The sequence below is a fragment of the Anolis sagrei genome, chromosome X, assembly GCF_037176765.1.
Source record: "Anolis sagrei isolate rAnoSag1 chromosome X, rAnoSag1.mat, whole genome shotgun sequence".
Classification (NCBI taxonomy): domain Eukaryota; kingdom Metazoa; phylum Chordata; class Lepidosauria; order Squamata; family Dactyloidae; genus Anolis; species Anolis sagrei.
In genome coordinates this window covers 95815427-95872786 of record NC_090034.1, presented here as the reverse complement: position 1 = coordinate 95872786, position 57360 = coordinate 95815427, and the positions used below count along the sequence as shown (strand labels likewise).

General features: G+C 43.6%; 2 protein-coding genes across 2 annotated transcripts; both read left to right on the top strand.

The window, feature by feature from the left end:
• The first annotated feature begins 3387 nt into the window (after positions 1-3387).
• On the top strand, positions 3388-13589 carry LOC132780892 (C5a anaphylatoxin chemotactic receptor 1). Its single transcript, XM_060784752.2, has 2 exons — positions 3388-3441; positions 10258-13589. The coding sequence occupies exon 2, from the start codon at positions 10342-10344 to the stop codon at positions 11410-11412; it is 1071 nt and encodes a 356-aa protein (XP_060640735.2). The 5' UTR covers positions 3388-3441; positions 10258-10341; the 3' UTR covers positions 11413-13589.
• Positions 13590-18424: 4835 nt separating this feature from the next.
• On the top strand, positions 18425-53379 carry LOC137094899 (probable ATP-dependent RNA helicase DHX34). Its single transcript, XM_067460845.1, has 17 exons — positions 18425-18485; positions 21036-21894; positions 23867-24178; positions 28295-28552; positions 30293-30395; positions 31274-31491; positions 33643-33817; positions 34356-34555; positions 36240-36341; positions 38386-38604; positions 41432-41605; positions 42580-42697; positions 44463-44572; positions 44743-45021; positions 45151-45330; positions 45900-46041; positions 50448-53379. The coding sequence occupies exons 2-17, from the start codon at positions 21262-21264 to the stop codon at positions 50597-50599; spliced, it is 3375 nt and encodes a 1124-aa protein (XP_067316946.1). The 5' UTR covers positions 18425-18485; positions 21036-21261; the 3' UTR covers positions 50600-53379.
• Positions 53380-57360: the final 3981 nt, after the last annotated feature.

Below are 57360 nucleotides of genomic sequence, written 5' to 3'. Positions count from 1 at the left end.
TATTCACATTTGCATGCTTTCAAACTGCTAGGTTGGCAGAAGCTGAGGCTAACAACAGGAGCTCACCCTGCTCCCCAGATTTGAACCACTGACCTTTCGGTCAACAAGTTCAGCAGCTCAGTGGTTTAACTCGATGTGCCCCCAGGGGCTCCTTAGGTAACTTATGTCCACTCTACTATGGGTTTTTTGTTGGAGGTTGCAAATGTAAATAAACAGAAGCTTTACCACAGTTTCTGAACCAAAATATACCCTGGAGTATAATAAAGTGTCACTCAGATTTGAGTAACAAGTGACAGTATCTTTACTTCCATTCAAAAGATCAAACAGGGCAATAATATATACAGCAGTCTCTTTGAATTCACACAGAAAACAGAGGGAATAAACAGTCCCTTTAAATAGTCTTTAAATATGCCTCATTTGCTTTATAAATAATCAGGCTTCAGAGAGTTGGCAGCCATTTCCTTCCCAAATATTTTCAGTCAGCGCTCTCTTCACTCTCCGAGATGAAAGTAGCAGTTAAAGCCATTTGTCTCAGCATCAAGCCAGAGACAGTAGCCAATCAGAACTCTGGCTTCTGGCATGCCAATCAATCAGCTGCCAACACATGCCTTTCCAGTCAATCCATCATATCATGGTGCCTTTTTACAAATCCTCACAGTTTTCTAATATTGAGAGTTAGACTTTTCCAAGGTCTGCCAATGGGTTTCCAGAAGGAGTGAGGATTTGAATCCTGGCCTCCAGAGTCTCAGCCCAATGCTCAAACCATCACTATGCTATGCTGACTTCCCAATGTGGACACTCCTTATGGAAGTTGGTGATGTCTCAATCTAGAAAAAAAATACATATATGGCTTCATAAAGGTGCATACAGTAATACATGAGGTAATATCTTGTTGCAACATGCAACTATGTCAGCATAGGTGGCAAAAGGAGAAGAAAGACCACTAGCCAGAAAGGAAACAAGGGATTGAAGCAATAGGGAACTGATTGGTTTTGTCTCTCTTTGCTCATTCGAACCATCCTGAAAAAATGCAACCACAGCATTGCACTCTGATGGGATCTTGGACATGGCGTCCAGGAAGTGGCTCTCTCGTCATAAAAGTACCAGAACACAGTGAGGTCATTTCATGGGACTGAACAGTGAGTGATTCAAGACAAACTAAAGGACATTCTACTTCAGAGTGGATCTGCGGTGTGGGGATTTGTAAAAAGGCACCTTGATGTGATGGGTTGACTGGAAAGATATGTGTCTGCATCTGATTGGCTGAGTCAGTCAGGAGCCAGAAATACTGTCTCTAGCTTGCTGCTGAGATAAATGGTTTTAACTGCTACTTTCACCTCGGAGAGTGAAGAGAGCGCTGACTGAAAACAGCCAGGAAGAAAATGGCTGCCAACTCTCTGAAGCCTGATCATTTCTAAGGCATGAAGCATATTTTAAAGACTGTTTAAAAGGACTGTTTATTCCCTCTATTCTCTGTAAGAATTCAGAGAGACTGCTTATATATTGTTGCTCTATTTGACCTTTTGAACTGAACTAAAGTTACTTTGGTCACATCATGAGAAGAAAGGAAAGCTTAGAGAAGACAATGATGCTGGGGAAAATGGAAGGAAAAAGGAAGAGGGGCCGACCAGGGGCAAGATGGATGGATGGTATCCTTGAAGTGACTAGATTGACCTTGAAGGAGCTGGGGGTGGTGACGATCGACAGAGCTCTGGCGTGGATGGTCCATGAAGTCACGAAGAGTTGGAAATGGCTGAATGAATGAACAACAACAAAAAGTTACTGTTACTCGTTACACAAATCTAAGTGACACATTATTATACTACAGGGTATATTTTGGTTCAGAAACATTGGTAAAACTTCTGTTTATTGATATCTAAAACCTCCAACATGAGGAACTCATTGTCACAACGTGGGTGGCTTTATCAAGCCCAGCCTACTGACCCAGAGTAAACAGCCAGGAACCCTAACATAAATAGATCTTGACATTTGAGAGTTGTAGTTGCTGAGATTTATAGTTCACTTATAATCAGAGCATTCTGAACCACACCAACAATGGAATTGAGCCAAACTTTCCACACAGAACCCCCATGACCAACAGAAAATGCTGTGTTTTCTGATGGTCTTTGGCGACCCCTCTGAAACACACTCATGCACCCCCCCCCAAGGGTCCTGACCCGCAGATTGAGAAACGCGACTCTGTTTGTTTGTGAACTAATGGACACACACTCTGTTTATGGAGCTCTTTGCACCTTGGAGGAAACTGCAAGGAAGAGGTTCCTGAGGGAATTCCAATAGAGAATGTATATTTTTCAACATTTCATAGAAGAAAATTAGCCAAGCTACAAGAGAGGACACTTAACATTACAAAAACGTATTATTGGAGAAGATCATTTTTCTCAATTCCTATGTGTGCTGACATTAAAAAGGGAGAAATCGATAATTTTTTTCAAGCAGCACATAGTTTTCATGTAAAAGAACAGAAAAATTCCTCTCTTGCCACCTTTTTTCTTCCTACAATATAAGTCAGTGAGGGATGAAGAGTTAAGCAGTGTTTAGAGCAGTGTTTCTTAGGATTGGGACCCTTGGGGGTTGCGAGTCGGTGTCCAAGGGGTCATCAAAGGCCATCAGAAAACACAGTATTTTCTATTGGTCATGGGGGTTCTGTGTGGGAAGTTTGGCCCAATTCTATCATTGGTGAGGTTCAGAATGCTCTTTGATTGTAGGTGAACTATAAATCCCAGCAACTACAAAACCCAAATGTCAAGATCTATTTTCCCGAAACTGCACCAGTGTTTACATTTGGGGATATTGAATATTCGTGCCAAGTTTGGTCCAGATCCATCATTGTTTGAGTCCATAGTGCTCTCTGGATGTAGCTGAACTACAGCTCCAAAACTCAATGCCCACCCAACCCTTCCAGTATTTTCTGTTGGTCATGGGAGTTCTGTGTGCCAAGTTTGGTTCAATTCCATCATTGGTGGAGTTCAGAATGCTCTTTGATAGTAGGTGAACTATAAATTTCAGCAACTACAATTCCCAAATGACAAAATCAATCCCCCCCAACCCCCCAAGTATTCAAATTTGGACGTTTTGGGTATTTGTGCCAAATTTGGTCCAGTGAATGAAAATACATCCTGCAGATAAGATATTTACATTACGATTGAACAGTAGCAAAATTAGAATTATGGAAGAAGCAACGGAAATAATGTAATGTTTGGGGGTCACCACTACATGAAGAACTGTATTAAGGGGTCACGGCATTAGGAAGGTTCATAAAGACTGCGTTAGGCAGGTTTGTATGAAATGGGATTGGGGGGGGGGGGAGGCTGAATTTGTCAACTTTGCTCAACTTAGTTCCTCTTTCTGCTTCTTTTTCTCCTTGGCACTGGTGCTACTTTGAGAGGCACGGACTGCTGCCTGGCTTTCTCTTTCTATCAGGTAAGTGGCTGGCTGTATGATGCTGAGCATGATGCTATACATGTTTACTTGTGTGTGTGTGCATGTGTTTGGGGTCCTTCTTCCCAATCCCCATGATGTCAGGATGCAACGAGGAGTGGAGCGAAGAGGGAATTAGAGTAGGGGGAGTTGAATAGAGGTGGAGGTGAACTTGAGACCAGCTGGGAGATACTGATCAAGAGATACCAAGGTGAGGCTAGAGATACCTGGATATCCAGGAGGTGAGAATGGAGCTGAAAAGGACATACCAGGCAGAGTATGCCATTTTGCCTTTGGCAGTATTACACTCTCATTTAGTTTGATGAAGAAGGCTGTAATCATAGATCTGGGGAAGAACACAACGGCTATGTAGGAAAACACAACCAAAGCCCTCCCGACAGATGGCCATCCAGTCTCTAATTAAAAACCTCCAGAGAAAGAAACTCTGCTATTTATTTATTTACTGTATTTATACCCCGCCCTTCTCACCCCAAAGAGAACTCAGAGCAGCTTGCAAGTAGGCAACAATTTAATGCGGCATAAACAGACATACAAATACAAACATATACATCAAAAACCAAAAGTTGAAAACATCTAGACATTAAATCCAATAATTTAAACCACACAATCCAAAACCATAGTCCAGGAGCCATTCCAATCATATTTGCACTTATTCCGTTTCTACTTATTGCACTGAATTATTGTTCAAAGGCTTGGTCCCACATCCATGTTTTTAATTTCTTTCTAAAGATTAAGAGGAAGGGAGCTGATCTAATATCGCTGGGAAGGGAGTTCCACAGCCGAGGGGCCACCACTGAGAAGGCCCTATCTCTCGTCCCCACCAACTGCACCTGCGAAGGAGGTGGGACCGAGAGCAGGGCCTTCTCAGAAGACCTTAACCTATGAGATGGTTCATAGAGGGAGATACATTTGGACACGTAAACTGGGCCAGAACCATTTAGGGCTTTATAGGCTAAAGCCAGCACTTTGAATTGTGCTCCGTAGCAGACCGGCAGCCAACGGAGCCGATGTAACAGGGGAATCGTATGCTCCTTGTACACTACTCCAGTAAGGAATCTGGCTGCCACTACTGTTATGAATCATAATGTAAATATCTGATAGGCCGGATGTATTTTCATTCAGTGGACCACATTTGGCACAAATACCAATACGCCCAAATTTGAATACTCGTGGGGCTGGGGGGTTGAATTTGTCATTTGGGAATTGTAGTTGCTGAGATTTATAGTTAACCTTAAATCAGATATCATTCTGAACTCCACCAACAGAAAATACCTTGGGTTTTGGGGTTGTAGTTCAACTACATCCAGAGAGCACTATGGACTCAAACAATGATGGATCTGGATCAAACTTGGTGCGGATATTCAATATCCCCAAATGTAAGTTGGGGAAAATAGATCTTGACATTTGGGAGTTGTAGTTGCTAAGTTTTATAGTTCGCCTACAATCAAAGAGCATTCCAAACCCGACCAATGATAGAATTGGGCCAAACTTCCCACACAGAATCCCCATGACCAACAGGAAATACTGTGTTTTCTGATGGTCTTTGGTGACCCCTTGGACACCCCCTCATGATCCCACTGGTGGAGTTTGGGAAAAATTGACCTTGACATTTGGGAGTTGTAGTTGCTGGGATTTATAGTTCACCTAAAATCAAAGAGCATTCTGAACCCCACCAATGATAGAATTGGGTCAAACTTCCCACACAGAAGCCCCATGACCAACAGAAAGTACTGTGTTTTCTGATGATTTTTGGTGACCCTTCTGACACCCCCTGGCGACCCCCCCTGGGGTCCCGGCCCCAAGTTTGAGAAACACTGCTTTAGATGGAATCTCTTCTCCAGCAATTTGAATCCATTGCTCTGTGTCCCATATCTCTGGAGCAGCAGAAAATAAGCTTTCTCCCTCCTCGTTGGGAAATTCTTTCAGAGATGTAAATATGGCTATCATGTCCTATCTCAGACTCTTTTTTTCAAGTTAAATATACTCTGCGCCCTCAGCCATTCCTCTAAGGGCTTTTGGTCGTTCTTCTCTGGAGTGGACACTTCCCATCTTGTCCATCTCCTTCTTGAATAGTGATGCTCAGAACTGGACACAGTACTCCATGGGAACTCTAACCAAAGCAGGATAGAGTGGAACTATGGCGTTTCTTGATCTAGAGACAGTACTCCTATGGATGCAGTCCAGAATTGCATTGGTTTCTTTAGCTGCCAGATCACACTGTTGACTCATTCAGTTTGTGGTTTACGAAGATTCATAGATCCATGTAATGTCGAAGGCTTTCATGGCCTCACTACCTCTGAGGATGCAGGCGAAACGTCAGGAGAAAATGCCTCTAGAACATGGCCATATAGCCCGGAAAACCTACAACAACCCATTCATAGATCCCTTTCACATACAATATACTGTTTTCAAGGCAGATGTTACCCATCCTATTGGTGTACATTCAATTTTTACAGCCTAAATCACTGTGACTTCTATAAAAATGGCTTGGGTGCAGGTTTGCTACTGCATCTCTGCATCTCTGTTCCTATAAAAAGGAGTTCTGCTCCTACAAGGAGTTTGGCTGCTAACCTAGGGGTATAGCTATGGAAAATGAAGACATTGCCCTTCAAATGAGGACTCAGGACCCAATGATATCTTCTCTTTATACACCACATTTCTATCATTCAGTGAGACATAGACTTACCCCAACATGGTAGTTTCAAATCCCTTCATTCATGTTGCTTTCCTCTTTTCTGGCGGATCTGTAATTGGTTAAGTGAACAAACCCAGTGGGTGATTCTCCCCAAGGCTTCCTCTTCATCCTGGAAAGAAGTGCCGACTGGAGTGCCATAAATAAATGTATGTCATAAATGTATGGCATAAATGTATGGCATTGAATTGTGCCAATCTGTAATCCGCCTTGAGTCACCGTTTGGCTGGGAAAGGCGGGCTATAAATATCGTAAACAAACAAACAAACAAACAGGGTTCCGCCCTGGGCCTGGTTCTGTTCAACATCTTTATTAATATGAATGGTTAGAAGGCATGATCATCAAGTTTGCAAATGACACACAATTGGGAAGGATAGCCAATGCTCCAGAAGACAGGAGCAGAATTCAAAACGATCTTCACAGATTAGAGAGATGGGCCCAAACTAACAAAATGAAGTTCATCAGAGACAAATGCAAGATACTCCACTTAGGCAGAAAAAAGGGAAATGCAAAAATGCAGAATGGGGGACGATGCCTGGCTCGACAGCAGGACGTGTGGAAAAGATCGTGGAGTCCTTGTGGACAACAAGTTAAACATGAGCCAACAATGTGATGTGGCGGCTAAGAAAGCCACTGGGATTTTGGCCTGCATAAATAGGAGTCTAGTGCCTAGATCCAGGGAAGTCGTGCCACTCCTCTATTCTGCCTTGGTTAGATCACACCTGGAATCACACTGTGTCCAATTCTGGGCGCCACAATTGAAGGGAAATGTTGACTCTAAGCTGGAATGTGTCCAGAGGAGGGAAACTAAAGTGATCAAGGGTCTGGAGAACAAGCCCTATGAGGAGCGGCTTAAAGAACTGGGCATGTTTAGCCTGCAGAAGAGAAGGCTGAGGGGAGACATGATAGCCATGGATCAAGGTGTGAGGGCAATTAAAGTGTTGTCAAACTGCATCGATTCTACAGTGTAGATGCAGCCTGCGTTCAGGGAACTCTGAGGATCTTTGGGAGGGGACAAGGCTAGGAAGCAAGTGGCAACATAAGTTGCAAGCTGACAAAGAAGAACCAACGAAAGAGCAAAATAAAACATAAAAAAAATTCAGGGGGAGTTTGCAAAGTTAGCTGAGTGAATTCCTCTTATTTGCATGAGTTTGCGTGAATATTACCAAACGTTTCCAACACACTGCTGCTTTGGATCAAATGCACCAGGAAAAGTGGGGTTCTCGTTTCCTCTTTTTTCTCCCTAGAAAGGGCAGGGAACTGACGCAAGAACTACTGACACAGCACCCCCTCCTCACCATTTTCTACTGCTCTTGCAAAATCCAACTTGTATACTTAGCACTTCGCTGAGGTGCTGAACTTGAAGACCAAAAGGTCGGCGGATTGAATCCGGGGAGCGGGGTGAGCTCCTGCTGTTAGCCCCAGCTTCTGCCAACCTAGCAGTTCAAAAGTATGCAAATGTTTGTAGATCAATAGGTACCACTCTGGTGGGAAGGTAACGGCGCTTGATGCAGTCATGCCGGCCACATGACCTTGGAGGTATCTATGGACAACGTCGGTTCTTCAGCTTAGAAATGGAGATGAGCACCACCCACCAGAGTTGGGCATGACTAGATTTAATGTCAAGGGGGAAACCTTTGCCTTTTTTCCCCTTAGCATTATCCCTCAAAGGTGGCCTTGTTGTCTTGGTACACCCAGAAGGAAGAATGACGGTTTGATACACACAGCTTCCACTGGGCTGCTGTGAGTTTTCTCTCCTGATGTTTTGTCCACATCTATGGCAGGCACCCTCAGAGGTTGTAAAGTCTGCTGTAAACTAGGCAAGTGAGGTTATGTCTCTGTGGAATGTCCAGGGTGGGAGAAAGAACTCTTGTCTGCTTGAGCCAAGTGTGAATGTTGCAGTTGGCCACCTTGATTAGTATTGAATGGCCTTGCAGCTTCAAAGCTTGTCTGGTTGCTGCCTGGGGGATCCTTTGTTGAGAGGTGTTAGCTGGCCCTGATTGATTCTTGTCTGGAATTCCCCTATTTTCTCAGTATTGCTCTTTATTTACTGTCCTGGTTTTAGGGTTTTTTTAAATACTGGATTTTGTTTGTTTACATGCTTTCCTGCTTTCTGTTGAAATTCTCCACATGCTTGTGAATTTCAATGGCTTCTCTGTGTAGTCTGACAACCAGCAACCAGCCAGGGTTTGAAGCTGCAAGACCATTCAGTGCTAATCAAGTGGCCAATTGCAACATTCACACTTGCCTCAAAGGGACAAGAGTTCTTTCTCCCACCCTGGACATTCCAGAGATATATAAACCTCACTTGCCTAGTTTCCAACAAACCTCACAATCTCTGAGGATGCCAGTCATAGATATGGGCGAAACGTCAGGAGATAATGCTTTGCCCACAGAATGGAATCAAGAGAAGGCAATTGTATCTACTCTGTCATACCCTCCAAGTGGTTCTTTCAGCTGATTTGAAAATGTCCCCGCTTTGCCCTTATCTTTTCACTTTCTTCTTTTGTCTTCAGCTTACTTCAGTTGCTGCAAACTTAATTCAAAGTGCAAAAGTAATTTGCAATCAGAAAGGAGGACAGCTTTAGGATTCTAAGCATTCGGCCTTTCACCCTTCCAAGAGTGCACCTATACTCTAGAATTAATGCAGTTTAATGCCACTTTAACTGCCATGGCTTCAGCCTATTGAATTATAGAATTTGTAATTTATTGAGGCACCAGCACTCTTTGGCAAAGCAAGCTAAAGCCCTTGTGAAACTATAATTACCATAGTATCATAATATTGAGCAGTGGCAGTTAAAGTGGTGTCAAACTGCATTACTTCATGCAGTGTTGATGCATCCTTTGAAGCGCTCCTTTCTACCGATATTAGTGTTTCTCAACCTTCCTAATGCCACGACCCTTTAATTTGGTTCCTCATGTTGTGGTGACCCCCAACCATAACATTATTTTCATTGCTACTTCATTACTAATGTTGCTACTGTTACGAATTGTAATGTAAATATCTGACATGCAGGATGTATGTCACCAAATTTGGCATAAATCCCTGATACGCCCAAATTTGGTGGGGTTGGAGGGGATTGATTTTGTCATTTGGGAGTTGTACTTGCTGGGATTTATAGTTCACCTACAATAGAGCATTCCAAACTCCACCAATGATGGAATTGAACTAAACTTGGCACACAGAACTCCCATGACCAACAAAAAATACTGGAAGGGTTTGGTGGGCATTGACCTTGCGTTTGGGAGTTGTAGTTCACCTACATCCAGAGAGTACTGTGGACTGAAACAATGACGAATCTGGACCAAACTTGGCACGAATACTCAATATGACCAAATGTGAACACTGGTGGAGTTTGGGGAAAATAGACCTTGACATTTGGGAGTGATTTAGAGTTCACCTACAATCAAAGAATATTCTGAACCCACCAACGATAGAATTGGGCCAAACTTCCTACACAGGACCCCCATGTCTTGAAGGGACGTGCTGGTGCGAGCCTCCCTCCAGCCTCACATGCTCTCCCCTGTCCACACATGCACATCACACTGACATTTGCCGAGCACGCCTGCTCACCCCTCCTGTGCTTGGTGTCTCAGAAACAGCTCTCCCCGTGACCGAGAGAGGCTGGTTGAGAGTGTGGCCAATCACAGCGGAGGAGGGCTTTTGGTGGGAGGATTTACAGTCTGTTTCCAAAAAGGAAGAGAAGGACAAGCGGGGAGCTCTTCAGCTTTCTCTGCCAAAAGGGTTCCTAAGACCATCAGAAAGATGTGTCTTCTGATGGTCTTTGGTGCCCTCTTTGAAACCTCCTCACGACCCCCAAGAATCCCGAACCCCAGGTTGAGAAACGCTGACCTATATCATATCACCTGGTTTCAAGCCCATGTATTCTCCAGTGTTTCAATGGGCAATATCTAATTCTGCTTGTGGTAGTAGAATATTATACATTAGCATATCTCTGTTTCTTATGCCAACTGTATCTGAGTTTATAATGTGTTTGCATGTCTGCCTTGCTGTAAATACAGCAGAAGTGTTAACAGTTAGTGCAACCTGGATTTATGCCTACATGGGATTTATGCCTACTCTTCTCCTTTTTGATTTTTTTTAGAAGCAAGGTCCAACCACTCCAACTTTGAGGCCTTTTGCTCAAGGATCACGAAGCTTCTCCTCTTGTCTGTGTTTCTTGTCCACAATGGGTGACAATATAACATCTTTTTCCATGAATGACGATTATGATTATTCAGACTATTCTACAGTAAAATTTGAAGAGGAATTGAGCAACAAAATGAGCCCCATCATCTGGGTAGCACTGGTCCTTTATGCCCTTGTATTCCTGGTGGGCATGGTCGGCAACGGGGCGGTGATCTGGGTGATGGGCTTCCAAATGAAGAGCACAGTGAACACAGTCTGGTTCCTTAATCTCTCCTTCGCTGACCTTCTCTGCTGCCTGTCCCTCCCTTTCCTGGCTGTGCCACTGGCTTCCAGCAACCACTGGCCTTTGGGTGAGTTCGCCTGCAAGCTCTTGCCCTCTCTGATAATTCTCAACATGTTTGCCAGTGTCCTCCTCCTGATGCTCATCAGCATAGACCGGTGTGGTCTGGTCATGAAGCCCATCTGGTGCCAGAACCATCGCTCAAACCGTCTCGCTTGGAGCCTATGTGGGGCAGCTTGGAGTTTGGCCCTGATCCTCACCCTGCCTTCCTTCTTCACCCGAAGGCTCTTGCCCAAGTCTTTCAACGTGACCACCTGTGGTCTCAACTATGATGTCTTTGGTGGGAATCACCACCATGTGGAGATCTCTGTGGCTGTCACTCGCTTCCTCCTTGGCTTCCTGATCCCTTTTGTGGTCATCAGCGTTTGCTATGGCTTGCTGGTCTCCCGGGTGCAAAGCAGCCGCTTCATGCGCTCCAAGAAGACTATTATAGTTGTGCTGGTGGTCATTGTCAGCTTCTTCGTTTGCTGGGCTCCCTACCATGTGGTTGGCCTGATCCTTGCCAATGAGCCCCGAAATAGTTTACTTTACAATACTGTAAGTGAGGCTGACTCGCTTGTGGTGGCCATGGCGTACATCAACAGCTGCATCAACCCCATTATCTATGTCATTGCCGGCCAGGACTTCAAGTCCAAGATGCAACGCTCCCTGAAGGTCTTGCTGCGCAACATCTTGAGTGAGGACGCCATATATGCCAATTCCATGACCAAGGGACATACACAGGGTGTCGGCACAACCACGGAGGACCGGAGCACTGCTACAACCTTATGAGATGAGCAATGGAGGTGGGCCAGTCCTTTGCAATACAGGTTCAAAGGTCACATTTGCTTTCAGTCTGCCATCCAGTTCCATGGTGGGGAAAAAATAGAGGCTATGACTCACTTTGACACAAACTTGCCATGATTCTTCTCTTTCTGGGGTTAATCCTCCCTGCCTTTGTCAAGAGTGGCCACTTACATATTGTTTGAAATGAGGAGACAGTGAGGATGATAACAAGGACACATCATTTCCTACCATGTGTATATGCCAGGGTATATGTTTGAATGGAAAATGAATAAGGTTGGTGAGTATTCTTGGGTAATTAACTAGGGGTGCATTTATACTGCGGAATTCATAGTTTGACCCCACTTTAACTGTCATGGCTCAATGCTATGGAATCCTGGGGGGTTGCAGTTTGGTGAGACATCAACACTATTTGGCAGAAATCTATACAAATAAAAATGTAATGTTAGTTTGTGGGATTAACATAACTCAAAAACCACTGGATGAATTGACACCAAATTTGGACAAAAGACACCTATCAGGCCAATGAGTGACCACCACTCATAAAAACACTGAAAAACACAGCGAAAGGGACTTAAAAAGTCAAAAAAGCAAAAAGATGCTACAGCGCATGTGCAAAATGACTCCCCCAGCAAACAAAACACACAATAACATATCCACACTCCCCTCCGGACTACAGCTCCCAGCATCCCCTAGACCAGGCCTTTTAGGAGAGGAGGATGATCCAAATGTACTGCTTCCAAGATGCAAGCTTTCTTCTCCTTTGATCTCTTTGAGATCATCCCAATCCCTGCATATTTCAAATTTCCAATTCCTGGACTGCAACTCCCAGCAATCCTCCAGATAGATAGATTAGATTTTTTTTTACAGTATTTATATTCCGCCCTGCTCACCCCGCAGGGGACTCAAGGCAGATTACAATGTACACATATATGGCAAACATTCAATGCCAAAGACACACGATATAGACAGATAAAGATAGGTAGGCAGGCCCCCCTTGTGGGAAAGCTAGATTCCACAACCACCACTACAATGAACCCTCCTCCGCAAATAATCTTTCTTATCTCGCCTGAGTTTTAATCAGTTTTAATCAGTCTCTCTTTTAACCATTACATGTAGCCCACCCATTGTCATTGTGATTGTGCCTCTTGTAATTCTATATTGCTATATTTTCACATGTTTTATGTAATTATGCTGTTGTTGTTGTTTATTGTTTGCGTTTTTGGTTTTATTTTATTGTACTTTACTGTCTGGGCTTGGCCTCATGTAAGCTGCTCCGAGTCCCCATTGAGGAGATGGTGGTGGGGTATAAATAAAGTTTATAAGTTTATTATAGGTAGGTAGGTAGGTAGATCTATCAGGAGGACTACTAGGAGTTCCAGTCCAAGAATAGGTAGAGAAGGAAGAAAGGGGAGAAAGAGGCGGGGAAAGAAAATGGGGAGATGGAAGGGAAGAGGAAGAGAAGAAGGAAGGAGAGAAGGAAAGAAAAAAGGGAAGGAAGGAGAGAAAGAAAGAAGGAGAGAAAGAAGGAGGGAAGGTTGGCCACAGCAACGCGTGGTGGGTACAGCTAGTATTTTGGAAAACCTTACTTACTTACTTACATAGGTGATCCCTTATTCTCTGAATAAAAAGGCCTTCCAAGTGTAGTTTCTTGGTGGTGGGTCTGTGGGTGACTGGAGTCTTATTCTTGATTGGCATGTTCCTTCACAGTGAGGGCATTGGTTTCCAGGTGGAAGGCAGTCTCAGTCAAGGTTGGCTTGATGTGCATTCTTCTTGGCACGTTTCTCCCTTTTGCCTTCCATTTGTGCCTCTCCAAATTCCGCAGCACTGCTGGTCACACTTGATCTCCAGTTAGAGCGCTCAAGGGCCAGGGTGACTTCCATCTCAGGCTGGATTTACACTGTTCTATATCCCAGGATCTGAACCCAGATTATCTGTTTTGAACTGGATTATATGAGTCTAAATTGTCAGATAATCTGGGATGAGAAGACAACCTGGGATCAGATCCAGTGCAGATCCAGCCTCAAAAACCCAATTTGAAGTTCCTGTTTGATTTATCATGTGGATTTCCAGTGAAAGCCAGGTGTGATGAATGGCAACTTCGATCAGGACAAGGGACATATGCTATGTTAGCCCAAGCTTTAAGTATTATTGTTGAATATCTTTTAATAATATCTTGGTGTAATCAATAAACAATCTTCTTACTGAATCTGTGACTTGGTGTCTCTTTGATGTTCCAGCTGGAATCTGATTGAATCAGGAACCCAAAACTATCAACAGCTAAAATTCCCAGGTCAGGATTATCTGAGGGTCCATCTGAATTAATGTACATTGATACCACTTTAATGCTTTGGAATAATGGTGAAGGCTAAAGACTTTGCAAAAATACAGTTCACATGATTCCATAGCATTGAGCCATGGTTGTTAAAGTGGTGTCAAACTGCGTTAATTCTACAATTTAGGCTGGATCTACATTGCCCTACACCTCAGGATCTGATTCCAGATTATCTACTTTGAACACAGTTATATGGCAGTGTAGACTCATATAAACCAGTTCAAAGTGTAGACTCATATAATCTAGACCTGCCTTGAACCATGGGGAGAGGCAGGTAAGATATAAAATTACTATTGTCGTCATCATCATCATTATTAAAGCAGAGAATGTGGGTTATCTACTTTGATAATATGCATAATATTTTTGCCTACTAACTCTTTCAGTGTTTGATTGACACTTTTGTAGCCAAAAATACCTAGTTAATGATATTTCTGACAGAACTGGCCTTCCTTTCTGGGAGTTGTAGTGCACCCACAACCAGAGAAACTGTAAACTCCACCGATGATGGACCTGGACCAAACTTGGCACACAGGATATCCAAGCTAGTTATAAACAGAACCTGAAATCACACAAACAATTGCATAATAAAGTTATATATAACCCCAAAAACCATAAAAACATAACAACTATGGTGTTGTCGAAGGCTTTCATGGCCCCCTGTGGCACAATGGGTTAAACCCTTTTGTTCACAGGACTAAAGACTGACAAGTCGCAGGTTCGAATCCAGGTAGAGTGCGGATGAGCTCCCTCTGTCACTCCAGCTCCCACTAGGCAAGTGAGGTTTATATATCTATGGAATGCCCAGGGTGGGAGAAAGAACTCTTGTCTGTTGGAGGTAGGTGTGAATGTTGTAATTGGCCATCTTGATGCATTTAATGGCCTAGCAGTTATGATTACTATATTACTATATTGTACTTACTTACTTATTTAGGTGATTCCTCGTAGTCCGAGGATGATGGTCCTCCAAGTGTAGTATCCTAGCGATGGGTCCGTAGGTGACTGTGGAGGCCTATGCTTGATCTGCGTCTTCTCCTACAGTGAGGGCATTGGTTTCCAGGTGGAAGGCGGTCCCAGTTGGGGTTGGCTTGACGTGCCTTCCTCTTGGCACATTTCTCTCTTTTGCCCTCCATTTGTGCCTCTTCAAATTCTGCAGCACTGCTGGTCACAGCTGACCTCCAGCTGGAGCGCTCAAGGACCAGGGCTTCCCAGTTCTCCGTGTCTAAGATTGGATTTAAGCATAACAGTAAATAAAGACAGGGGAGCTCCAGACAAGAAACAAGCAGGGACAGCTCGTCAGTTCTCAACAAAGGATTCCCCCAGGCAGTAAGAAGCCATACTTTCAAAACTGCCAGGCCATTAAATGCATCAAGGTGGCCAATTGCAAGATTCACACCTGCCTCCAACAGACAAGACTTCTTTCTCCCACCTTGGACATTCCACAAATATATAAACCCCATTTTCCTAGTTTTCAACAGACCTCACAACCTCCGAGGATGTCTGCCATTGATGCAGGCGAAACGTCAGGAGAGAATGCTTCTGGAACATGACCACATAGCCCGAAAAACTTACAGCAACCCATAAAAAATATTTCAATGATAAAAACATGAAACTTGGTTTAACAACCTCCCAAAAATTCACTAACAGGCCAACTCGCCAAGGCTAGAGGACAATGAAAATATCTAATCAAAATAGGATCCATGATAGATAGGAGAATCCATGTCTAAGAACTGGGGACCCTAGATAAAGCATCCACATCGAAATGCAACTAACTTTCTCCTTTTTAAGTACTGTTTCTGTACAAGAATGGCAACACATGGTAATGCCTGTGTGATCCTGTGTGAGTTATATTAATTGTATTGTTTATTTTGCTTGTTGTTTTTATTGATGTGTTGTTGGGCTTGGCTTCATGTAAGCCGCTCCAAGTCCCTTGGGGAGATGGTGGCGGGGTATAAACAAAATAATAATAATAATAATAATTATTATTATTATTTCCATAGGGCAGCTATGCATGGCCCTGTCCTATGTCTGCAGCAAGCCTTTCCAGAAATACAGAACTGCTGAGATCTGCAGTTGAGAATCAATGCTGAGTTATGGCTTCAAAAGTTAATTTTGTTTACCGTTGGTTGATAGGGAAGCAGCAATGACCCAGAGTTTGTTGTGGCATGAAAAAGAGGAAGCATCAGCTGATGGTGCAATTAATCTGAATGTAGATCACATCTTAGAGCAAACAGCATGGGCAATTTTGAATTCTGCAGAAAAGAAGGTCAAATAAGATATCAAACAAACCAGGATTTCTAAGAAAGAGGCCATATGCAATGTAAATAGGCACACAAATGGAGTAATTATCTCACGAAGGCGTTCATGGCCGGAATCACTGGGCTGCTGTGAGTTTTCCGGGCTGTATGGCCATGTTCCAGAAGCATTCTCTCCTGACATTTTGCCCACATCTATGGCAGGCATCCTCAGAGGTTCAAAATAGATAATGTGGATTATCTGCTTTGGAAATCTGGATTACCTGTTCGAACGTATCTCTCCCTATGAACCATCTAACAGTTTTAGATCGTCCGGGGAGGCCCTGCTCTCGGTTTTGCCTTCTTGGTGGGGACAAGAGACAGGGCCTTCACAGTGGTGGCCCCGCAGTTGTGGAACACCCTCCCCAGCGATTTTAGAACAGCCCCCTCCCTCTTGATCATCTAGAAAAAAGTGAAAACTTTGCTATTTGAACAAGCCTTTGTAATCTAGTGCAACAGTTGAACATGGTATTAGACAAAAGTGAAAATTGGAATGGTTCAGATGACGATTTATGGACAATGAGACTAACAATGAAGGCATTGGTTTTATATGTTTTATTGAATGTATTTTTAATGTTGTTAATTGTATATTGTTAGGCAGTGTTTCTCAATCTGGGGGTCGGGACCCTTGGGGGGTTGCGAGGGAGTGCCAGAGTAGTCACCAAAGACCATCAGAAAACACAGTATTTTCTGGGTTGTTGTAGGTTTTTTCGGGCTATATGGCCATGTTCTAGAGGCATTTTCTCCTGACGTTTTGCCTGCATCTATGGCAAGCCTCCTCAGGAGAAAATGCCTCTAGAACATGGCCATATAGCCCGAAAAATACCTACAACAACCCAGTGATTCCGGCCATGAAAGCCTTTGACAATACAGTATTTTCTGTTGGTCATGGGGGCTCTGTTTGGTAAGTTGGCCCAATTCTATTGTTGGTGGGGTTCGAAAGGCACTCTGTAGGTGAACTATAAATCCCAGTAACTACAACTCCCAAATGTCAAGGTCTATTTTCCCCAAACTCCACCAGAGTTCACATTTGGGCATATTGAGCATTTGCGCCCAAGTTTGGTCCAGTTCACCTACATCTAGAGAGCACTGTGGACTCAAACAATGATGGATCTGGACCAAATTTGGGCACAAATACTCAATATGCCCAAATGTGAACACTGGTGGTGTTTGTGGAAAATAGACCTTTACATTTGGGAGTTGTAGTTGCTGGGACTTATAGTTCACCTACAATCAAAGAGCATTCTGAACCCCACCAATGACAGAATTGGGTCAAACTTCCCACACAGAACCCTCATGATGAACAGAAAATACTGTGTTTTATTATGGTTTTGGCGACCACTCTGACACCCCCTCGCAACCCCCACAGTGGTCCCGACCCCCAGGTTGAGAAACGCTGAATTATACACATACATAAACATTAAAATCATTTATCTCGACATTAAAATCCACTGTTTAAAACCGTCTCGATCATCCGCATCAAATCTAGTTGGCATGGTTAGGTTTCCTACTGCTGTCTTATCCCAAAAGCTTGGTCCCACAGCCAAGTTTTTACCATCCTTCTGAAGGACAGGAGGGAGGGGGGTTGATCAAATCATGGGAGTCGTAGTTTTACAAGGTCTTCCTCCTTCTCTGCCCAAGAGTGATGGTGCCTCACCAGTCTACAACTCCTACAATCACATACCATCGAGGCAGCTAAACTATTATCAAACTTTTTTTTTTGTCGTGTCAGAAGCGACTTGAGAAACTGCGAGTTGCTTCTGGTGTGAGAGAATTGGCCGTCTCCAAGGGGACGCCTGGATGTTTTTTTATTATCAAACTGCATTAATTCTACAAGGAGCCCCCGGTGGCGCAGTGGGTTCAACCCCTGTGCCAGCAGGACTGAAGACCGACAGGTCACAGGTTCGAATCTGGGGAAAGGCGGATGAGCTCCTTATATCAGCTCCAGCTCCTCATGCGGGGACATGAGAGAAACCTCCCACAAGGATGATAAAAACATCAAATCATCCGGGCGTCCCCTGGGCAACATCCTTGCAGACGGCCAATTCTCCCACACCAGAAGCGACTTGCAGTTTCTCAAGTCACTGCTGACACGACAACAACAACAAAAATTCTACAGTGTAGATGCTCCTTTAACTGCCCTGGCTCAATGTTATACAATCCTGGGAGTTGTAGTTTGGCATAGCAAGCCCTCAACACTCTTTGGCAGAGAAGAGAAGAGCTTGTCAAACTATATCTTTGAATGCAGTCAAATTGCCTTCATTCTTCAGTGTGGAACCAGCCCTTGTTCAATGTTAGGGCGGAAGCCGGGCAAAGCTCCTGTTTTGGCAGCGTCAGTAGCGAAGACTGAGCATGCCCGGCGGAGACCAGCGACGCATGCGCAGTAGCAGGAAGCTCTCTTGCTCTGCAGCTTGCAGGCGGGACAGGAGAAAGAGGTGAGGATGCGTGTCGTTGGCGTAACGTGAGAACACAGAGTTGGGGGAGGTTGGGGTGGAGGGGAAAAACACCCCAAGGGGCTTTTGTTTCCAGATCTCTTACAAAAGTAAGCTTTTCCAGAGGCTTTTAGTATTTTCCTTGTTATTATTATTCATTTATATCCCAAAGCTGTAACTCTATTGTAGAATGAATGCAGTTTGATTGCTATGGCTCAATGCTATATTGTAGTATAGTTTGGTAAAGCACCACCCTTCTTTGGCAGAGAAGGCTTTGCAAAACTATAAATCCCAAAATCCCATAGCATTGAGCCATGTTCAGATGATGTCAAGCTGCATTCATTCTAGATGCACCACAAGATTGTGATTCCCAATCTTTTTTTCAGGTATTTTGGACTTTATTTTCCAGAAACCTGCAAAACTATAACTCCCAAAATTCCATAGCATTGAGCCATTTGCAAGTGATGTCAAACTGCCTTAATTCGACAGTGTAGATGCATCACAAGATATTGATTCCCAATCTCCCCCTCCCCCCCCCCCCCCCGGTATTTTGGACTGCATTTTCCAGAAACCTGCAAAACTATAACTCCCAAAATCCCATAGCATTGAGCCATGTTCAGGTGATGTCCAACTGCATTCATTCGAGATGCACCACAAGATAGTGATTCCCAATCTTACTTTTTTCCAGGTATTTTGGACTTCATTTTCCAGAAACATGCAAAATGATAACTCCCAAAATCCCATAGCATTGAGCCATGTTCAGGTGATGTCAAACTGCATTCATTCTAGATGCACCACAAGATAGTGATTCCCAATCTTCCCCCCCCCCCCCCCCCCCCCAGGTATTTTGGACTTCAGTTTCCAGAAATCTCAACTGCCTGGGTCAATTATCAGGGATTCTGGGAGCTGAAGTCCCAAAATATGGAAGGCCAGAATTTGTGGCTGCATCTACACAAGGCATGGGCAAACTTGGGCCCTCCAGGTGTTTTGGACTTCAACTCCCACAATTCCTAACAGCCTACCGGCTGTTAGGAATTGTGGGAGTTGAAGTCCAAAACACCTGGAGGGCCCAAGTTTGACCATGCCTAGTGTAGATGCATTATGATATAATATAATAATTATTGTACTATAATAATGTAATATAATAATATATGTTATAATATAATATTATATTATTATATTGTAATAATTATTACATTATTAGATTATGATTATATTATATACGAGCTGTAACCGCCAAGCGTTGCTGTGGCCAACCTTCCCTCCCTCTTTCTCTCCTTCCTTCCCTCCCTTTTTCCTTCCTTCCCTCTTTTTCTTTCCTTTCTTTCTTCCTTCTCTACCTGTTTCTTTCCTCCCTTTCTTTGCTCTTTAGTTTCATCCTTCCTTGTCTCTTTCCTTCCTTCCTTGTCTCTTTCGTTCCTTCTCTCCTTCCTTCCCTCTCTTTTTCCTTCCTTATTTCACTTTTTTATTTCCTTCTCTCCTTCCTTCCTTCTCTACCTTTCTTTCTTTCCTTCCTTCTCTCCTTTCCTCCTTCTTTCCCTCTTTCTCTCCTTCCTTCCTTCCTCCCTCCCTCCCTCCTTTCTGAGTATATGTGTTTTGTGTGTATATATGTTTGTATATATTTGTGTATATGTGTATATATGTGTGTTTGTGTGTATATGTGGTTTTGCGCATGCGTTGTAATGTTTTTAAACCACTGAGCTGCTGAACTTGCTTACTGAAAGGTCGCAGGTTTGAATCTGGGGAGCAGGGTGAGCTCCCGCTGTTAGCTTCAGCTTCTGCTAACCTATCAGTTCGAAAACATGCAAATGTGAGAAGATCAATAAGTACTACTCCGGTGGGAAGGTGACGGCGCTCCATGCAGTCATGCCAGCCACATGACCTTGGAGGCATCTATGGACAACGCCGGCTCTTTGGCTTAGAAATTGAGATGAGCACCAACCCCCAGAGTCAGACACGACTGGACTTAATATCAGGGGAAAACCTTTACTTTTACCAATAATAATAATAATAATAACAACAACCACTTTATTTATACCTCACCACCATCTCCCCAAGGGACTCGGAGGGACTTACATGAGGCCAAGCCCGACAACACATTAATAACACAAAAAGCAATAAGCAAAAAACGATACAATTAATATAACTCACATATAAACAATAACACGCAAGGATTTAAAAAACCTATGGCCGGGCCTGATGTAATAGTTTAAAATTTAAAAAATATACATTAAAATAGAATACTTTATATGTGTGTGTTATATTATTATTATACTATATTATAATTATATTAATATATGCTATAATATTATTATGATGGCACAGGAGACATGGTGGAACTCTGTCTTCCTGGCTTCCCCCTCTTCACTCTGGAATCTACCCTGTCATACAATCCAGTTCAAAGCAGATAATCTGGATTGTATATGGCAGTGTAGAAGGGGCCAAAGATCAATGGGAACTATACAGTAGGTGACTTTGAGGGAAGGGAGAATGAATGGATGACCCACACATGATCTGAATTATTCTCATGTCCCATTTTCTCTATGTTTTCAGGAATGTCAGCTTGTGGTCTACATGTATAATGGGGTGCATGCCACAAGGGAAGGTGAGAGTCCCCTCCATGAACACAGCTTGGAAAAGTAGAACGTATCATTCTAGAATCTAATTTCTTGCCTGCCCACCTGTACAGAGACCTCATTCATCTCCTGGAGCAGTCCTTTGCCAATCTTGCCTCTCTGTGTCCTTCTTTACCAACACTGATTTGCTCTATACTCTGGAGATGGCGTCAGAAGAGAAGGAGAGAGGCCGGGGGCACAGCAAATGGGACTGGGGATGCCTGGGCACCCGGGAGCGTCTAGAAGAAGTCTACCTCAGGGGCCAAAGCCGAGAAGAACGCAGTGAGTTCTGGACCTTCTTTGAGCGGCTGGAGCGCTTCCGCAGCCTCAAGGCCACTCAACGTCTGACAGAGAAAGGCCACCGGGCGCCCAAGTCCGAACTCAGCCCTGTGGCAGGGCTGCCACAGGAATACGACTCCCGTTACCGTACCAACCTGTGGCTGCCCACAAAAGAGGTGTCTGGCTTGGACTCAGAACAGGTGCGGGCCTTCCGCTTGGCATTGCTCCACTTCCTGGACTTCCGACAGAAACAAGGCTTCGCCCGCCTGGCCCGGTTGCAGCGGGAGCGGGCCGCTTTGCCCATTGCCCGTTACAAGGACCGGTTGCTGAAGGCAGTGGCCACTAGCCAGGTGGTGGTGGTGGCTGGGGACACCGGCTGCGGCAAATCCACCCAAGTGCCGCAGTACCTTCTGGATGCCGGCTATGCCCACGTGGCCTGCACTCAGCCCCGGCGCATCGCCTGCATTGCTCTGGCTAAGCGGGTGGCATATGAGAGCCTGCAGCAATATGGAGACCAGGTGAGGGATTGCAGGAAATGACTTCTTGGCCTGGAGGTGGTGCATATAAGCGCAACTGGGAGCATGTACTAATAGCAGTTATAAAATAGCAACAGTATTATAACAAGTGATCTTTAAAGGTTTATGTTGGAAGTAGCAACCTTCCAATCCTTTCACTATTGATATGTTAATTAATGTATATATTTGCTAACCTGTATTCTATGTGTATGTTGATTTGCCAGTTTGACTAATCTCTTTAGTGTGGGAGGGATTATAGACATGTGATTATACTGAGCATGTGTAGACTCAGAACTCCATTTTGCATCAGACCTCATTAGAGGATGCATTTTTGTGTTTGGTCTTCAATGAAAGCAGTTGCTGTTTGGACTTCACTAGAGAAGTGTAAGATTATGGACTTCAGTGAGTACAGCCACACTTAAAAGACTATGGACTATTAAGAATTATATCCTGTTTACTCAACCCAGAGAAACCTACATCCTATTTATAACTGAACTTCAATAAGAAATGTGCCTGCATGGTGAATTAATACAAATTGTTTATGAGTAAACAAGGTATGTTATTTTTTAAAGACTGTTTATTTTAAATCTCTGAGTGCATATTTTAACTAAGGGGTTTCAAGGGAGTGTATATCTTTTTGGCAACTGCAAATTTCATCTTCAAAGAAACAACCATCCTCTGCTAACCCAATATATTTTTTGTAGTGGCATGTCTTTATCCTTGGCAGTTTAAAGACATGGTTCTTCAATTTAACAGCCGAGTTACCTATGTGCCATTACACGAATGCTTATGAATATCATTTGTTCAAAGAGTTGACTTCTAAAAAGGCCATGCTTTTCTTGACTAGTGGTTTTCAAAAGGTGGTCTTTATGTTCATGGAGACTCACATTTGCCAAATGGATGTGACATCATTTTTCCCTTTTCAGTAAGGTTATGGTGTAGTTATTTCCAATAGATTATGGAATTTCCAATCGTTTATCCATCCCAAGCTATATCATTCTTCAGTTCTCTTGACAAACTGGGTGCTTCCTGTAGAGCAGGGCTTCTTAAACCTTTCCCACTAAGAACTCCTCTTGGCCTAAGAAAGTTTTATGTGACCACAAGCTTGTAGATATATAGAATAATATAGAATAATTTTATTGTCATTGTACATCGAAATTCAATGCCATCCCCAATCATATTATATATATAGAATTAGGAAACAAAGCACCCATCCTTCCACATTCTAATCACTATTGTACAACCCCTAATGTCACATCATTGTGAAACCATAGAGTTCAATATAGTCACAGCTCTAGTATAAAAGCTGTTTCTCAGTCCTTGTTTTTGTCATCCTATAGAATATGTAGAGTGAGATGGACCCTTAAGAATGTTTTGAGCTTTCTTAAGGGTGCAGGAATTATAAAATTGTATAAAATTCCAAAGAGGGGAGAGGGCAACCAAGAAGTTTCTGGAAAGTAGTGATAACCTTCTGGAGTGCTTTCCTATCTGCCGGTGTGCAATTAACAAATCCTATGCAGATGCAATAGGTTAGAACACACTGTATAGCACAGTGGTAGAAAGTTACCAGCAGTTTTTCTTTCAATTGCTGCTTCCTTAAAAGTCTCAGATAATGTAATCTCTGCTGGGACCTCTTAACCAAGGCTGCAGTGTTGTTATTGATCTAATCCTATTGGAAGGCAGAATAGGGTTGGATCAGGCATGGTCAAACTTCAGCTCTTCAGGTGTTTTGGACTTCAACTCTTACGATTCCTAACAGCTGGTAGGCTCTTAGGAATGGTAAGAGTTGAAGTCCAAAACACCTGGAGGGCCAAAGTTTGCCCATGCCTGGACTCTGTAGTCTGTAGTAGGATTCTATGATTGTATGAGTTTTGGACAGATGACAACATGTGGGGATGTGAGTACCTCTGTGTTCTCTATATGGGAAATTCAGAGCTGCCCCTTCCTCCTCCTCCCCCTCCTCCTCCACATGCAGGTTGGTTACCAGATCCGCTTTGAGAGCACGCGCTCATCTGCCACACGGATCGTTTTCCTGACAGAAGGTCTTCTCCTGCGCCAGGCCCAGCGAGAGCCCACATTGCCCAGCTACCGTGTGCTGATTGCCGATGAGGTCCATGAGCGCCACCTCCATTGTGACTTCCTCCTGGGTGTCCTCCGCCGCCTGCTGCCCGGCCGCCCTGACCTCAAGTTGGTGCTCATGTCGGCCACCATTAACATCCGGCTCTTTGCTGACTACTTTGGTGGCGCTCCAGTGGTACAGGTCCCAGGACGGCTCTTCCCCATCACGGTGAGGTGGATCAGTGGGATCAGATCCTTGAGCATGGCATAAGTTTGTGATGCAAGTACCTTTAGGGCTGGAGAACAAGTAGGGATTGTGAGTGTATGACTCAGTTTCCCTTCTACAGAGTAGGAATTTTGTTCTTCATTGAATCTTCTGAAGCTGTTTTCATTCTGTGACCTTTTCAGAAAATTTGGGGAGTGGTGTGGTTAAAATATTTATTAAATACTAGCCATCCTCTGCCATGTGTTGCTGTGGCCCAGTCTGTGTATATGTGCTTTGTGTGTGTATGTATTTGTGTATATGTGTTTATATGTGTATTTGCATATCTATCTATATACATAAAAATGTAATGTTCGTTTGTGGGATTAACAGAACTCAAAAACCACCGGACTAATTGACATCAAATTTGGACACAAGACATCTAACAACCCAATGTATGTCCTTCACTCAAAAAATTGATTTTGTCATTTGGGAGTTGTAGTTGCTGGGATTTATAGTTCATCTACAATCAAAGAGCATTCTGAACCTCACCAACAATGGAATTGAACCAAACTTGGCACACAGTTTTCCCATGACCAACAGAAAATACTGGAAGGGTTTGATGGGCAGTGTCCTCTGGTTTGGGAGTTGTAGTTCACCTACTTCCAGAGAGCTCTGTGGACTCAAACAATGATGGATAATAAAATAATAATAAACCTTTATTTATACCCTGCTACCATCTCCCGAAGGACTTACAAGAGGCCGAGCCCAAATACATCAGTAAACAACAATAACAATAATACAACAATAAATGAACTCAAAAGCAAAGCAATAAAAACAAAGCAATAAACATTAACAAAACACCACGACACGTTAAAACCTGGACTGGATCTCGACTAAACTCTATATGCTCAAATGTGAACACTGGTGGAGTTTGGGGAAAATAGAATCTTGACAGTTGGGAGTTGTAGTTGCTGGGATTTATAGTTCATCTACAATCAAAGAGCATTATGAACCCCACCATTGATAGAATTGGGCCAAACCTCCCACACAGAACCCCCATGACCACCAGAGTGGGTCACAGCAAGGCGTGGCAGGGGACGGCTAATATATATACACACACACACACACACACACACACACACACGTGTGTGTGTGTGTGTGTGTGTGTGTATACCGTATAAGCTGTCCCGAATATAAGCTTAGGCACCTAATTTTACCCCCCCAAAATTGGGTAAACATTTTGACTCAAGTATAAGCCAAGGCTGAGAAATGCAGTAGTTACTGGTCAATTTTGAAATGAAAATAGATACCAATAAAATTACATTAATTGAGGCATCGGTAGGTTTAATGTTTTTGAATATTTACATAAAACTGTAATTTAAGATAAGGCTGTCCAACTCTGATGAAACCATTATTCTCACCTTCTTCAATGTAAATGTGCTTATGTATCCTTGCAATAATAATAAAGAGAATAAGATAACTGTAATAATAATAATAATAATAGAGTAAAATAATAGAAATGTAATAATAAGAGTTATAATAGAGTAAAATAATAAATGTAAATAATAAATTTAATAACAATAATAAAGTAAAATAATAAATGTAATAATACTAATAGAGTAAAATTATAAATGTAATAATAATAATAATAATAATAATAATAATAACAGAGTAAAATAATAAATAACCTTGACTCAAGTATAAGCCAAGGGGGACTTTTTCAGCTTAAAAAAGAGCTGAAAAACTAGGCTTATACTCGAGTATATACAGTATGTGGTTTTGCACATGCATTGTAATGTATTTTTTAATTTTTGGCTTTTTAAGTCCCTTCCGTTGTGTTTTTCAGTGTTTTTATGCGCGATGGTCACTCATTGGCCTGATAGGTGTATTGTGTCCAAATTTGATGTCAATTCGTCCAGTGGTTTTTGAGTTATGTTAATCCCACAAACTAACGTTACATTTCTATTTGTATAGATACGGTTGGGATGGGTGCAGACCATGGCAAGAGGTCATTGCTTATGTGTGGGGCATAGATTTTGAGTCTTTGCCCCACTCTCTAATTTTTTCAGGCTTTCAGCAGCAGCTCTCTTATGAACACACATCAATTTCACTTTGACAGTTTTTATAGAAATCCTAAGATCTTAAATTTGAAAATAAAAAGCTTAATGGACTTCTGTATGAGTCCATTAAACTGAGAAATACAGATGTTAATTAAAAAAAACTTAGATTCACATTAGGAATGATTGCCCAAGGCCACTGGATGACATTCTCCCCAAATATTATTTTAATAGCCAATAATGTTGAAATTAGATGGTTAGGATACTCTTTAGTGATCGGCCCCAGAGAACAAGTGACAAATTCTTCCACAAAATAGAACTGATGAGAAAAAAATGGAGACTGCTGAAAGGGGAAAATACATCCCCAGATGAGGTTTGGAAGGCATTTTAGCTATCTCTAAAAGACTCAAAATGATTTGGTTTTTTTTATCTGAGAGGATTCTTTCACTTCAAATGGGCATATTATTAGTTCTGGATAAAATGTTTGCTGAAACGCATTGATGTTTATCCAGGAAAGAAGTGACGAGCGGAGGGCCATCAGCACGGTTCCGTCCTGGGCCTGGTCCTGTTCAACATATTTATTAATGACTTAGATGAAGGGTGAGAAGGCAGGATCATCACGTTTGCAGATTGGGAGGGATAGCTGATACTCCAGAAGACAGGAGCAGAATTCAAAATGATCTTAACAGATTAGAGAGATCATTGGCCAAAACTAACAGGGACAAATGCAAGATACTCCACTTAGGCAGAAAAAAATGAAATACAAAGATACAGAATGGGGAACGATGCCTGACTCGAGAGCAGGATGTGTGAAAAAGATTTTGGAGTCCTCGTGGACAGGAAGGTGAACATGAGCCAACAATGTCATGCGGCAGCTAAAAAAGCCAATGGGATTTTGGCCTGGATAAATAGGAGAATAGTGTCTAGATCCAGAGAAGTCATGCTACCCCTCTATTATATTCTGCCTTGGTCAGACCACACCAGGAATCACACTGTGTCCAATTCTGGGCATCACAATTGAAAGGAGATGATGACAAGCTGGAATGTGTCCACAGGAGGGCGACTAAAAGGATCAAGGGTCTGGAGAACAATCCCTATGAGGAGCGGCTTAAAGAGCTGGGTCTGTTTAGCTTGCAGAAGAGAATGTTGAGAGGAGACATGATGAGGGCCATGTATAAATATGTGAGGGGAAGTCATAGGGAGGAGGGAGCAGGCTTGTTTTCTCCTGCCCTGGAGACTAGGATGTGGAGCAATGGCTTTAAACTGCAGGAATGGAGATTCCACCTGAACAATAGGAAGAACTTCCTAGCTGTGAGAGCTGTTCAGCAGTTGAACTCTCTGCCCAGGAGTGTGGTGGAGGCTCCACCTTTGGAGGCTTTTAAGTGGAGGTTGGATGGCCATCTGTCCGTGGTGCTTTGAATGAGATATCCCTGCTTCTTGGCAGGGGGTTGGACTAGATGGCCCATGAGGTCTCTTCCAAATCTATGATTCCATGAACTTTCTTGTTGTAGGAGCCTGTCCATATACTTTCCATATTATTTCTTCTTCTGGTACCAGTTATTTTTTATTAAAGAAGCAATGCCAAAGAATGCACCTACTTTGTATAACAGGTTGAGTATCCCTTATCTGAAATGCTTGGAGCAAGATGTGTTTAGGTTTGGGGACTTTTTGGATGTCATTATTTTTATATTCATACAAATTGTGTTCTTGGAGATAGGATCAAAGTATAAATGTGAAACTCATGCATGTTTCATGTAAACCTACATTATAAACTCAGCCTGAAGGTAATTTTATACGTAATATTTTAATAACGTTGGGCATAAAACCAAACTTGTGTGTACTGAACTATCAGAAAGCAAAGGTGTCACTATCTCAGCCACTCAAATAGGAAATTTTGGCTTGTGGGGTATTTTTGCTAAGGGTTCTTAACCTGTATTTGTAAAAAAGACAGAAACATAGCTTAAAGAAATAGTTTTCTTTTTCTAGTGTTGGCAGCTGGAACCTCCATTTTAAAAAGAAATAATCTAAGTTAAATATAGACCTAACTGTATAGCATACCTCTTGTTCTACTTTCCTGGTGCAGGTTTTATACGAACCTATCCGTCCAGAGGAAAGTGCCAGTGGACGGAAAGAGCGGCTGGACCCTCGGCCTTACCTGCGTGTCCTCCAAGCCATTGATCACAAATACCCTCCCGAGGAAAGAGGGGATTTGCTTATCTTCCTTAGCGGTGTGGCTGAGATTGGGGCCGTGATGGAGGCTGCGCAGACTTACGCCACTCACACTCAGCGCTGGGTGGTCCTTCCTCTTCACAGCACCCTCTCTGTGGCTGAGCAAGACAAGGTGGGTCCGTGGCCTGAGTGGCCAGGCTTGGGGTCATTTCAGTCTAACCCAGGGGTCTTTAAACTTTTAAAACAGAGGGCCAGGTCACAGTCCCTCAAACTGCTGGAGGGCCAGATTATAATTTGAAAAAGAAAGAAAGAATGAATTCCTATACAAACTGCACATATTTTATTTGTAGTGCAAAAACACTTAAAAACAATACAATAATGAAAAGGAAGAACAATTTTAACCAATATAAACTTATTAGTATTTCAATGGGGAGCGTGGGCCTGCTTTTGGCTGATGAGATAGAATTGTTGTTGTTGTTGTTGTGTGCTTTCAAGTCATTTCAGACTGAGGTTGACCCTGAGCGAGGGCCAGGTAAATGACCTTGGAGAGCTGTACCTGGCCCTCGGACCTTTGTTTGAGGACCCCTGGTCTCCAATATACGGCACTATGATTCACTTTATTTATTTATTTATTTATTGTATTTGTATACCGCCTTTCTCAGCCTTTTGACGACTCAAGGCGGTTTATAGGCAACAAGTAATATACATAATATCAAAATGCACCTAAAACATTAAATACAATATAAAACCACAACAGAAATAATAAGCAACAGCCAGGAGACAGGTGTTTTTGAAGTCTCTTCCTGAGTCCCCTTTCTCCTCTTAGCTAGCCTGAGGGCGGGCGGGCGCGGAGAAGCAGCAGGATTTCCTCCTTCTCCTCCTGAGGTGGCAGGCAGATGTAGTAAGCAACAGCCAAGAGAAAGGTGTTTTTAAAGTTTCTTCCTCAGTCCTCTTCCTCCTCTTAGCTGGCTTGGGGGCGGGGGCGGGGGCGGGGAGAAGTATCAGGATTTCCTCCTTCTCCTCCTGAGGTGGCAGGCAGATGTAGTAAGCAACAGCCAAGAGAAAGGTGTTTTTAAAGTTTCTTCCTCAGTCCTCTTCCTCCTCTTAGCTGGCTTGGGGGCGGGGGCGGGGGCGGGGAGAAGTATCAGGATTTCCTCCTTCTCCTCCTGAGGTGGCAGGCAGATGTAGTAAGCAACAGCCAAGAGAAAGGTGTTTTTAAAGTTTCTTCCTCAGTCCTCTTCCTCCTCTTAGCTGGCTTGGGGGCGGGGGCGGGGGCGGGGAGAAGTATCAGGATTTCCTCCTTCTCCTCCTGAGGTGGCAGGCAGATGTAGTAAGCAACAGCCAGGAGACAGGTGTTTTTAAAGTCTCTTTCCCAGTCCCCTTTCTCCTCTTAGCTAGCCTGAGGGCGGGCGGCGCGGAGAAGCAGCAGGATTTCCTCCTTCTCCTCCTGAGGTGGCAGGCAGATGTAGTAAGCAACAGCCAAGAGAAAGGTGTTTTTAAAGTTTCTTCCTCAGTCCTCTTCCTCCTCTTAGCTGGCTTGGGGGCGGGGGCGGGGGCGGGGAGAAGTATCAGGATTTCCTCCTTCTCCTCCTGAGGTGGCAGGCAGATGTAGTAAGCAACAGCCAGGAGACAGGTGTTTTTAAAGTCTCTTCCTCAGTCCTCTTCCTCCTCTTAGCTGGCTTGGGGGTGGGGGCGGGGAGAAGTATCAGGATTTCCTCCTTCTCCTCCTGAGGTGGCAGGCAGATGTAGTATTGTTGCTGGGGGCGGGATGGCCAACTGTCAGGGATTCTTTGAATGAGATTTTCCTGCTTCTTGGCAAGGGGTTGGACTAAATGGCCCACGAGATCTTTCCAACTCTGATTTCTTTTGATATGGGGTGAGAGATAAATATTGTAATAACTTTTTCTGGCAGGTGTTTGACTTGCCCCCCCCAGGAGTCCGTAAATGCATCGTCTCCACCAACATTGCTGAAACCTCTGTGACCATCGATGGTGTCCGGTTTGTTGTAGACTCAGGTGAGAGCAAATCATCATAAGCTTTGTCTGTCTTTTGTCCCAGCCTTCATATGGTTCTGGCAGGTTAGGGGAACATGAATAGGTCAGCAAATTTCGTGCCTGTTTGCAACATGAGCTGAGCTGGCTACCATCCCCCTTATTTATGCAACTTTAAATACTTACCCTTTAAAAAAATCTATGTATAATTATACATAACTGCAAGTTAAAAATTTACACTTCACCACAGACTGGATGGCCTTGAGTATTTTCTGTTGGTCATGGGGGTTCTGTGTGGGAATTTTGCCCCAGTTCTGTTGGTGGGATTCAGAATGCTCTTTGATTGTAGGTGAACTATAAATCCCAGGAACTACAACTCCCAAATGTCAAGGTCTATTTTCCCCAAACTCCATATGTGTTCATATTTGGGCATATGGTATATTTGTGCCAAGTTTGGTCCAGATCCATCATTGTTTGAATCCACAGTGCTGCCTGGATGTAGGTGAACTACAACTGCCAAACTCAAGGTCAATGCCCACCAAATTCTTCTAGTGTTTTCTGTTGGTCATGGGAATCCTGTGTGCCACGTTTGGTTCAATTCCATCATTGGTGGAGTTCAGAATGCTCTTTGATTGTAGATGAACTATAAATCCCAGCAACTGTAACTCCCAAATGACAAATCATTTTTTTTTTGAGTGAAGGACATACATTGGGTTGTTAGGTGTCTTGTGTCCAAATTTGTTGTCAGTTCGTCCAGTGGTTTTTGAGTTATGTTAATCCCACAAACAAACATTACATTTTAATGTACATAGATTAAATAATGTCACAGGCCCCAACGTGGCTTGCAGGTAAGCCCTTCCACTGTTTCCTTCTTACATCTGATGTGTCCCTCTCTCTTGTAGGGAAGGTGAAGGAGCTCAGCTACGACCCCAAAGCCAAGCTGCAGCGGTTGCAGGAATTCTGGATCAGCTGCGCCAGTGCGGAGCAGCGCAAGGGCCGTGCGGGTCGGACGGGGCCTGGGGTCTGTTACCGGCTCTATGCTGAGTCAGATTATGATGCCTTCGCCCCTTACCCTGTGCCCGAGATCCAGCGGGTGGCACTTGATGCCTTGGTTCTTCAGGTAGGCAGAGAACATGGTGTGAAAAATGGTTCTGCTTCCCTCTGCATTCACTCACCACTGAGCAGACAGACCCCAACATAACCAGCTATAAGACTTTTCTCATAGTGGGGTGCAGACACGTCTCAGAGAGTGGGTTCTTTCCTCCTCTTGGCTGCTGATTGGTTTGTCTGGATGCCACCAAAATGGGGCATGTGTTTCCCTATCGTATCTATCTGTAATTCTGCAAGGATGAGGGAGCTCTGGAAATGCCTTTCGTGATGCAATCTGTATTTTGGATACCGTGGAGGACGATGGCAGGCAAACGCTTCGAAACTTTTCAGACCTTTTCAGGTTGGGCACAACAGGGCAGAAGAAGGACCTCATCTAGTTTGCTAGCCTTGCACCAGAATGTGTGTGCTTATAGCAGAAGGTGGATAAAATAAACCTTATCTATCTATCTATCTATCTATCTATCTATCTATCTATCTATCACTCTACTAGCATATATCTAGCATATATCTAGTATTTATGCATTTCTCCCAGTATAGAATAGAGGGTAATGATATAATTTAAAAGATCACTAGAAAAAGAAAATATAAGGAACTACAACAGACTGTCTTCATGATGGATCAATTAAAATAATATTGGAAATAAAGGTTCAACTATTCCCAGAGTGTGGGGAGTGTGAGGGAGGAGGTAAAACCGATTGATATAAGTAGTAGATATGCATGGAAATGGAAAGGTCAAGAGAATAGGATGTACCAGAACAAAGGAGAATTCAATGGAAAATCGTTGTCTGTTTATTTCTTCTGACAGTGATGTGATTGTAAATTGAGATATCCTACATGCATTGTCAATGAAAATAATAATAATAATAATAATAATAATAATAATAATAATAATTTGTTGTTGTTGTTGTTGAAGACTTTCATGGCTGGAATCACTGGGTTGCAGTGAGTTTTCTGGGCTGTATGACCTTGTTTCAGAAGCATTCTCTCCTGACATTTCACCTACATTTATGGGCAAAACATTGGGAAGTGTTAGCTGGCACTTCTATGGGTGAAATGTTGAAAAGACTGTAAAATCAGGACAGTAAATAAAGAGTAGCACTCAAAAACAGGGGAATTCCAGTTAAGAATCAATCAAAGCCAGCTAATACCCCTAACAAAGGATCCCCCCAGAGAGGAAGCAGTCAGGCTTTGAAGCTACAAGGCCATTTAATGCTAATCAAGGTGGCCAACTGCAACATTCACACTTGCCTCAACAGACAAGAGTTCTTTCTCCCACCCTGGACATTCCACAGAGACATAACCTCACTTGCCTAGTTTCCAACAGACCTCACCACCTCTGAGGATGCCTGCCATAGATGTGGGTGAAACATAAGAAGAGAAAGTTCCTGGAACATGGCCATTTAGTCCGGAAAACTCACAGCAACCCAATAATAATAAAAATTATAGAACTTTATTTATATCCTGCCCTATCTCCCTGATAAAATAAAAAGCACCCAAACAAACAAGATAGCTAAAGTAATACATAATGCCTGACTTGAAAAGCCTTTCAAAAACAATCCAGCTAAAACATTAGACTAATACAGTTAAAAAAACATTCAAACCACTGTAAAAGATACAGTACTCCTTATTAAAAATATTATAAGCTGAAGTCCTGTTTACATAGAAAGGTTTTTGTCTGCTAATGAAAAGAGAAGGGGACCAAGCGGATCTCCCTTGGAAGGGAACTCCATTGCCTAGGAGTCACCACAAAGAAGACTCTGTCTTGTCCCCACCTGATGAGCAGGAGTCCCCTGTGGTGCAATGGGTTAAATCCTTGTGTCGGCTGCTGACCGAAAGGTCAGCGGTTCAGATCTGGGGAGCGGGGTGAACTCCCATCTGTCAGCTCAAGCTCCTCATGCAGGGACATGAGAGAAGCCTCTCACAAGGATGGTAATATATCAAACATCTGGGCATCCCCAGGACAATGTCCACGCAGACTGCCAATTCTCTCACACCAGAGTGACTTGTAGTTTCTCAAGTGGCTCCTGACATGAAAGAAAAACAACAACAGATGAACCCAAGAGAAAGTTCTCTTCCCAAGATTATAAGACCCAGGTAAGCTCCTATGGGGAGATACAGTTCTGATAGTCTGGATCTGACTATCCCTCTCCTTTGTGCCTAGATGAAGAGCATGGGTCTGGGTGACCCCCGGGCTTTCCCTTTCCTGGAGCCACCCCCACCGGCCAGCTTGGAGACAGCTGTGGGCTACCTGAAGCACCAAGGTGCCCTGGATGCAGGGGAGAGCCTCACACCCATCGGGAGTCTCCTATCTGAGTTGCCAGTTGACGTTGTGATTGGTGAGCCCTTGTTTTTTGGGATAGCAGCTGGGCCATCCCAGACCTCATTAGCTTTTCTGATTTTTGTGTATGTAGGGGCGCAATTTGACCTCTCACTAGAGCTTGAGTGGTGAACCTTTGTGTCACTGCAGATAAATTTGTTGCTGACATGTCTCAGAAGGGCAGGCTGTGTTCTGTGCTTAGAATCATAGAATGAACCCAATGCCAGAGCTTCAGCTAGAGCTTCTCTGGTAGGCAGATGCTGAGCCTCTTTTTGAAGATGTCTTGAGAAAGAGACCTTGGGCCATGTCTGGTCCATTGTTTCCATTGCCAAACAACTTCTACAGTTGAGATGTTTCTTCTAATGTTCGGTTGAAATCTATCTTCTTGTAACTTCAAGCAGTTGGACTTGGTAAACAGAGAACAAACCTGCATCTTACAGCAAATGTACTAAAATCTTGTGTGCATCAGGCTAGGCCCTTAAATGTTGCTGAGGGTGAGCAGGACGGAGCTTGTCCTTGTGATCCCTCCATCCTCTGGTGTTGTTGTCCTTTTGCAGGGAAGATGTTGGTGCTGGGGACCCTCTTTGGCTTGGCGGCACCCACCCTGACAGCTGCCGCAGTGCTCAGCGTGCCCTCCCCTTTCCTGCGTAGCAGCAGTGGACGGAGTGACCCCGACTGTGCCACCGCCCGCCGTCCCCTGGAGAGCCCCTTGGGAGACCCCTTGACTCTGCTCAATGTCTTCGATGCCTGGGTGCAGGTGAGTGGGCATGACCTGGAGCTTTGTGACAGGCCCAGGAAGCAGCACAGATCTGTGCCCCACGATTGGGAAGCCCCATCAGGGTGTGTGATGTTCCCAGTTTTGGTTCTATCTCTATGGACTTCATCCCCCAATCTTCAGGCTCCATTTTGATGTTGGAGGGAACGGGGTAAAATGTTGTTGGAAATAGCAACCTTCCAAACCTTTCCCTGTTTGTTTATTTATTAATGTATGTATTCGTTAACCTGTGTGGAGCCACTAGTGGCGCAGTGGGTTAAAGCGCTGAGCTGCTGAGCTTGTTGACCGAAAGGTCGCAGGTTCGATTGCGGGGAGCAGCGTGAGCTTCCGCTATCAGCCCTAGCTTCTGCCAGCCTAGCACTTCAAAAACATGCAAATGTGAGTAGATCAATAGGTACCGCTGTGGCGGGAAGGTAACGGCGCTCAATGCAGTCATGCCGGCCACATAACCTTGGAGGTGTCTATGGACAACGCCAGCTCTTCGGCTTAGAAATGGAGATGAGCGCCACACATGACAGGGTCAGACATGACTGGACTTAATGTCAGGGGACAACCTTTACCTTTACTATTCTATGTGTATGTTGATATGCCAGTTTGACTTACCTCTTTGGTGTGGGAGGGGTTATAGACATGTGATTGTACTGAGCATGTTCAGACTCAGGACTTCATTTTGTATTCAGTGTTTGCATCAGACCTCAGTGGAGGTCGATGCATATATGTCTTTAATCTTCAATTAAAGCAGTTGCTGGGTTGCTGTAAGTTTTTTCGGGCTATATGGCCATGTTTTAGAGGCATTCTCTCCTGACGTTTCGCCTGCATCTATGGCAAGCATCCTTAGAGGTAGTGAGGATACTTGCCATAGATGCAGGCGAAATGTCAGGAGAGAATGCCTCTAGAACATGGCCATATAGCCCGAAAAAACCTACAACAACCCAGTGATTCCGGCCATGAAAGCCTTCGACAATACATTAAAGCAGTTGCTGTTTGGACTTTGATACTTATGGACTTCAGTGAGTTCCACTATACCTAAAGACTATGGACTATTGATCATACCCTGTTTACTCAACACAGAGAAACTTACATCCTATTTATAACTGAACTTCAATAAGAAATATGCCTGCATGGTGAACTAATACAAGATGTTTATGAGTAAACAAGATATGTTATTTTTAAAAGAAGACTTTGGGTTTTTTAAATCTCTGAGTGTATATTTTAAACTAAGAGGTTTCAAAGGGATGTATATCTCTGGGGCAACTGTAATTTCATTTTCAAAGAAACAACCATCCTCTACTAACCCAATATATTTTTGTAGTGGCATGTCTTTATCCTTGGCAGTTTAAAGACATGGTTCTGTAGTTTAACAGCTGAGTTACCTGTGTGCCATTACATGAATGCTTATGAATATCACTTGTTCAGAGAGTTGACATCTAACAAGGTCATGCTTTTCTTGACTAGTAGTTTTCAAAAGGTGGTCTCTATGTTCATGGAGATTCACATTTGCAAAACGGATGTGACATCATTTTTACTTTTTCAGTAAGGTTATGGTGCAGTTATTTCCAATAGGTTATGGGATTTCCAATACACGTTTTCCTTTGCTTCCCCCCTCCCTCCAACTGTCAGATGATATACTTTTGTGATGGCTTTGTTTGGCTTTCTTTTCTGGCAGGAGAAATCAGACAATCGGGGCGGATCCCGTCGCTGGTGCCGTCGTCGAGGCCTGGAGGAACACCGTCTATATGAAGCAGCAAACCTTCGGCGTCAGTTCCAAGTGCGTTTGAAGCTGGAAGCGGTGCTGGGGCAGTGAGGTGGTTGGGGTCTGCCAGGTTGAATGTTGCAATTGCACCAGTGATGAGCTTCCTGTTAATGGTGAACCAGGCTAAAATATGTGGCAGTGGTAATACCTGTGAGAGGATACTAGACCCCATTAGCAAAGGGGCTGGAATGTTTCTTGACTGTACACCATCTGCTGCATTTATTTATTTACAGTATTTATATTCTGCCTGTTGTGGCTCACTTTGAGCCTGAGCTTTCTGAGGCTGAGTTTCCTCAGGATGAGGAGAATGATGGGTTACAGATTTCTGAACTTGTTCCTGTTATTGAGGCAGACAGTGTTGATTCTGAAGAAGAGACGACATTTCTGTTCCCCAAGGGAAAGGAATGTTGTTTTAGATAAAGATAGTGAAACTTCAGAGCTTCAGGTGGAAGACTCAGCCCCATCTGGGAGTTCAGGGCCTCTCGGTTCCCAGGGTTACCAGTCTCAGGATAATGAGGGATCCTTGAAGATGCAGATTTGATTAGGGAGGACTGTTTGCAATTAAGGGTTCACCGAAGTGCGCGCCTTGCCAACAAATGTGAAATTCGAGGTCAACGTAGTGCTTTTATGTTGGGGAAACATATTTAACGATCTGATTGAAGTCTGTCTGTTGTCAGTGCAATGTTGCTTATACCCTGTTAACGTCTCTGGAAATACCTCGGCTTTTGGGGAAAGCTTCTAGCTCTTTGGGACTTTGGTTTTGCTCTTGATTTTTTGGGGACTTTGACATTCTGCCATGGATTCTTGTTTAACCTATGCTAAAGGAATATGATTCATGTTATTTGCCTCTGGATCTTGGGAACTTTGCCTTTGCATTTAAGACTCTGTTTGGGCTATTGAACTTTTGCAACTTTACTTCTATGTTTTTGATTTTGTCTTTTCTTCAATAAACTACAAAACCTACAGCCTTGAGCAAGATGAATCTATCCTGAGTTGCGACACTGCCCTTCTCACCCCAAAGGGGAATCAGGGTAGATCACAGAACACATATGTAAAATGCCGGTTATACAATGACAAAACTGAAAAAGAGATAGAGGGGTGTGTGTGTGTGTGTGTGTGTGTATATATATATAGGCTTTCCCATTTTTGACATCTTTGGAGGCTATGCTTACTTCCGGCCATGGGGGCAGTGGGGGGTGTCACTCCATCTCCTTGCCAAAGAGCATTTTTCTTTGTTTCTAAAATCCTCCTTTTTCTGATCGAAACACCGCCGTGCCTAAAATACCTCTCTGCTTTAATGCGGTTCCTATTTATCTACTTACATATTTGTTTTCAAACTGTTAGGTTTCTAACCTAGCAATTCGAAAACATGCAAATGTGAGTAGATGAATAGATACTGCTCCAGCAGGAAGGTAACGGTGCTCCATGCAGTCATGCTGGCCACATGACCTTGGAGGTGTCTACAGACAACTCCAGCTCTTTGGCTTAGAAATGGAGGTGAGGACCAACTCCCAGAGTCGGACACGACTGGACTTAATGTCTGGGAAAACCTTTACCTTTACCTTTAAATTCTCTGTGTTATTTTTATATGTAAGTTATATTAATTGTACTGTTTTATTTGCTTGCTGTTTTGTTTTTACTGATGTGTTGCTGGGCTTGGCTTCATGTAAGCCGCCCAAAGTCCCCTTGGGGAGATGGTGGCGGGGTATAAATAAAGTATTTATTATTATTATTATTATTATTATTATTATTATTATTATTTAGGTTGGTAGAAGCTGGGCTGAAAGGTCAGGTGCTCACCCTGACCTGGGCTTTGAAAAAACAACCTTCTGGTTGGTAAGATTTATTGCAGCTTTGTGATTAACCTGCTGTGCTAAAGCCCAGCTCATTTTGAGTCCCACCAGTAAATCTCGTCTCATAGCAATAATGCGTGTCAGTGTTTGGCACTGAATGAATTCTTGGGGAAACCTGGAACTAAGCTTAGTTCCAGAAACAGAACGTAGGCTTGTCTGGTGCTTGACTAACACATTCTATTGCTATTCTTTGATTACTCTGCTAGGAACTGCTTCGGGACCATCGGTTGCTGGAACCAGCCAGCCGGCCCAGAGACTCCTACACACGGCAGAAAAGCCACCGCCACCGGCAAGAGCTGCACAAGATCAAGCGGGAACATGAACAGGGAGAAGGACGCCGGCGCAAAGTGCTGCGGCTGCAGGACGAGGAGGGTGGCTCTTCTTCAGGAGATGAAGGCGATGCCAAACGTGGGCCAGACATCCAGGTAGAAACTCGGGAGAATCTAGGTGTGTGTGGGCTGACAAAACATATAAACATGAATGAAGTTGGGTTACTCTGACGTCCAATGTTTGTCCAATGTCCTGTCCCCAAAGTGGTCAGCTGGCAGATGTGGATGTTATCATGGCAAGTCCTATTCCTTTGGGAGCTTTTTGAGAGTGTTAGTGACTCAACTGGAACATGATAGAATTAGGTTTATCCTTGATGTTACTGCCAAAAGACCCTGGTAATGTTTTTATAGTGTCATCCAACTAAACCTCATGAGGACACACTGTCATGGCAGAAAAGGAAAAGTCTTAACTGCAATGGTGGACAGCTTGAGGAAATGCCCCCATCCCCAAATATGTGTCAGATAATTGAGGTCTGTTGGGGAATCCAACTGTGAGGCTCAAAAATAATCCTCAGTTGGGGTGATTCTACTATAAATATAACAAAGTACCAGAAGGAAAACTTCATAACCAGCAGAAACTTCCATGTGATGAGCTGGGATAAGCCTCTATATCAGTGTTTCTCAACCGGGGTGTGTGTGTGTGTGTGTGTGTGTCGAGATTTGAAGTAGTGTTGTAATCCAGGACAGGAAGAGCCCTCTGACTTTAAAACACCACACATTGAATAGGAAAACAATCCTTTTATTGTAGATAATTAAAAAGCAGCAAAATAAAAAGCACTTTAAAGAAATAGGTAAATCCAATTAGGTAAGAAGATAAGCAGGAAAAAAATAGTCCAGGGTAAAGTTCAGCAGAGTCCGTGAAAACAAAGTCCACACTTCTCTAATATAATCCAGAAAACCAGGAAACATTAATCCAAGGCATGAGTATGCAATCATAAAATCCAAGAGTCAAAACCACGGAACAGGAAATATTTAGCATGAATCTTCCAAGCAAGGCTTTCATGAAACAAGGACGAGAACTTAACTTGGTTCCAAACGATGCTTCATCTGGCTACATTTCCCGTACTTGGGACTTTTATCCCCTCATTAAGCTATTCCAAACACTCAGAAACTGGTTTCGCTTTAATTGAGATTCCCTTATTTTTTTCTGTCGAAGCCTGGCAGAACGCCGAAGGCACTGTTCGGCTTGTCTGTTTTGACTAATCTCCTGCCGTCTATCTATTTGCTCATTAACTTCTGCAGGTGCAGAGTTGTTTTCAAGCCCCAAATCCTGGGAACTCTCTAATAGCAATTCATGGAGTACACCATCATCCCCACACTCTTCAGGGACACTCTCATGGGAAACTACACTTTGAACAGGGATCTGCTGGTCATTCTCTGCATTAATATCCTTGACCAAACCATTGCCATCTTGAAACTCATTGACATCACTCCCCACATCCAAAGCACCCTGACCTTGAAACACAATCACAGACTGAGCTCCAACAAGTAGTTTCTTTTTGCAGATAACACAGGGCATCTTTCTTATAATTAACACAAAGTCTAAAGCATCTCTCCAGTCTGAGAGTCTAATAGAGTCTCTACAGCAGTGTTTCTCAACCTGGGGGTCGGGACCCCTGAAGGGGTCGTGAGGGGTGTCAGAGGGGTCGCCAAAGACCATCAAAAACCACAGTATTTTCTGATGGTCATGGGGGTTTTGTGTGGGAAGTTTGGCCCAATTCAATCCTTGGTAGGATCCAGAATGCTCTTTGATGGTAGGTGAACTATAAATCCCAGCATTTACAACTCCCAAATGTCAAGGTCTGTTTCCCCCAAACTCCACCAGTGTTCTCATTTGGGCATATTGAGAATTCATGCCAAGTTTGGTCCAGATCTATCATTGTTTAAGTTTACAGTGCTCTCTGGATGTAGGTGAACTACAACTCCAAAACTCAAGGTCAATGCCCACCAAACCCTTCCAGTATTTTCTGTTCGTCATGGGAGTTCTGTGTGCCAAGATTGGTTCAATTCCATCACTGGTGGAGTTCAGAATGCTCTTTGATCGTAGGTGAACTATAAATCTCAGCAACTACAACTCCCACGGGATAAAATCAATCCTCCCACCAACCCCACCAGTATTCAAATTTGGACGTATTGGGTATTTGTGCCAGTCAATGAACGTACATCCTGCATACCAGATATTTACATTATGATTCATAACAGCAGCAAAATGACAGTTATAAAGTAGCAACAAAAATAATTTTATGGTTGGGGGGTCACCATAACACGAGGAAGTGTATTAAGGGGTCGTGGCATTAGGAAGGTTGAGAACCACTGCTCTACAGTCTTCTGTTTCTACTGACTTGTGAAAGCATACTGTTTCTAAAATTGAGTCTGAGTCTGAATAGACCCAGATCTGGTCACATGGTCTGCAGCTCCTCCCACAATATAGAGTTAAGGAAAATTGCATACCAATACACACATATACACCATAGTAAGCAAACTGAATTATATACATAACAAATAGCTAGTGTAGGCTTGAATAGAGCCCCCGGTGGGACAGTGAGTCAAAGTGCTGAGCTGCTTAACTTGCTGACTACAGGTCGCAGGTTCGAATCCGGGGAGCCGGGTGAGCTCCCACTGTTAGCCCCAGCTTCTGCCAACCGAGCAGTTCGAAAAAATGCAAATGTGAGTAGATAAATAGGGACCAATCTGGCGGGAAGGTAACAGCGCTCCATGCAGTCTTGCTAGCCACATGACTTTGAAGGTGTCTATGGACAATGCTGGCTCTTTGGCTTAGAAATGGAGATGAACACCAACCCCCAGAGTTGGACACGACTGGACTTATATCAGGAGAAAACCTTTACCTTTATTTTTAGGCTTGAAGAAGGTTGCTCTTTCCAACAGCCAGCACACATACTCTTGCCATCTTCTACCTTTGTAGGATGTGAAGTTCCAGCTGCGGCACAATGTGGATGAGCTGCGGTCGGCAGCTTCCCTTGGCCAAGCCCTTTCACCCGGGCAGCTCTCCCTTTTGCAGCTGGTGCTGGGCCGTGGTCTCTACCCACAGCTGGCAGTCCCCGACCCTTACAACAAAACCCGCAAGGATTCAGACCAGGTGAGTGTTTGCCTTCTAGACATCACTGTTGTATGTCAGCCTGTGATTGTGTCTGATGCTGATGGGAATGATGTTCATGCTGGTGTTCACGATGGGAATGTTCCTGTTGGGATTGGGTATGAGGGTTTGTTTGGCCCTGAGTTAGGTTTAGAAGAGAGGCCTGCACTATTTCAGGAAGATTCACAAGGCCACATTTCTGAGAGAGACCTTTCACTGCTTATCTGCCTTCAGGTTGTTTCCAGCTTATCCTTAAGGTGAACCCATCACCAGGGTTTTTAGAGGCTGAGCAGATGTGATTTGCCAAGGTCAACCACTGGGTTTTCATGACTGAATGGTACGAGGGTTGATTGAAAAGTAATGCCTCCACCTTAGTAACTCCTCAACATTTGGCAGTACTGATATGCGGCAGGTACTGGCTTATTCAGTAGACTCTCCTCTACAGTTTCATTTTGGTGGGAAGCCTTAGCATTGAACAGTTGTGTTGTTAAAGTGTGAAATATGGAACCCTGCACAGAAGGTCGGTCAATGGGACTTAAGCAACGTGCAGTCATTGAATTCTTGACCGCATAAGGTGTCACCTCAACATCTTTAAACTTACTCGCCCAACAATGCACAGTACTCACATCAACATAATCACCATAAATAGCTTGCATTCTCTGATGAATCTCCTTTGGGGTGACACCTTCTGCTGTCAAGAATTCAATGAGTGCACGTTGTTTAAGTCGCATTGACTGACCGTCTGCGCAGGGTTCCATACTTCACACTTTAACAACACAACTGTTCAATGCTAAGGCTTCCTCCCAAAATGGAACTGTAGAGGAGAGTCTACTAAACAAGCCAGTACCTGCCGCATACCAGTACTGCCATCTGTTGAGGAGTTACGAAGGTGGAGGCATTACTTTTCATTCAATCCTCATAGATCAAATAATCTGTATGCTACATTCTGATTCCCTGCACTGTTCTTTGTGTCACAGATATTCCACACCAAAGAGAAGGTGGGGGTTGTCCTTCACCCTACCAGTGTCTTCGCCAATTCTCCTGAGTTGCTCCAGGGCTCTCAGGAAAGGGGCTTTGAGCACCAGGCTCATAGAGGTAAGATGAAGGGGCTATCCACTTTTTGATGGAGGACACTAGTGGGATTCCTAGTTTGCCTTGAGATGATCATATTCAGAAATGACTTGAAAGAAATACCAGATTTGAGAGTAATGCTTCTTAAGAAGTCTGTTGACAATCCTTCACTCTCCCAGTTCCAGGGACTGGTACCATATTTAGGCCCACTGTCTACAATCAACAAAAAAGCTCATGTTTTGTATCAGATTTCCTATGAAGGGGTTGAGGTGGTAGTCCTTTGTGACATTATACGTTTTTCTCAAGAGAAGGCGATAAACTTAATTTACCAGCAGAAACTTACATGTGGCGAAACTGGGGTGAGCTTCTATTCTTAGGATGGCACAAGATTGCAGAGTCAGAACTTTAGGTTCAAAAATATTTATTGAAGTAAAAAAAATACATTCTAGATAGAAAAAGTCTTGGTGCTAACTAGCTTACTAAGTCTCATCTTCTAAGACAGTTAAAAAAGTAAAAAGTACAAAAATTGATGCAGCTACATTTTGCCTAGAGCAGTGTTTCTCAACCTGTGGGTCCCCAGATGTTTTGGCCTTCAACTCCCAGAAATCCTAACAGCTGGTAAACTGGCTGGGATTTCTGGGAGCTGTAGGTCAAAACACCTGGGGACCCACAGGTTGAGAACCACTGGCCTAGAGAGAGAAGCAAAATGTGCATCGTCTTCGGAAGGAAGGAAAGAGGCAGAAGAGACAAAGGTGGCGAATGGCCATATGGCCAGGCCAGGGCAATAAAAATGCCTTTAAAAAGTTCCCTCACAGAGATTTCATTGCTACATCTTCAAAGGGGGATGAGACAGTGGCGAGGAGGAGGAGGAAAGACAAAGCCCTTTTAGTAAACATGCATAGGAATGGGGGAGGAATCCCTTAGCCTAATCCTATAATTAATAATAATAATTATTATTATTATTATTTTATTTACCACATTTATATACCGCCTTTCTCAGCCCGAAGGCAACTCAGGGCGGTTCACAATCGGCAACAATTTGATGCCTCCACAAGTATAAAATGCAAGTTAAAAACAGATTATAAATACAATTAAAACATTATTATATATATATACCTAAACAAACATAAAAGGGCCAGCAGAACATTGGGATAATGTTGGATAATAATGTTGGATAATGTTGGATAATAGGGACAGATTACGGAAAAGCCTATTAAATGTCAAATTATGTTATAATTTTACCAATTAAGCACCAAAACATCATGTTTTACTACAAATTGACAGAAAAAGCAGTTCAATACACAGTAACGTTGTGTAATAATTACTGTATTTACGAATTTAGCACCAAAACATCGCAATGTAATTCTATCTCTTGTCTATCTATCTATCTATCTATCTATTTATTTATTTGCTTTACTTCTATACCGCATTTTTCAGCCTAGATTAGGCGACTCAATGCGGTTTACACAGTGCAAGTTATACAGTAATATACAGTTAAAAACACATCACACATTACAACAAAATCAACAATTATTATCAATTCCTTATCAATTCATGACGCCTCAACAGAACAAGATCCATTGAAGTCTGGAAACTTGATGACACAAGAGACTTGTGCAGTTCAACCGCCTCCCATACTTTTAGCAAGGATAGGGATGTTGATAGCTGATCCACTGCTATTCTTTCCTGTGAAGAAGGAGGAGGAGAAGGAGGGGATGGAGGGAGGAAAAAAGCAAACAATTAAATTGGAAAGAGTCTGAGAAACTCACTAGCTCTTCTTGTTTCTTAGATGCTGCAAAGGAAGGACTCAGCAGCCGTCACCAGATCCTGGCCTTTGTCTCACTGTTGGAAACCAATAAGCCCTACTTGGTGAATTGCCTCCGGCTACCAGCGTTGCAGGTAATTGGCCAAGGCCTCTGACCCTGGAATGTAATTTTTCAATAACTTTATTTTTGAAGGACTATTATTTCCATCTTTACTCGTGCCTTCCTCCGAGCTGATGTGCCTTAGAAGGGAGACAAAGAGGCCAGATGCCCCATGCTTCCCCTACTTTTCATTTTGCCCTCCAGGCTCTTCTGCTCTTAGCCCGCTCCCTTGACACCAGCGCCGACTGCACGCGCATCGTGGCTGATTCGTGGCTGGAGCTGCGGGTCCCTGCGGCAGAAATGGCCCTACGGCTGCTCAGCAAAACCCTGCGGCTCCGTGCCTCCTGGGAGAAAGTCCTGGACCGGCAGCTGGAGAGCAGGGCACATCGAGGCCGAGATGAAGAGGAGGATGAGGAGAGGCGGCCTAGTGCTCGAGAGGTTCACCGGCTCACACAGGAGCTGCTGGCGTTCCTGAAGACAGAGGTGGGTCTGTGTGGGAGAGAGGGCTTGTTGAAGGAAGACTCCATAACAGAACTCCTTCTTTCCATTCAGAAAACTCAGGCAGTCCCTGCATCGGGATTTGTCCACATGATGTCTTCTCTATCTGGTTAGGTGCAGTACAGCCTTCGGCGCTTGACTCCCCTGGAGCAGCAGAACCTCTATGTGGGTCCTCAGATGGTGGCTGCAGGAGGAGAAGGTCTGTCTCAGCTCTTCCAAGGGGTGGAGATGATCCCGGATGAGGTCAAGGGAGGCTACAGGGTCGGCGACTTCCTCACATTCAATTGCCTGGCGGTGAGTTATTCCGGGGGGGGTGGGGGTGGGGGGGGTTGAGGAGCATTATCAACTGTAGCGAAACCAGGAAATCCCAACTGGATGGCCCCCCACGAGGGTCTTCAGGGGCAAACCAAGAATGGGTAACTTGGAAGTCTCTTAACAGATTCAGAAATGGAGTGGGCAGATCAAAAGACAACCTGCAAAAATGGCACTGCTTAAAAGAATTCCTCACCTTGTGTGACTGTGGAGCAGAAGAGACAGCTACGCCTCTGTATGCTTGTCCAGTATGCCCTGCCTCATGGACAGAGGAAGAATTGTCGGAGGCTACAGACAATGCTGTTGCTGTTGCCCATTTTTGGTCAAAAGATATTTATCTGCTCGTGCTCCTTCTATTTTTATCAGTTTTGTACTAATTTATGCAATGCTTTTGATACGAAATAATAATAATAATAGTAATAATAATAATAATAATCAACTGTATGTATGTGTCTTTGTGTCTGCAATCCCTTAACGGTGAGGGACACAAAGACTTTTCTGTCGGCCCTGTTTGGTGGATTGGGAGCTCATCCTACTGGGTTGTCTTGCAGGGCGAGGGGGACCTCTACAGTGAGTGCCTACGCAGTTTCTGGACATGTCCGCGTTGTGGCCTCTACATGCCCTTTACTCCCCTGGAGCGGGTGGCCCATGAAGACACTTGTCAAGTTCCAGAAACCGAGACTAGCCCTGGAGGTGAGAACTTTGTATTTGGAATTCTTTTTGTTGGAATTCAACCCCACACTGCCCAAGTCTCAAGTCCTCAATAAGGAACAGTTTAGTTAGTGTTCTGTCGCGCACTGGGTCTGAATAAATTGTCTTTAGAGGACGTATACTTTAAACCCAGTGGGAAGCCGGGGTGCCTCAAAGAGAGATTCTTAAGGATTTCCTGAAGTGATGGTCTTTAGAGTCTTTAATGGTACAACAAAGTCTTTATTAAGGAACAAATTACAAATCTTCAAACAAAACTTCAAGGCTTTCTTATTCTAGTCTTTAAGAGACTGACACTGATTGGATTAACTGTACTTTCTTAGTATGAGGAAGAACCCTTTATAATCTCTCCCAGGCTGTCTGTCCTCTGGGCTTTGCTGGTCTGGGTCTTACTACCGATCCCAAATGTGTCTGGACATCGAGTAAACGTACCAGCCAAGGCTTGAAGATATTTCATTTGGAATTCCGTGGTTCTGTAATGCTGTCCTGTGGGAACTTCAGGGCTGTTTTCCCCTTTGGTGCTATGAGGCTGAGAGGCTGTGAGTTCTCAGCCAGAGCCTTTGGGATCTTTTCCTTCTGTTTCTATTTCCCTGAATGATCCCCAGATGATCACCGGATGGTCCCCAGATGATCTTGAGGAATGAAGCTTTTCCTACAGGATGAGCTGATCTGCATCCTATAGACTAGTTTCCTTGTGTGTGACTGACTGAAAATGGCTCCCTTCCCTTCTCAAAACCCAAAAAGGGGGCGGAACTAAGGAACCTAATGATGATGGACAGGTGGCCTGCCCTATAACTGCAAACTTTAACAGGAAGCCACCCTGCTGCAGAATCCCAAGCCTTGAACTGCAAGCAAACACTTAATACAAGGCAAATAAAGTGGGAGCTTCTGGTACAGCTGTACCAGCACAGTTAGCTTATTATAGAGTAAGGGTTTCACTTCCCCCATCTCTCCTGCATGACAGTTGGGAATATATCTTTTTCATCACTGGAGCCCCCACTGGAGCAGTGGGTTAAACCCTTGTGCTGGCAGGACTGAAGACCAACAGGTCACAGGTTCAAATCTGGAGAGCGCGCGGATGAACTTCCTCTGTCATCTCCGGCTCCCCATGCGGAGACATGAGATAAGCCTCCCACAAGGATGGTAAACATCAAAACATCCGGGTGTCCCCTGGACAACGCCCTTGCATACGGTCAATTCTCTCACACCAGAAGCAACTTGCAGTTTATTTATTTTATTTCGAACATTTTTAACCCGCCCTTCTCAACACCTGGAGGGACTCAGGGCGGCTTTCAAATCGTTCCTGACACGAAAAAAAAAAGCTCTCTTCTCTCTTTCTCTCTTTCTGCTCTCATTCTGGTTGTTTAAAATGCATACTTTTCTACTCCAATCTTTTTTTACTTCTGCCTTCTTACACGTTAGTATGGAAAGCATGTGCTGTGTGCTTTGAGAGCTCTCTCTTCTTGTGTTTCAGAAGAGATGCAGTGATTGAGTTTTCCCTCTCTTGAAACCTTAGAAGAGATGGGAGTTAGAGTAGCTCAGACCCAGTTCCTGATTATGAAGAAATGCAGTTATTTCTTATTATTGTAAATATACCTTTTGTGATTTCTATGATTGGACTCTGCATGTTTGCCTCCTAAGCTCTGAATTCTTCACAGCCACATCACATGGCACTTCACCCTTTGCATGCTGTGAGCTGACGCTCAACTTTTGCATCCTGTTTATGTTTTTGGATGCTCTGCTTTAATCTTAGGGTAGTTTTCCCTAACACTTTCCACAGTTGGAAAAATCCTCTTTGTTGGTTTGGGATTACGTTCTTGTCAGGAAAGGGTTTGAAGGGGAAATCTTCCCAATGTTGGTATTTACGAATGGAAGCAATGGTGAATTGAAGACATGTTGCCAGTCCAGATGTCATTATTCTGTCTGAGCAATCTGGCACCGAACGAAGCATATGCTTCGCTGTTTATAACAGTTTTGGAAATTTTACTTAACAACGGCATGCAAAAATGTATAGGAGGTTACCGGATAAAAACACCATTCACTAATCCTTAGTCAAAAATTACCAAATGAGTCACATATAAACATTATATGTCTTGAGCCTTTTTCTTACAGTTCAGGTTGTTATTGATATTAATAGAAAGTGCCAGTTAGTTGGATGCTGAGGTCAAGATGTTCTGGAACTGCCCGATCTGCTTTTCCTTGAGATTCCCAAGAGCTTAAGAATATTGTAGTTTCTAAAGTTTTTCTTGATTCAGAATAGTTAGGATTTAATATGTCTCTTCCTTATTTTGACCTTAGGGAGCATGCGAATCTCACATTTTGTATATCTCAATGTGTGTGTTCCAGCCTCTGTTTAAATGCTTCCAAGGAAGGAGCTTCTACCACACTCCGAAGCAGACAGTTCCACTTCTGAACAGCTCTTACAGCCAGGAAGTTCTGGCTAAATGCTTCCATGGAAAGAGCTTCCACCACACTCTGAGGCAGAGAGTTCCACTTCTGAACAGCTCTTACAGCCAGAAAGTTCTGACTAAATGCTCCCAAGGAAAGACCTTCCACCACACTCTGAGGCAGAGAGTTCCACTTCTGAACAGCTCTCGCAGCCAGGAAGTTCTTCCTTTAATTTTTTTTAATTATTTTATCATAATTCAATACATTTGTTATACAGTGTTTGTTTTACAACAGATAATATTATTCAATACAAGTTATTAAAATATTTATCTCCCACCCCATTTCAAAAGAAAGAGAAAAATGCATAAAGACTCAGAGTTGGAAAGACCTCATGGGACATTCAGTCTAACCCCTTGCCAAGAAGCAGGAAAATCTCATTCAAAGCACCCCTGACAGATGGCCATCCCACCTCTGTTTAAAAGCCTCCAAAGAAGGAGCCTTCACCACACCACGAGGCAGAGAGTTCCACTGCTGAACAGCTCTTACAGTCAGGAAGTTCTTCCTAATGTTCAAATGGAATCTCTTTTCCTATAATTTGAACCCATTGCTCCAAGTCTTAATTTCCAGGGCAGCAGAAAACAAGCCTGCTCCCTTTTCCTTATGACATCCTTTCACATCTTTATAAATGGCTATTATGTCTCCTCTCAACCTTTTTTTCTGCAGGCTAAACTTACCCAGTTTTTAAAGATGCTTCTCAAAGGAATTAATGGTCTCCAGACATTTGATAATTTTAGTTTTTCTCTTCTGGATGCCTTCCAGCTTATCAGTATCTCTTTCGAACTGTGGTGCCCAGAATTGGACACAGTATTCTATGTAAAGAGGTCTCACCAAAGCAGAATAGAAAGGCACAATGCCTTCCCTCGATCTAGACCAGCGTTTCTCAATCTGGGGGCCAGGAACCTGGGGGGAGGCCACGAGGGGGTTTCAGAAGGGTTGCCAAAGACCTTCCACCAAAAGCCCTCCTCTGATGTGATTGGCTGGCCTCTCAGGCAAGGAGATGGCTGTTTCTGAGACTCCAAGCAGGGCAGGAAGAGGAGGTGTGCACAGTGCATGGCAGTGTGGTGCAGAAGTGAGGGCGAGGGAGAGCGTGCCAGGCTGCAGGGAGGCTTGTACTAGCGAGTCCCTTCTAAGCATGGGGGTTCAGTGTGGGAAGTTTGGCCTAATTCTATTTTTGATGGGGCTCAGAATGCTCTTTGACTGTAGGTAAACTATAAATCCCAGCAACTACAACTCCCAAATGTCAAGGTGTATTTTCCCCAAACTCCACCAGTGTTCACATTTGGACATATTGAGTATTTGTGCTAATTTTGGTCCAGATCCATCATTGAGTCCACAGTGCTCTCTAGATGTAGGTGAACTACAATTCCAAAATTCAAGGTCAATGTCCACCAAACCCTTTCGGTGTTTTTTGTTTGCTATGTACCAATTCTATTCTTGCCCCAATTCTATCATTGGTGGGGTTCAGAATGCTCTTTAATTGTAGGTGAACTATAAATCCCAGAAACTACATCTCGCAAATGACAAGATCAATCCCTCCCCAACCCCACCAGTATTCAAATGTATTGGGTATTTGTACCAAATTTGGTCCAGTGAATGAAAATATATCCTGCATATCAGATAGTTACATTATAATTCATTATAATTCATACCACCCTATCTCCCCTAGGGGACGCAGAGCGGTTTCCACATATGCAAAATAATACAGAAACGTACAATATAAAACAAAAACATAGGCATAAACTGTTAACACAACATATACATTTGTATATGTATGTGTTGTCAAGGCAGGCATCACCCATCCTGTATTTCTTCCAATAATATGAAAGAGAGGAACTGGAAAGTTCATGTCTTATCGCTAGTTTCTTCCAAGCTCTATTTTTTTATTCTTGGTGGTGATGGGGAGGCATTTGCTCATCCTGCGTTCCTTCTGTCTCCTCCAACAGACCCTTCCGATGATGCAACGGTGGCACCTACTCCTGGCTCTTCCTCCGCCTTGCAGCAACCGTACCACTGTGCCGTCTGCCAGCAGGACCTACTTCTCACGCCCACAGAGATCCTGCGGCACCGGAAGCAGCACCAGACGGCACCCTCCTGAGAGTGACAAAGGGAGAGAGACACTGTTATGGAAACCCAGGCAGGGTGCTTTTCCCAACCCATCTGGATGTCACTCTCCGGCTCCTCTTGGTTGGGGTTAAAACCAATCCGGATTGTTTTGGGAATAGGGAATTGCAAAAACGTGTCAGTGTTATGTGTGTACAGGAATTAATATCTGAAGCTGCCTGCTGTTTATCATTCCAGTGGGCCTTTGATGGGATGCCTCCTGTTGGGGCAAAACATTTAGCTCAGACCTCTTCAATCTGCGACCCTCCAGATGCATGGGTTTTTAACTCCCAGAATTCCTGACCATTGAACAAGTCTGATTGAGCTGTTTTGAGTCCTCTTGGCTCTCCCGCCACCATTCCCGTTGGACCAGTGCCTTGCAGAAGTTTCCTCCTTCAGTTGGGTCTTTCTGGCAGTAGAGTCGTTTCTCCTGATGCACTGTCTGATTTTGGACACTGCGTGGCAGCCTTGCCACATATGGCATTCGGCTTGGAGACAGGTATCTGCACTGTCTGCAGATTCCTAGTGTTTATGTTTTCGTTGGGGAGGGGGAATTGTTATTTTTCAAGCTGCAAGAGCAAAAATGTGTTTGATTGTAGTGGGTTTATTCTGCGAGAAATACTTGGATCTTTCAATTTGATATGTCCTCCAGTGTAACTTCTGGGGGAAGTGTGCCTGAAGGACCTAGAAAATTCCTATAGATGCAATTTTCCCCTCCTGGGTGAATGGTTAGAAGGCATTATCATCCAGTTTGCAGATGACAACAAATTAGGAAGGATAGCTAATACTCCAGAGGATAGCAGAAGGATTCAAAATTATCTTGACAGATTAGAGAGATGATTGGCCAAAACTAACAAAATGAAGTTCAACAGGGACAAATGCAAGATACTCCACGTAGGCAGAAAAAAATGAAATGCAAAGAGACAGAATAGGGGATGATGCCTGGCTCGACAGCAGGAGGGTGAAAAAGATCTTGGAGTCCTTGTGGGGAGGAAGTTAAACATGGGCCAACAATGTCATAAAAGGTAATGGTTTCCCCTGACATTAGGTCCAGTTAAGTCCAACTCTGGGGGGTGGTGCTCATCTCCATTTCTCAACCGAAGAGCAGGCGCTGTCTGTAGACACCCCCAAGGTCATGTGGCCAGCATGACTGCATGGAGCGCCATTACTTTCCTGCCAAAGCGGTACATATTGATCTACTCACATTTGCATGTTTTCGAACTGCTGGGTTGGGAGAAGCTGGGGCTAACAGCGGGAGCTCATCGAACCGGTGACCTTTTGGTCAGCAAGTTCAGCAGCTCAGCGGTTTAACCCACTGTGCCACCGGGGTCTCAGCAATGTCATGAGGCAGCTAAAAAATCCAATGGGATTTTGGCCTGCTTAAATAGGAGTCTAGTGTCTAGATTCAGGTAAATTATGCTACCCCTCTATTTTTCCTTGTTCAGAGCACTGTGTCGAGTTCTGGACACCGCAATTGAAGGGAGTTGTTGACAAGCTGGAATGTGTCCAGAGGAGGGTGACTAAAACGATCAAGGGTCTGGAGAACAAGCGGCATGAGGAGCGGCTTAAAGAGCTGGGCATGTTTAGCCTGCAGAAGAGAAGGTTGAGAGGAGACATGATGAGGGCCATGGATAAATATGTGAGGGGAAGTTATAAAGAGGAGGGAGCAGGCTTGTTTTGTGCTGCTCCGAAGACTAGGATGTGGAACAAACGGCTTCAAACTACAGAAAAGGAGAACATGAGGAAGGACTTTCTAAATGTGAAAGCAGTGCAGCAGTGGAATTCTCTGCCCCAGAGTGTGGTGAAGGCTTCTTCTTTGGGGGCTTTTAAACAGAGGTTGAATGGCCATCTGTCAGTGGTGCTTTGAATGAGATTTTCTTGCTTCTTGGCAAGAGGTTGGATTGGATGGCCCATGAGGTCTCTTCCAACTCTGGAATTCTATGATTCTGTGGGTGGTTAAGAAAAACCATGGATATAGGTCATTGTACTTTAAAACAGCGCTATTCAACGATGGCCCTTAACCCATTGGAAAGAAAGAAAGAAACAGCTATAGTCAAACAGCACAAATTTAGTGCTGGGACACTGGAAAATAAAGGTTGGCGGTCTTTCACGTCAGCCAGTCTGCTTTAAAACAAATTGCACCAATCCTCATTGGGTTCCTGTGTTGAACTTTCTTTTCGTTCCACTTTTTCTCTTTTTGAGTCCCATGGGAAGTAATGGTTGAAAACTCTTGGATTTTGCTGCCAAGGTGTGGATTCTGGTCCTTGCACCAGTCCCACTTTGGTCCTGGAGGTGGCGATGTTGCCAAGCCAGAACCCAAGCATTTCCTTCCACTCGCCCATCCCAAAGTATCCTTTGAAAACAGCCGTGGTCATTACGATTATTATCATCGTAATATTTATTTATGTTCCACCATTTCCCCAGCCTGGGGGACACAATGGAACTTGCAAAACCTGAAATGGAGACAGCTCAAACTTTACGTCACACCAAAGTTATAATTAGACTATGAAAAGCACTTGAAAACCAAGCCCATTAAAAAGCATAAAATATGACAAATATGGCTGTTATAACACATTATTAAAGGCCTTGAAGCAATCATTCCTCAAAAGACCTGATGAAACATTGCAAGATGGAATTCTGCCACAGCTAAGCTATGAATGAATGTGAAACATTGAGCACTAAGGCTCTACAATAGGTGACTATATTTTTGTATATGGACTATTTCAGCAAAAAATACTATTTTGTAAAAAAAGTAATAAAAATATCCCTTTTGTTAGATATAATAAATCAATGTGGTGTATTGGTTTAAGTATTTGACAAAGCTCTGGAGATCAGGATTTGAATTCCTGCTAAGCCATGAAAGCCTACCTTGGGCAGGTTACACTCTCTCAGCCTTAGAGGACGTTAGGAACAATTCTTGCTCATAAATCCCTGTGATGGGGTCACCATAAGCCAGAAGCAACTTGAAGGCATTCAACAACAACGTTAAATATAACTACAAAAACCCTTTTAGTAAGCCCAACCAAAAATGGAAGACTGATGGAGTAAACCAGAGACCACTTTGACCAGGCACCACTCTCTAACATTAGTACCAAAAAGGTTATGAATTTGTTTTTTGTCAACTGTAGATTCGATTTGGCTATTTGGAGTGCTGATTCAGGAAATTGGATTGGATAGACCACATCAGCTCAAGTTTTTGATACAGAACATATGCTATGCATTTGTCGCCATCTGCTCGGCCACAGAAAACCATCTATATAAATAGAAATGTAATGTTAGTTTGTGGTATTAACATAACTCAAAAACCACTGGACGAATGGACACCGAATTTGGACGCAATATAACTATCAGCCTAATGAGTGACCATCACTCATAAAAAACACTGAAAAACACAATGGAAAGGAATTAAAAATCCAAAAAAAGTTAAAAAATGCTACAGTTTATGTGAAAAAAAAGACTCCCCTGGCAAACAAAACACACAATAGCATATCCACACCCTCTTCTGGACTGCAACTCCCAGCATCCCCTTGACCAGGCCCTTTAGGAAAGAAGGATGATCCAAATGCACTGTTTTCAAGCTGCACGCTTTCTTCTCCTTGGATTTCTTTGAGAGCATCCCAATCCCTGCATATTTCCAATTTCCTATTCCTGGACTGTAACTTCCAGCAATCCTCCAGATAGAGAGATTAGATGGAGATAGGTAGGTAGATAGATTGATCAGGAGGGCTGCTGGGAGTTGTAGTCCAAGAATAGGTAGAGAAGAAAGAAGGGGAAAAAGGGAAGAAAAGAGGGGGAGTGGAAGGAAGGGAAGAAGAAGAGAAGGAAGGAAGGAAGGAGAGAAGGAAAGAAAAATAGGGAGGAAAGGAGAGGAAGAAGGAGATTAAGAGGGAGGCAAAGTTGGCCACAGCAACACGTAGCGGTACAGCTAATCTATATAAATAAAAATGTAATGTTTGTTTGTGGGATTAACATAACTCAAAAACCACTGGACAAATTGACACCAAATTTGGACACAATACATCTATCAGGCCAACGAGTGACCATCACTCATAAAAACACTGGAAAACACAGTGGAAGAGACTTTAAAAGCCAAAAACAAAAAAATACATTACAATGCATGCACAAAACCACATATATATGCTAACACACATATATACACACACAAAACACATATACACAGTCTGGGCCACAGTAACATGTGGCAGGGGACAGTTAGTATTTAATAAGCCTCGACACTACAGGAGCGTTTTGCGAGACCAGTTGCTGTTGTTGCAACGGTGTAGGAGTGATGAAGCCACGGACCATATTTTAGTTCTTGAGGACCACTAGTAGTCCACGGATCATAGGTTGGGAAGCCCTGGTGTAAACCCAGGCATGGGCAAACTTTGGCCTTCCAAGTGTTTTGGACTTCAACTCCCACAATTCCTAACAGCCAGTAGGCTGTTAGGAATTGTGGGAGTTGAAGTCCAAAATACTCTGAAGGGCCAAAGTTTGCCCATGCCTGGTGTAACCACTCATCCTCTTGTTATTGGCATTTTTAGCAAATGATGGCTTCTGTTCTGATAATTAGCTGAACCCCTCCCTATAAAGCTGTGCAGGCCTCCCCCCACTCCCAATTCAAAGAAGCTCCCTGTGATTGCAGAAGAACCCTTGGCTGCAAGAGGGGCCCTGGGGGAACATAAATGAAAATATATGGTTGTGGAGATTTAAGGGCAGGTACGTAACTCATCGCTCTGCTCTGTTACAGTTGACAGGTTTAGAGAGGTGGCCGGATAAATCTCCGCCAAGGAACGCTGCATGTCGAGGGAGGAATCAATAGCGAGCGCATTGCTGTTGGTGTCACAGGGCTGGCACAAGTCCCTGGTTGTGCAGAGATGAAAGGGGTACAAACACGGATGAGAGATGCCAACATGGTGCTAGCATTCTGCCCTAGACTTGGAGCTGGCCTTTACTTTAGGCCTAGTTTTTGCCATTTAGAAATCAAGGTGAATGGGGTAGAGTTAGATTTGTTGGGCGAGTGGGCTTCTTAACGGAAGACCCTCCCCATAAATGCACAGCAGAGTAACTTATTAGCAGTAGCGTGACCCAGCACCAGTAGCCCAAAGTGATAAAAAGAAGAAAAACACACAGACCAATGTTATCTCTTCCTTAGGAGGTTTTTCTTTATATCAAAAGAATATGGTTGCATTATTTACAAGAACAAAGTTCAACCTTCACACTGGAGCGTCACACATGAGGTTTTCTCATAACGAGGCCTACCTCACATTATGAGGCCTTTCTCCCACAGCGAGGCCTAATACCACTGAGACATATTCTTCCACAGACAGACCAATGTTATCTCTTCCTTAGGAGGGTTTTCCTTTATAGCAAAATAATATGGTTGCACTATTTACAAGAACAAGGTTTCAATGACATAAATAAAGTCCAACCTTCACACTGGAGCTTCATACACAAGGCCTTCTCATAATGAGGCTTACCTCACACTGAGGCTTTTCTCCCACAGTGAGGCCTACTACTACTGAAACATTCTTCCACTGAGGCATTCTCTCACACAAAGACCAATGTTATCTCTTCCTTAGGAGGGTTTTCCTTTATAACAAAATAATATGGTTGCACTATTTACAAGAAAAAGGTTTCCATGACATAAAGTTCAGCCTTCACATGGAGCTTCACACATGTGGCCTTATAAGGAGGCCTACCACACATACTGAAGCTTACCTCCCACAGTGAGATCTAATGCCACTGAGACATATTCTTCCACTGAGATATTCTCTCACACAGAGACCAATGTTATCTCTTCCTTAGTAGGGTTTTCCTTTATAGCAAAATAATATGGTTGCACTATTTACAAGAACAAGGTTTCCATGACACAAATAAAGTTCAGCCTTCACACTGGAGCTTCACACACGAGGCTTTCTCATAATGAGGCCTACCTCACACTATGAGGCCTTTCTCCCACAATGAGGCCTACTACCACTGAGACAGTCTTCCACTGAGGCGTTCTCTCTCACAAAAGCCAATGTTATCTCTTCCTTAGGAGGCTTTTCTTTATAGCAAAATAAAATGGTTGCAAGAACAAGGTTTCCATGACACAAATAAAGTTTAACCTTCACATTGGAGATTCACACGAGGCCTTCTCATAACGCAGCCTACCTGACACTCTCCCACAGTGAGGCTTACTATCACTGAGACAGTCTTCCACTGAGACATTCTCTCACATACAGACCAATGTTATCTCTTCCTTAGAAGGCTTTTCTTTATAGTAAAATAATAATGGTTGCACTGTTTACAAGAACAAGGTTTCCATGACACAAAGTTCAACCTTCAAACTGGAGCTTCACATATGAGGCCTACCTCACACTCTGAGACCTTTCTCCCACAGTGAGGCTTACTACCATTGAGACATATTCTTCCACTGAGGCATTTTCTCATACACAGACCAATGTTATCTCTTCCTTAGGAGGCTTTTCTTTATAGCAAAATAATATGGTTGCACTATTTACAAGAACAAGGTTTCCATGACACAAATAAAGTTCAACCTTCACACTGGAGCTTCACACATGAGGCCTTCTCATAACGAGGCCTACCTCACACTCTGAGGCCTTTCTCCCACAATTGGGCCTACTACTTTGTTCTTGTTCATTTGTTGAAGAGTCGCTTCTGACTCTTCGTGACCTCATGCACCAGCCCATGCCAGAGCTCCCTGTTGGCTATCAGCACCTCCAGCTCCTTCAAGGTCAGGCCAGTCACTTCAAG

What these genes read in the sequence shown, in the direction of transcription:
- LOC137094899 (XM_067460845.1), top strand. Translation starts at nt 21,262, where the DNA reads ATGGCGTCAGAAGAGAAGGAGAGAGGCCGGGGGCACAGCAAATGGGAC. An exon ending in CTGTGGCTGAGCAAGACAAG is followed by an intron (nt 28,553 to 30,292) that starts GTGGGTCCGTGG and finishes TTTTTCTGGCAG; the next exon opens with GTGTTTGACTTGCCCCCCCC. An exon ending in ACCTTCGGCGTCAGTTCCAA is followed by an intron (nt 36,342 to 38,385) that starts GTGCGTTTGAAG and finishes TTACTCTGCTAG; the next exon opens with GAACTGCTTCGGGACCATCG.
- LOC132780892 (XM_060784752.2), top strand. Translation starts at nt 10,342, where the DNA reads ATGGGTGACAATATAACATCTTTTTCCATGAATGACGATTATGATTAT.